The 65,123-nt window shown below is 34.5% G+C and overlaps 3 protein-coding genes across 3 annotated transcripts; 2 read left to right on the forward strand and 1 right to left on the reverse strand.

Moving 5' to 3' along the window:
• Window positions 1-19,204: 19,204 nt before the first annotated feature.
• On the reverse strand, window positions 19,205-28,449 carry LOC133176122 (uncharacterized). Its single transcript, XM_061311285.1, has 7 exons — window positions 28,407-28,449; window positions 27,651-27,863; window positions 27,386-27,438; window positions 27,031-27,200; window positions 21,033-21,723; window positions 20,235-20,786; window positions 19,205-19,933 (listed from the first exon to the last, which is right to left on the reverse strand). The coding sequence occupies exons 1-7, from the start codon at window positions 28,447-28,449 to the stop codon at window positions 19,205-19,207; spliced, it is 2,451 nt and encodes an 816-aa protein (XP_061167269.1).
• A 14,928-nt stretch (window positions 28,450-43,377) lies between these two features.
• Window positions 43,378-46,576, forward strand: LOC133176123 (angiopoietin-related protein 2-like). Its single transcript, XM_061311287.1, has 6 exons — window positions 43,378-43,663; window positions 44,375-44,511; window positions 44,687-44,783; window positions 45,980-46,227; window positions 46,374-46,425; window positions 46,515-46,576. The coding sequence occupies exons 1-6, from the start codon at window positions 43,378-43,380 to the stop codon at window positions 46,574-46,576; spliced, it is 882 nt and encodes a 293-aa protein (XP_061167271.1).
• An 11,662-nt stretch (window positions 46,577-58,238) lies between these two features.
• Window positions 58,239-59,381, forward strand: LOC133176124 (uncharacterized). The gene has a single exon (XM_061311288.1). The coding sequence runs from the start codon at window positions 58,239-58,241 to the stop codon at window positions 59,379-59,381; it is 1,143 nt and encodes a 380-aa protein (XP_061167272.1).
• The last annotated feature ends 5,742 nt before the right edge of the window (window positions 59,382-65,123 follow it).

Raw genomic sequence — 65,123 nt, forward strand, 5'->3', positions numbered from 1 at the left:
ACATTTGTGTACTTTTTATAGCCGAAAAGGAAGATCAAGAATAAAATGTGGAATCAAAGAGAAAGCTGTCGTCCTATTATTGCAAAGAGAAGCAAGGGCTCCAAATACGTTTTATTAATTTTCTCTTCAAGAGGTCCAGTAAAACATGTAGATACAACAAAGGAAGGACTATCAATGGTAACTTTTATGTTAAAATTTCACCCAGGAAATTTAAGCACATTTCCTGCAAAGCAAGCCCAAATACCGGTCCCCGGAGTATTTTTTCTTCACCTGAAAAGGTTGCTGCAAATAAGCATAGAGAAATAAATATTGAAGAAAGGAAAGTTTACAGAGCTTGGGCATCTCCCATATTAGGTACATGTAGATCTCAGCAATTGTGAGATCTTTTCCTTCCGAAAACATATAAAAGCAATCAGAGGAAGATTTTATAATTTCAGGTATATCATGGAAAGTGCTATTCAGCAGTGTCTTTAAGGCATCCCTAAAGATGAGTATGCTGAGGTTTTCTGGTCATGGGTACAAATACTTTAGACATGTGTAAATGTTAACAGGGAATCCTTTGAGGGATTGAAAGTATTAAGAATCTGCTTTACATGCTTTTCCTATTTTTAGATGACGTTTGCATTATTTATTGAACGACCCTCGTATGACTTGATCTTTAAACTTGATTTTTATGTTTTAACGTCTTTATATAAGTTAACATTGCAAATAACAAGGGGGTAACATTTAAAAAAAATAACGAATTTAGGAATTGAATTCCATAGTGAAGAATCGTAAAACAGGAAATTAAAAGATATAATCATGAAATAAAGAAATAGAAAAATAACAAGAGACCCAAGGGCCTTAACGGTCACCAAAGTATAATACAACAACTTACAGGATCCATAGAATATAAAATAAACTGGTAGATGAAGCTTTGTTGCCCAAAAGCAAGAGAAATAGGATGATCACGATCAATGAAATTTTTAGTCTAATATTTAGTAACAGCTCATATTAAAATTAAGTTCTAATCTGTCCCCAGTTTATCACTATCACCATGCAGACTATTAACAAACTATTGGTGCTTCTGTATTATTTCTAATCCAAAATTGTAATCTCTCACATTGGCCCCTCTTCGTCTTTGAAGAACAGTTTAATAAGTTATTTTTGTCTCATTTTTATTATTGTATTATTTACAAGTCTATCTGATCATTAAAACTATGAAAGTAGTTTTTGTATCATACAATAATTTTTTTTGCATAATTCTCTTATTCTATTAACTTTTCAAATACATTATTTACAGTATTAATTATCAAATGTGAATTGCAAAGGGGTAGGCATGGGGTAATCGTAATCGAGTAATCATAATCGATTGTAATGATTGCTTATTTTCAAGTAATCGACAGTAATCTGTAATCGAAGATATTTTCGATTTCTTGTAAACGTAATTTAATAGATTACAGGTAAAATTTTCAGTGTAATTATAATTACTTTTTCGACTACTATCGATTACTTTATACATAAATGATCGTTGTTTTGGAGAACTGTTTCTAGTTATAGTCCCACGTAAATATCAAGTACAAACCACCAGTTAATAACTTTTATTATGTGGTAAATGAACAACTGGAAATACTTCATTCATTTCTGGTAATGTTCAAGCAACTTCAAAGTTATTTTTTACTAACTTCAAAATTTGCAAATCATTGACATGTTTTCATTCATAACTGTATTTTGTCACTGAGAAGTTATATCTGTATTTTAAGAGAGCGGTCTTAGTGTATGTTTATCTTGGCTAATTGGTTGGGATATCCCTGACTGCAGATAATGAGATGTGAACTAAATAATGTTCGACTCTTATAATTGATAGCTCCAATGAAGATAAACAATATTATTAAAACAATTAATAGCTCTCAAAACACTTGTTTCAACACAGAAAGTCATTGCTGCTGTTAGTTTTACTTAATTAAAGGCACATTTAATTCAAATGTATATTACTAAGAGTTCTAATTTATTTTTTCTAAAGAAAGTATAGGAATGTATTATGTGTACTGCCAATATGCAGCAGTCCAAATACTTTTAAAAGAACAACAAAATATTTAACAATTTCTCCAACAAAAGTCGAAAGGAATAATGAATCCCTTGGAGCATTTTACTGTAGGAATCATGTCTCCACTCTTCATGGTAGAGAATCCCTCATTAAAACATAGCTGTATTTTGTCAGCATTTTAGGTCAAAAGAATGAAATCAAACCAGTAAAAACCTTATGCACTGAAACTTAACACAATGAATATATTCAAACTTCAGTGGATATCATTCCATTTGAATATTTTTCTGGTTTTATACTTGAGGAAAAAATGCTTGGAAGTAATCGATTATTAATCGATTATATCTCCCTAAGTAATCGATTACAGGACAAAAATGACTGTAATTGATTAATAATCGATTACACAAAATTTCTCTAAGTAATCGATTATTAATCGATTACATTTTCAAGTAATCGTGCCCATCCCTGCAAAGGGGAAAAACTTCTCTCAGTAGAATACAAATTAATAGAGCCCTGGCCAAGACCAGAACACTTGACCAAATAGTCCCATGTTTAAAAAAATCTGGTAACAATATCCTTGCTTATTAAAACTTTTGCTTCGTTTGCCTTTGATATGCCAAGGAGCAGAGAAGATTTGAAAAAAAATAATACATTTTCACTACATGTACCATGACTACAGATTCAACACAGCCCTACCCTAATCACAAATCCCATGACCCAGGCTCATGAATTTCACAAATTTGGAAGAGGTACCCTCATCATCATAACTCTGAACTTAATTGAAGATATTCAAAGAATGAACACATTTTCACTATATTATCAACAGACCCCCCCCCCCTTCCAATGAGAAACACAAAAGCCCCTCACCCTGGGACCACAAAGATTTAAAAATTTTGTAAGAAGCACCCTTATTCATCATAACTATGCACTTTGTTTATCTGCTAAACGCTAATGATTAGACAGTATTATTTAACAAAACAAATACATTTTCACTACATAATTAATAGAGCCCCGCCCTAACACGAGAACCCCGACCCAGGGGCCGAAAATCCAAAATTTTGGAAGAGACACTCTTGCTCATCATAACAATATACTTAGTTTATTTAATACCCAGGAGCAGAGGAGAGGATTTTCAAAGAATTAATGCATTTTCACTATATAATCAATAGAACCCCACCCTAACACCAGAAGCCCTGAACCAGGGGCCATGAACTTCACAATTTCGGAAGAGGCACTCTTGCTCATCATTACTATGTACATCGTTTGTTTAATACCCAGTAGCAGAGAAGATTTTCAAAGAATTAATGGATATTCACTATATAATCAATAGAGCCCCCCCCCCCCCTACACAAGAACCCCTGACCCAGGGGTCATGAAATTCACAATTTTGGAAGAGGCACTCTTGCTCATCATTACTATGTACATCATTACTATGTACTTAGTTTGTTTAATACCCAGTAGCAGAGAAGAAGATTTTCAAAGAATTAATGGATATTCACTATATAATCAATAATCAATCTTGCTCATCACAATTTTGTACTTAGTTTGTTAAATATCCAGGAGCAGAGAAGATGATTTTCAAAGTATTAATGGATTTTCTCTACATAATTAATACAGCCCCCCCCCCCTTTACTCTAGTACCAATGACCCAGGAGCCATGAAATTCAAAACTCTGAAAGAGGCACTATTGCTCATTATAACTATGTACTTGGTTAAGTTTATTCAATACCCAGGAGCAGAGGAGAGGATTTTCAAAGAATTAATGCATTTTCACTATATAATCAATAGAACCCCACCCTAACACCAGAAGCCCTGAACCAGGGGCCATGAACTTCACAATTTCGGAAGAGGCACTCTTGCTCATCATTACTATGTACATCGTTTGTTTAATACCCAGTAGCAGAGAAGATTTTCAAAGAATTAATGGATATTCACTATATAATCAATAGAGCCCCCCCCCCCCCTACACAAGAACCCCTGACCCAGGGGTCATGAAATTCACAATTTTGGAAGAGGCACTCTTGCTCATCATTACTATGTACATCATTACTATGTACTTAGTTTGTTTAATACCCAGTAGCAGAGAAGAAGATTTTCAAAGAATTAATGGATATTCACTATATAATCAATAGAGCCCCCCCCCCCCCTACACAAGAACCCCTGTCCCAGGGGTCATGAAATTCACAATTTTGGAAGAGGCACTCTTGCTCATCATAATTTTGTACTTAGTTTGTTTAATAACCAGGAGCAGAGAAGATGTTCAAAAAATTAATGCATTTTCACTATATAATCAATAGAGCCCCACACTAACACCAGAACCCCTGACCCAGGGGCCATGAATTTCACAATTTTTTTTAAAAGGCACTCTTGCTCATCATAACCATGTACTTAGTTTGTTTAATACCCAGGAGCTGAGAAGAAGATTTTCAAAGAATTAATGCATTTTCACTATATGATCTATATAGCCCCGCCCTAACACCAGGACCCCTTACCCTGGGGCCATGAATTTCACAATTTTGGTAGAGGGCTCAATGCTTATTACAATCATGCCAACAGTTTGACTGTTTGGTGTCCAGGAGTGAAGAAGATTTTTAAGGTTGCATTAATTTTGGTGGTTTTAGCCCCACCCCTCAGACCCCAAGGGGGCAGGGACCCTGAAATTTACAGTCTTTGTTCCCCTTCACCCATAGATGCTATATGCCAAAATTGGTTTTGCGGTTTCAGAGAAGAAGCTGAAAATGTTCAAATGTTAAAGCACGACGCACGTCGCACGATGAACGCCGACAGACAAAAACGGATAGCAATAGGTCACCTGAGTGACTTGGGTGACCTGAAAATAGTATACGATTTGTCTTATCTTTCTGATCATGCATCATAAAAGTCACAAATATATGAAATAAAACGGAGGGCAGATTCTTTTACCATTAACAGTTTAACTTTATTAAATATGTAACCTAAATTATTAGCAAACTTCCACACACTTACTTTACCAAACTAAACACTTTCTCTTTTAACAATGGCATTCCTTTTTGATGCCAAATGACTCGAGCAAAAGGTACAAAATGACATCTTATTTATTACCCTGATATACATGTAAATATTCCTATTATTAAAAAATAAAAACAACTGAGTCTTAAAAATTTTAACAATCTATATTCAACAAAATTGTTTTTTAATTATAACTGTCTTCTCTGATAGATCATATTATCGAACAAAATTTGCACTATGATTTACTTACTTCCTCGTTTCAATTGTATTCGTCCTAATATTAGATATATCAAAGGTAAAAGAGAACTTTTAATTTACTCTACAATTGACGTAGGAAAAAAATGGATGCTGTTAATAATCATCATCTAGTGTACTACAAAAAGTACAATTGAACTTCTGTATCTCGAACACGGATATTTCCAATACCCTGGATATGTCAAAGTGATTAGGAAATCCTAACCACATATTTAAGTATTTTACCCTCGATATCTCGAAGTTTTTTCTTGGTCCCATCGAGTTCGAGATATTGAGGTTTGACTGTAGTGTATTTTGATACATGGAAAAGTATCATGGACCACAACGCTCAGTCAATTTAGCCCAGGCTGTTTTGAAGATCTTATTTTCCCCATCTTTATCCCCATGTACAATTTGGACCCTATATTGCAACCACATCTCAACCCTAAGAATATAATCAACCTGAACTCGAATCCACAATTCATCGGGATGCTTCTGACAGTATCAATATGACAATAATGAATCTGATGTTCTGAAGAAAGAAAATCATAAGATTTCTCTCTCTCTCTATTCTCGCATTATGTCAAATTTGTAAATCCAATTGCAGACCCACCATTACACAAGGATTTATAATTATGTAAAATTTGTAAATCCGATTGCAGACCCACCATTACACAAGGATTTATAATTATGTAAAATTTGTAAATCCGATTGCAGACCCACCATTACACAAGGATTTATAATGAAAATAAAAAAAGAAAGGAAAGCTGTCAGTGTGACAGCAAACCGGGTTTTCTTTTGTGTGAACATGACTTGTATTTCTCACAGAATTGTAAAAACGATATATTATGAAAACTATAGAGGGTGACATCCCAACAAAATCAATGTACACTTGTAGCATATTTTGCATAGAAATGACTTAAGTCCAACAAATGGTATTTTCCTCAAATGTTATTAACAACCAAACTCCAAGTACTATGCATATTTCTAATAACAAGAGATGTTTGTGAAACACTCATGCCCCCCCCCCCCATAATTGGAATTTTTCCTCAAATGTTATTAACAATCAAAATCCAAGTACTATGCACATTTCTAATAACAAGAGATGTTTGTGAAACACTCATGCCCCCCCCCCTCCCATAATTGGAATTTTTCTAAGTCCAAGGGTCAAAAATTGCACGATCGTACCCAAAACAAAACTTGACCTAGATATTCTTACGATAAATCTGTATACCAAATTTCATTTCAGTATGTGCAACATCTGCGCAGAAAATGAACGGAAACTGTCGGTGGACCGACAGACAGACCGACCGACAGACAACAGCAAAGCAATATGCCCTCCCTTCTTCGAAGGGGGGCATAAAAATGACTTCAGTTCAAAGCTAGTATTTTCTCAAAATAAAAAAAATCTAAATTCATGTAATATGCACATCTCTGATATATGTACATGTATAAATGATCTACAGAAAAAAATGTTCATATCTTGAAAATTGTAGGAGTAATCCGAATATTTGACAGTCGCCCCATTTTCATCATTTCAAATCCGGATTTTTCCTACTAAAAACCCGGTTTAAAACAGAATCCACACAACTTTCTAATATTGCAAATCAATACATTTAAGTGTTGCTCTGCTACTCTTTAGCGAATTTCAAAAAAAAAAAATAATCTTGTGCATTCAAATGCGAATTCTAATTCCCTAATGAGACCTTACCTGATCCCCAGGGACTATGATTTGAATAGATTTGAATTAGAACTACCTTAGGATTTCTGCATATTGATATGAATAATCTAGGTCTTTCGGTTCTGTAGAGGACGAATTTTAAAGATTTTCCCCATATATCTGAATCTAAAAAGTTGATCCCCTAACCCCCGGAGACCGTAATATGAATTAAAAATGAAAGTGCACTATTTGAGGAAGCTTATATATGAATACCATTTATCACGCCCCTGCTTATCTTGAAAATATTCGTACATTTCCTCCTCTGTATTTCCTTGCAAACATTTGATCCCCGCTTACGAACTCAACCCATCGCCGATGCAATGATTTTAATGAATGTGAATCTGAACTACCTGTACCATGATCATTTCAACAAACTTTAACATGCATTAGCTGAGTTTGCTTGCATATTAACATCACTTATTATAACCTTAATCTTGTTGAGAAGAAATTTTTCAAACAGATTTCAATACATTATAACGTTAAAAATAATGCTCCACTACTGTAGCCCACACCAGACCCAAATGGAACCCTACTATCAACAAACTTGAATTTATATGAAGTCAATAAACTTAAACACAAGTTTAATCTTTTCTATCCAATAAATTCTTGAGAAATTTTTTGATAACATCCACCCCCTTTTGCCTTTTCCTAACTTCTTCTACAGAGGGTGCGTTAATTCATTTGAACAGACTTGAAACCCCCTAGCCCTATTGTGCTTTGTGCCAAGTATGGTTGGCATTAGTTCGATGGTTTTGAAGAAGACGACATTATGAATAAATTACAACGACAATAGAAAACAGACAAATTTAAATCTGAAAAGCTCGCTAGATGCTTTGGCATATGTGACCTAAAAGAATTGTTGTTCCAGCCAAAAACTGTGCATGTTAAAAAATAAAAATACGCATGGTATATTTAACATTCACAGTCAAAATTTAATTGCACATTGTATTTTTAAATGCATGGTGAACGAAGCCACGTCTAAAAAATATCAAAAATACTAATCATTATATTGTTTTTCATTAGACTGTAAAACTTAATTTCAACCATCTGTCATCTGTATGAGACGTGACTTTCTGCAATTTGTTTGTTGAGATGTATCAAAAATAAAATAAAAATATCATTTTATATTATAAATTAGTTTTGATAAGTTTGTACCAAATTAATACTTTTAGTTGCAATTAAGAAAGCTAGAGACCAGATCTTTAATTCTTTTGCCCAATTCCAAAGAAATATAGATGACATATGCTTGATCAAAGATGCTCTAACAGAAATGATTAAGACAGCTATCCTACATTGACCCCATCAATAAATCTTTAACTTGATGCTTGTCCAGTCTTTACTACCAACGGACAAATAAATATCCTGTGTGATGCACTGTTAAGTCTGCATTTCGTAATACAATATAACTGCATATTTATGTCTTTCCTGTTAAAAACAAATATTACTTTTAAACACCTTGTTAGAAAGCTGTATATAATAAAAAAAAAGTTTAATCCTGATGCGTTATTTTTTAATACGGTTCCTGCATAATTCTTTCATTTGTATTGACTATTTACCTGTAAACGTCTTTTAAATACTTGGTGATTTTTTTTTCTTTTAATGACATTTCAGGAATTATATTAAAAACTATACGATCATGGCGATTTATTAAACTTCTGAAAAACATACAAACTCATCTTGTTTATTGGCTTAAATTTTTTAAGCAAGAATGTATAGAAAGAAAGCCATACTTGCTTGATGTTATACTGGTGTTAAGGTAAATCATTACCATAAATATAAATACTTCACAGTCACATGAAACAAGTATAATTTCCTAAATAAGGAAAAATATACCCTGACACTGATTGTTCTGACAACAGTCATATTTAGTTTTAGTTCTCTGTGCAGTTGAAATATTTATTAGGAGTCCATTGAACAATTCCTAGAATGAAGGCATAATTTAAAATTTTTAACCTTTTTTTCTCGTATTGGATTTCCATTGGGTAGGCTGTTTGTTCAATGCTGCTGCCTACATACATATCAGTGCGAATAATAAATAGACGTTCTTTATGAAAAATAATGTTGAAATTTGGTATTTCCTCATACGTATTTGGTGAAAGGCTTCTGATGATAATAGAGTATTGATTTATTTAATCAATACATATAATTTTTGAATACAGAATTGTGAGAAAAATGGTAATGCAACTCGAACCTTAATCAATACGAACATACAGGAAATGGTCCCAAATTGTACTGTCCCAAACTAACTGAAGACGAAGTATTCTTTAAAAATTTAAATTAAGAAGAAAAAGGAACATATAACACTTATTGAAAAATAATAAAACTCAAAATTTGACAATATTATTTTATGGATAGGAGAAAAGGTTCCCCTACATTTCTCTTCTTAGTTTTCATTACAAATAATTGTCATATTCTGTCACAAATTTACATCTAAAAAATTCCCTAATTGGTCTTCATGCACAAAATAAGTCATTTTTAGGTAATTAGATTTGTAAGTTTTGCACCACTCAATCAATGTATATAGAAAATACTATCACTTATTCCCTGTTTCAAACCAATTAGCTTGTGCTCTTGTGCACAAGGGAATTTGGGTGAAAAAAACTAAGTCCAATTTGGTTGAACATTTTCAGGTTTCTTTAGAATTTCAGAAGGATTTCATGAAATCTTTGATGCACCTTTACCTGGCATTGGCAAAGTGATGAAAATGACACTAAACATTCAATAATCACTGTACATCATCAAAATATATCATCCAACATCATATGTCACATTGTGATAACAAGTAAGTAGCTGCCATTTCCCTTGTTAAAGCCTGTACACCAAGTGAATTTCAAATCAATCCCAAAATGCATGAAACTCTTATGGCTATGAAATGAATATGATGATTTTAAAGTTTAAAAGTCCCTGATTTTAGTCCCTGATTTTTCTCTAATAATAAGAGTGGATCATCAGTTTCTCATATTCTGTCACAAATTTACATCTAAAAAATTCCCTAATTGGTCTTCATGCACAAAATAAGTCATTTTTAGGCAATTGAATTTGTAAGTTTTGCATCACTCAATCAATGTATATAGAAAATACAATCACTTATTCCCTGTTTCAAACCAATTAGCTTGTGCTCATGTGCACATGGAAATTTGGGTGAAAAAAACTAAGTCCAAATTGATTGAACATTTTCAGGTTTCTTTAGAATTTCAGAAGGATTTCATGAAATCTTTGATGCACCCTTACTTGGCATTGGCAAAGTGATGAAGATGACACTAAACATTCAATAATCACTGTACATCATCAAAATATATCATCCAACATCATATGTCACATTGCGATAACAAGTAAATAGCTGCCATTTCCCTTGTTAAAGCCTGTACACCTAATGGATTTTAAATCATTCCCAAAATGCATGAAAATCTTATGGCTAAGAAATGAATATGATGATTTTAAAGTTTTAAGGTCCCTGATTCTTCGCTAATAATAAGAGTGGATCATCAATTTCTCATATTCTGTTACATATTTACATCTAAAAAATTCCATAATTGGTCTTCATGCACAAAATAAGTCATTTTCAGGCAATTTGATGTGTAAGTTTTGCATCACTCAATCAATGTATATAGAAAATACAATCACTTATTCCCTGTTTCAAACCAATTAGCTTGTGCTCATGTGCACAAAGGAATTTGGGTGAAAAAAACTAAGTCCAAATTGATTGAACATTTTCAGGTTTCTTTAGAATTTCAGAAGGATTTCATGAAATCTTACTTCCCACCTAGAAAATATAGATAAGGATTTATCTCCCTTTACCACAGTCAACTCGCATTTAAATAAAGCGCTTTATCGACTCAGATTAGTCCTAAACACGCTTACTTCCTCTTCCTCTAATCAGTTTATTTTTCTGCGCCAAACAGTCAACATCTTTGATAATCTATCTCTATCGTATGGAAATTATGGCAGAAAATGAAGAGATATCTTCCATTATTACATCTAAAACACGGTCAGGAAAAAAGAAGAGGACCACGACCAGAAAAGAATTTGAAGATTTCGAAGCAAGACTTGCCAGTCAAGAACAAAAGGGGCAGATAGATAACAAAATTGACCAAATTTTTCAGGTTTTTATGAACCGTTCGGTAAGTGACAATGTTCAAAATGGTTCTGAGCCCTATATTGTAATTTCTGTGGACGCCAATGAGGCGGACCATCAGAGAAACAGAGAAAATTCGGCCGTTTCGGCGGGCCTACTTTTTCGTGATACACATGAGGGCATTTCGGATGCGCCTCGAGTATCAGACCCAGACGCTATGTCTATTCATGTTAGCAGAGAAGAAAGAAGAACACTGCTTGATTCTCCAGAAGATGAAGAAAGTCCAATATCAAGGAATGAGACTTATCAAAGTCACAGATCTGAAGCCCAAGACGAAGTATTGTGTGAGGAAAAAGAATGTTTTTTCAAGTACACTTCTAATGCAAAATCAACAGAAAATAAAGAAAACAACGTAAGTAAACTCACTGAAATTTTCGGTTCTGATGCCTCATCGTCAGATAATATAGATGTGGGATTGTGTCTGGATGTAAGTCAGAAGGAAATAATCAGCAAATCCTGGAGGACAGATAATCCTTCTAAATTGACATCATACAAGGAAAGTTACAAGACTTTATTTCCAGTAAGTAAAGATAGTAAGGACATTTTAAATGTGCCTTCTTTGGATGACTCAGTAGAATCATTACTTACCAAAAAATATGGACAGAAGGGAGCTTTTGGTACTTCACCAGGACTCTATACCAAATCTCTTAGAGCAGTGGAGAAGTTGGGTTACCAAGGACAAGTTGCTTCAAGGATGGCTATAATTTCGAACTGTTATACACAACAAGCATTGGGTTTCTTGTTAGATTCGCTACAAGATAAAGAACCTAATATAGATAGAGCTTTTCAAACAGTGAGAGACATTTTTGCTATGTCGACAAAAACACTTGATCAAATCTGTAGGACAGGAGCATGTCATCATATAATAAGACGCAAAGCCACCATGTTTGATTCAGAGCTTAGTGAATATAAAGAATATGCTTCCACCATTCTTTCACTTCCTCTGACAGGAGATGGTGTTCTGGGGACTCAGTTTGATGATAAACTGAAAGCGAAAACAGAAAGAAATAAACAACTTGCTGAAGTATTGCCAGATTTCAAGTCTAAATCTACAAGCAGTAGAGGTACTACTTCTCAGCAGACCAATTATGAAAGAAAAAGCTTCACATATTATTCAGAGGCTCAACCCAAAAGACAGAGGACTACCTCTACAGACTACAGTTATGGAGCAGGAAACAGATTTGCCCAGTCAAACAGAGCATCACGTGGAAAGAATTACAAAGTGAGTTCTTTTCGCAACTTTAAATCTAATCAATGACTCAGAAATAATATCAATGTGTCCCCACATACCTGTAGGAGGTCGTCTTAAAAAATTTTGCCATCATTGGGAAAAAATAACAGACGACAAATGGGTTTTACAAACTCTGAAAAAGGGTCTAAAATTTGAACTTCTCTATTCCCAAATTCAGACAGGTATACGCAAAACAAATGCCAATGCTCTTATATTAGAAGAGGTTCAAAATATTGGGAAAAGGTGCAATAGAGCCTGTTCCTTGCATGGAAATGCAAAACGGTTTTTACAGTACATTTTTTCTAGTAACCAAATAATCAGGGGAATTGAGACCAATTATAAATCTAAGACCTCTAAACAGGTATATGGTGAAAAAGCATTTCAAAATGGACACATTGATAAAAGTAATCAATTTGGTGAACAAGAACGATTGGGCAATTTCTCTCGATCTCAAAGATGCGTATCTACATGTACCAATGCATCCAAGTCATCGCAAGTATCTTCGGTTTTTTGTTCAAGAAAAAGCTTATCAATTCAAAGTTCTATGTTTTGGTCCAACCCAAGCTCCAAGGGTATTTACCAAAATAGTAGCAACAGTAGCTGCTTATCTTCGGGTACAGAATATCAGACTGGTATCTTACCTAGGCGATTGGTTAATAGTCAATTCCTCTCGAAAAAATTTATTGTTGGATCGAGAGAAAGTGCTCAAGTTGTTGTTACACCTAGGTTTCATAATCAACAGAAAGAAATCTCAATTGATTCCCAGTCAGAAAATAGTCTACTTGGGGAGTTTATTCAGACTAGATCAGGGTTTAGTTTTTCCAACCCTAGAGAGAGTTCAGAATTTAGAGTCAGCAGTTCAAACCTTAATACTAACAGGGAATCAAATGTCATCAGCACAGTATTGGGTTTAATGGCCTCTTGTCTAGAACTGATTCCTTATGCCAGACTGTTCATGAGACCAATTCAGTTACATCTGTTACATTTCTGGAAACCATCGTCCAGAGATCTAGATTTTCAGATTCCCATTACTCAACACCTTGTAGAACATTTGAATTGGTGGTTATCAAGAGTAAACACTTTAAAGGGCAGATCCCTTCAACCATGGGAGGCAACTATTACCCTCACAACAGATGCTTCGAACATGGGGTTTGGGGGGTTCATGGAGAAGAAATTTTATCAGGGAATATGGACAGAGAACGAGAAGTCTCTGCACATCAATCATCTGGAATTAGAAGCAGTGTACAAGTCAGTTGTATATTTTCTTCCATATCTGAAAGATCAGAAAGTTCTCATTCGATGCGACAATACCACTGTAGTGCAATTCATAAACAAAATGGGGGGAACAAAATCACCTGCCCTTTGTTTAAGAGTTTGGAAGTTGTGGAAATTGGCAATTCAAAACATCTTACTGAAAGCTGCTCATCTAGCAGGTCATTTGAATTCAATTGCAGATCACCTGTCCAGGGTAAGGATTCAGCATACAGAATGGTCTCTGAACAATCAGGTACTGAATCAGATATTCAGTGTTTGGGAGAAACCAATGATAGCTTTATTTGCTTCGAAATGGAATCACAAGACTCCAATTTACTGTTCTTGGATTCCAGATCAGAAAGCTCTAGCAATAGATGCATTGTCAATATCATGGGACAAGATGATTGCATACGCGTACCCTCCAATATGTCTCATTCCGAAAACTCTGTCACACAAGAAACATTTCCAGTGTCAAGTAATTCTCATTGCGCCACAGTGGCCAAGGAGACATTGGTACACAGATCTATTACAGATGCTAATAGACATACCATGAAGACTTCCAGCAAGAGAAGATCTCTTAGTTCAACCAAGGTCAAACATTTATCATCCAGATCTAAAGATTTTCAGTCTGACGGCATGGCTTCTATCAACAGAAATTTCAAAAGTAAAGGCTTTTCAAAAGAAACTAGAAAACTTTTATCAGCGTCATGGAGAAAAGGAACTCAAATTGACTACAATTGTAAATTCAGAAAGTTCAGTAGTTGGTGTGATAAACGGAATAAAGATCCCTATTCAGTATCTTTAGTAGATTGTGCAGAATTTTTGACAGAATTGTATAAGGAGGGTCTACAATATAGAACTATTGCTGGTTGCAGGTCTATGCTTTCTTCTGTTTTGACTCCTATTGACAATGTACCTGTTGGACAGCATCCGTACATCATTCACCTTCTTAAAGGCGTTTTCAATTCAAGACCTCCAAGAGTTAGTGTAGTACCTGACTGGGACTTGCATAAAGTACTAGCTATGCTTCAAAAAGAACCTTTTGAACCACTGAAATTGGCTTCTTTAAAACATGTGACTTACAAGACTGTTTTTCTTGTAGCCATTACAACATTTCGGAGGTGCTCAGACATCCAAGCCCTGAAGTTAGGCGAAGGAGCTGTGACAGTAACAACCAGAGGAGTGACGTTTGTGAGACAAGGACTTTCAAAGCAAGATCGCATGAATCATTTCGGTGCCAAGATTTTTGTACCAACTTTTTCAGAAAAAAAAGTTAGATCCTAAAAGAGCATTAGCTTTTTATTTGAAAAGAACAGAAAACTTTAGACATGTTTTGAAGGATAAAGATGAAAAAAAAATTGTTTCTATCATTAAATGGCCCTCATAAACCTGTTTCAACACAAACAATATCAAGATGAATTGTCAATACCATCAAAATGGCTTATGATGACAATATTGAAGTAAAAGGTCATTCAACACGTTCTGTTGGTCCTTCTTGGGCACTTTTTAATGGTGCAAGTATGTCCTCTATTTACTTTGCAGATTGGAAGTCAGAGTCTACATTCACAAAATATTATTTGAAAGATGTGGATGTAGCAGTATTAAAACATTAAAGTTTTTTTTTCTGCGAGTTGTGATATATGTAAATTTTGACATTTTTGGTGTTTTAGAAAAATATATATGTACATAGTAGTTAAGGGAAAGAAGTTTCATGTATATAGTCTATGAAGAGAAGAGAAAATTTATAAAGATTCCCACCAGCCTACTTTTAGGTAAGGCTTTGAAATCATCCTTATGTATATTTTCTAGGTGGTAAGTAAAACCGAATGAAATGAAATTGAAAATTTGATTTTCAAGTTGTAATTTTATGAATAAAGGTTTTACTTACCACCTAGTACTACCCTCCCTTCCTCCCCACAGTTCTTGTGACATGTTTGTCGCAGACAAAACTGATTAGAGGAAGAGGAAGTAAGCGTGTTTAGGACTAATCTGAGTCGGTAAAGCGCTTCATTTAAATGCGAGTTGACTGTGGTAAAGGGAGATAAATCCTTATGTATATTTTCTAGGTGGTAACACCTTCATTCATAAAATTACAACTTGAAAATCAAATTTTCAATTTTTCCCTAATAATAAGAGTGGATCATCAATTTCTCATATTCTGTCACAAATTTACATCTAAAAATTCCTTAATTGCTCTTCATGCACAAAATAAGTCATTTTTAGGCAATTGGATTTGTAAGTTTTGCATTACTCAATCAATGTATACAGAAAATACAATCACTTATTCCCTGTTTCAAACCAATTAGCTTGTGCTCATGTGCACAAGGGAATTTGGGTGAAAAAAACTAAGTCCAATTTGATTGAACATTTTCAGGTTTCTTTAGAATTTCAGAAGGATTTCATGAAATCTTTGATGCACCCTTACTTGGCATTGGCAAAGTGATGAAGATGACACTAAACATTCAATAATCACTGTACATCATCAAAATATATATCATCCAACACCATATGACACATTGCGATAACAAGTAAATAGCTGCCATTTCCCTTGTTAAAGCCTGTAAACCTAGTGAATTTCAAATCATTCCCCAAATGCATGAAAATCTTATGGCTATGAAATGAATATGATGATTTTAAAGTTTTAAGGTCCCTGATTCTTCGCTAATAATAAGAGTGGATCATCAATTTCTCATATTCTGTCACAAATTTACATCTAAAAAATTCCCTAATTGGTCTTCATGCACAAAAAAAGTCATTTTTAGGCAATTAGATTTGTAAGTTTTGCATCACTCAATCAATGAATATAGAAAATACGATCACTTATTCCCTGTTTCAAACCAATTAACTTGTGCTCATGTGCACAAGGGAATTTGGGTGAAAAAAACTAAGTCCAAATTGATTGGACATTTTCAGGTTTCTTTAGAATTTCAGAAGGATTTCATGAAATCTTTGATGCACCCTTACTTGGCATTGGCAAAGTGATGAAGATGACACTAAACATTCAATAATCACTGTACATCATCAAAATATATCATCCAACATCATATGTCACATTGCGATAACAAGTAAATAGCTGCCATTTCCCTTGTTAAAGCCTGTAAACCTAGTGAATTTCAAATCATTCCCCAAATGCATGAAAATCTTATTGCTATGAAATGAATATGATGATTTTAAAGTTTTAAGGTCCCTGATTCTTCGCTAATAATAAGAGTGGATCATCAATTTCTCATATTCTGTCACAAAGAACAAGGTACAGTTTTGGCCAAAATTTGCCCTGTTCAGGAAATCATCCAAAATACTATATAAAATATTTGAATATGTTAATTTTATGAAAAAAGTAATTTTTATCTGATATCTTTTGAAGCGCCTGAAATATACTCCTTTAAAAATGCACACCTGCTGTCTTGACGTTCGCCCATTTTATAAAGACAATAACTTACGTTATGAAACATTACAATACGAGGGTTGCTGGGATATAATTGAGAATTTACTTTTTCTCCATAAAAGAAAGAGATCATTTCATGAAAATTCTTTATCAAGAAGAAATAAAATAAATGTGCAAAATTTCTAGTTCATATGATTATTAGATAAGCTCCGATGATATTATAAACTTGAATATGTCCACTGAACTGGGGCAGCATGGCTACGTCATTTTAACGTCACGTCAGCCTTAGATTATTTTCTCGTGTTGAAACGATTGGAAAGCGTTAATTCTTTTTCTGTTATTACCTATAAATGTATAACTTTGTAGAAAACAAACTCTCTCTTTTCTTAGTCAATTCTTTGAAAAATAAAATGTGTGTTGCCACAATTGAAAATTACATGAAATGTCATGTACACTTTGCCTATCGTGCAGTACCGACTTTTGCACCGCTGGTCAACGTTTTTTAGTCCCTAATAATTGATGGTCATCTAGCGCCTTTGGTTTCACTCTAATTGAATAATTTGTGAGGAAAAAATATACAAATGAAAAAATGAAATGTTTCTTCGCATCATTATTGTTTTAGCAGGTAGTTTAGTCTAGACAATAGTTCTCCACATGGCTACATAAATTTTTGTATACTCGCTCCTCCGCATTGACGTCATAATCCATTTTGCTGTCGTTTTCAGATTTCTATTTACACGTAGTAAATATTAATTATGATTGTTGTATTTCTAGTCTAAATTCCATCAAAATTGCATAAAATAGAGTCAAAATAAAATTAAAAATTACATACATAATTTTAAAAAAATTCCCATTCTGGTCCACGAAACTACGTACGTAGTAGTTATCGATTTTCATTATCTGATTTCATGACTGCGCCGGGTACCCCCACCATTGACTCATTCATATACCACAGAAAAGAAAAAAAATAAAATATTTCTGAAATATTTCTTGCTTTTATTTTTTTATGTATGTTTAGAGAAAATGCCAATTTTCACCAAAATACTTTCATTATAGAGAGGATAATATACACAATCTCCCAATAATTCCAGAAGATCCCTAGTATACTACAAATTCCGTAGGTCAAGACCTCGTTATTTGTATTCTAAATTACTATACCTCCCCCCCCTCCCATACTATCACACACAAAATTAAAATCAAAGTAAGGGTTTTTACCATCCCATCTAAACCAACAAGAAATATTCCCATTTCTTAAATTTCTATGACTGATAAAAAAAGGGGGAGGGCTTCCTGCTTTAAGTGAAAGAGGGAAATTGTTTGACATTTCTCCGATACCTGCGAAATGGTGTTCGATGTTATTTCTGTCACTCCTTGGGCCCGTTTTACAAAAGAACTTACGACTAAGACCGAAAACTTAAATTGGTTGTAAAATTTTGCAATATAAATGATTTTGTTTAAAATTGCTGGCGTAAAAATATCTTACTACATTCCTTTCAAAAAGATTAAAACCATTTTTAATATAATGTAAGTTAAAAAGTTAGAAGCAGAATTAAATTTTGGTCTTAGTTGTAAGTTCTTTCGTAAGGCCCCTTGTCTTTGATTTCACCCCCTTCCTGAAATCAAGTACCCTTTTTGTATGTTTGGTGATTGATTTAACAACCACCCTTTCTTTGTTTTCTTCTGTTTTAAGGAACAAATACTGCAAAATCACAGGATCCTGTGTGACTTAATTGTATTTTGAGAGATAACAGTAATTACAATAAAAATAGTAGAAAGTCAGCAACAAAACATAAACGAGAGACCTACTGTAGCTGATTCTAAGTAAGGAAATTTCACTTTCCTAAAATTCTATTTCGAGATGAAGAATTTAAAAGTTATGCATCTGGCCAACATCGAATTATTTTAGGATTTAAGACACATCTCTCGTTATGGAAAAAATATGTATTTTAAGAGAAATAAAGGAAGTTTCTGCACTTTTTTGGAAATCATCAAATATTTGCACCTGTGTTAATTATTTCGCTAATCATTATGAATATAATTGTTATATTTGTAAACATAATAGTAAAAATTACTATGAAATAAATAAGAAATTGTTCAGCATAACTTGTAAACATACATTTACATGTTCAGACACATCTCTCGTACTAATACCGAATGACATTATATTAAATGACATTGGAGAGAATGACATTGGAGAGAAGAAAATAAAACGTTTTAAAAGCAATTGAGTTCTTTCACTCTTCAACATCACTGTCCTCATCACTGTCTGATTCATCGATAATTTCGGGTAGATCTGATGCATCATTAACAGAGGTGCTCCAATTCCTGACACCTTTCACAGAATCGACTTCATGTCTCGCGTGCGCAAGAAACCACACGACACTGGTGATGTGGCCACACATTCCGACTACTCTGCTCCCCGCCTTACACTTACAAAACCAACCATCAATCACACCATCATTATAACTTATCCAGCACTGATAATTTCTAGCCGATATATGTCTACTCTGGATTTTAGCGGATAGTATTCCCTGTATATCATCGCTTACTAAAATCTCGTATTTACCTTCGATGTCCGTGTGTTCGTGTGTATATGATCGAGCCATACGAAGTTGGTATACCCCCAAAGTTAGCTCTCTTATACCATTTTCGTCATATTTTGGGAAATCTGGCGCACACTGTTCGGCGTCAACCTTTACCCAACGAACTGGCCTCTTGTCCAAACCCTCTTCCTCCACACGTTTCTGTAGTGCATTTTCTTTTCGGGAGAGATGAAGCATTTTTGCAGCAATTGACTGATCATCGGATGTGGTAGTGCACAGTGGTGGCCGATACCTATTACAAATGGCTGATACAATTCTGATATAATCCCCGATGAATGGTATCTGGGTGTTAGGTAGGGTCTTCTCCAGGTATTTCCATTGTTTCAGTCGAGCATTAGCAGCTTCCACAACCCATCTTACCTATGAATGAAAGCATATACATATAATCACAAAATAAAATATGGTTTCAGGTACATGAAGCAGTGCTAGAGGAATACACGTTTTTTGTTAAAAATAGGAGGGGGGGGGGGGATGGGATCGTCGACAACATCTAACATCAGTTTAAACCGATGTACATATAATAAAATTTCAGTTCTGTTATAAAATTTTTTGATCTTTTTTTTTTTTTATTTCATTTTATTTATTTATTTATTTATTTTTTGGTAGTTGTGGGGGGGGGGGGTATGTTATTGCTGTAATAATTAATATTTGATTCATCTACCTTTGTAACCACTCTAGAAATATTTGAATTATGGGTTCTCAGTTGTTTATCTCCCCTCTGTATGAATGACGGCATTTCCATTTGGATACCAAGATCTTCCAACACATCTCCAGTGTCCCTGAATCCCCTATCCACAACAAACACGTCATCTTCTTTTAACCAGGATTTCATTTCTTCAGTGTTGTGTAGAATCATGTGTTTTAGAATGCTAGCATCGTTATTTTTTGAATCCGCTAGATAGGGTCCAAGAACGGAAATTATGTAACCCGTAGTAGTTACAACCATCATGGGTTTAACGAGGGGCCTATGTTTGCGCATGCTGTAAGATCTTCTGGCAAAGGCGAAGTTAGAACTTTTCTGGATATACACGTAAGTTCCATCTAGAACTAATATTGCCGGATCTGCCGTAGCACTGTTCGTGAAAAGATCTCTAGCAAGTTGGCGGGTGTGGTTCTCAATCACTGCCTCCCGCGTGATGTGCTGAAAACCCCGATTTTGTGGTACAAAATCTGTCATCAGTGCTTTTCTTCCTGATTTAATAGCTCGTCTTATCTGTATAAAAGAATAAATGTGAAGTGATCCTTTTCACAAAATATCTAACGACTATGTATATACATATTATTTAACATATTTAGTTTATAAATAGGATAATGACTGCTTTTGCATAAAACAATAGATACAAAATTATGTAAAAACCTGATGCTTCGTCATGTTGAATAATACTCCCAGCAATTTGTTTGACATTGCTGTACGCAGTTTCACCAGGAGAATGGCAATGCATGTCCTCTTACTTCTTACTTTTGTTGAGTTGATACTGGTCACCGTTGACACAACATCTTCGAATTCACGACGAGTAAGTCCAGTTAGAATCTTGTAGTCGTCATCATCCATGTTGCCCTCATCATCAAAATCGAGCCTGGAATTGCGAAAAGCTATTTCCCGTAAGTCTTGAATGATGTTATATACTGCGGTTCTATTCAACATTACACCCTCACTGGTTTTAATATTTTCTATAGCTTTCTCCGAAAGGTTTCCATTTATTAAGTGACCTGTACAACACCTTGCTCCTGACGGAATTATGATTTCTCCTATGATAAGTACATGCAGGCGAGCTTGATTTGAAAGCGAAATAAGTTTAGGTCCTGGCTTTTTGCACACAAAACAATATCCATGACTTTTTGTTGAAGATGAGAAAGGTAATGCAACAGATGGCGGACTTGATATTTCTGTCAATTTAGTGCGTTTGGGAGATGTAAAAGATGGATCATTAGCCTCATCCTTATCACGTACAGGAATTGTACAAACCTCCCTTTTTCGAGAAATGTTTCGGCATTTATGACGGCACTTGTTGCACAGTACGTCTGATTCTGTTGCACCAACTGCAAATTTTTTTGACAGAATGTTTATATATCCCGACTGTACTGGACGACGTTCTTGTGGAGGTGGTCTTCCTCGACACAAAACACACGAATAATGTCTCCTGTCCATTCTGAAAAAAATGATCATGTATAATTATTTTCAGATATGTTATATATAGTGTAAAAAAAGTGTATTTTCTTCATCAAATACATAGTACATGTAACATGACATAGTAAGGAAAAAAAAAAAAACAAAACACGCATGCCGGATTCGAATCCACACCCTTATTACCGTACCATATCGTGTCGTACAATATTCGATACGGACTATTCACTACCTATATGCGAGCACGTTATTTAAGACCTACAAATGTATACAAACTCAAAATAAAGTAACAAGCTGAGTTTGAAACAGACAATATTCAATAAATATGCCGTCTAAATACTAGTTTTCTTTTTTATTATGCATGTATGTATTGTAAAGATTAAAAATAACACTAGGCTATCTAGCCATGGCGTCAAAGGTCCCGAAAGCTTATACAGCTGTTGTCACCGGTACTTGCAGACGATGTAAATATTAGAATGGCTAGCCTAATAATTTTTGCTAAAACATACAATATTTTTAATGTAAAAAATTAAATCATTATCTAAGTTTCAAGATTCAGTTCGTAACATTTCTCCCTCTTAGCTTTCGTCTGTTCACAAGGCTTTATCCGCCGTGTACGCGTGTGACGTACAATCGTCGGTTAAATAGTTGATCATATTCATGAAAACTGCACATATAAAAATTTTCACACATAGAAGTGATATGTATATATAATTTTTCCTCACCCGTAAGATCTTGATGTCGGTAAACCAGAATCCTGGTACATCTACTTCTGTTTACATTAACCCATGGTAACGAAAATGACGTCATTCAAACGACGAGATGAAAATTCCGGATAGTTTATATATGTTATTCAAAAAAAAAAAAAAAAAAAGAATACAGTTTGCCAAGACACTATTATAAGCTTTACTGAGCACTTAAATGATATACTGCTTTCAACTATCTTGAAATCACCGTACTGAGGATATAATTCGAGAGTTTATAACATCTTCTACCGACATGGCAACCGATATGATTAGATTTTACCATGTCCACAGTCCTCGCCCACGATGAAATTAAGACTGAATATGGATTTACACTTCATATTCATTCTGTCAAAATTTAATCGTGGGCGATCACTGTGGAGGTATTGAATTTTGACTTTTACTGGCTATTTTTTGTACAAATAATGGCAAATGAGTCAAGGATATTATCTTTTTGACAGTGCATATTGCGCATGCGTACTAGTGTTTTTTTTTAAATATATGTTTTGGTGTCTATGAGGGTTACTTTATTAAATAACAAAAAAGAAAGAGTTAAATAAACATATTCAATTTTTGGGAAAATCACCAGGCAAACTTTGGCTAAAACTGTACCTTGTTCTTTACATCTAAAAAATTCCCTAATTGGTCTTCATGCACAAAAAAAGTCATTTTTAGGCAATTAGATTTGTAAGTTTTGCATCACTCAATCAATGAATATAGAAAATACAATCACTTATTCCCTGTTTCAAACCAATTAACTTGTGCTCATGTGCACAAGGGAATTTGGGTAAAAAACTAAGTCCAAATTGATTGGACATTTTCAGGTTTCTTTAGAATTTCAGAAGGATTTCATGAAATCTTTGATGCACCCTTACTTGGCATTGGCAAAGTGATGAAGATGACACTAAACATTCAATAATCACTGTACATCATCAAAATATATCATCCAACATCATATGTCACATTGCGATAACAAGTAAATAGCTGCCATTTCCCTTGTTAAAGCCTGTACACCAAGTGAATTTCAAATCATTCCCAAAATGCATGAAACTCTTATGGCTATGAAATGAATATGATGATTTTAAAGTTTTAAAGTCCCTGATTTTTCTCTAATAATAAGAGTGGATCATCAATTTCTCATTTTCTGTCACAAATTTACATCTAAAAATTCACTAATTGCTCTTAATGCACAAAGTAAATCATTTTCAGGCAAGTGGATTAGTAAGTTTTGCATCACTCAATCAATGTATATAGAAAATACAATCACTTATTCCCTGTTTCAAACCAATTAACTTGTGCTCATGTGCACAAGGGAATTTGAAGGAAAAAACTGCGTCCAATTTAATTGAACATTTTCAGGTTTCTTTAGAATTTCAGATGGATTTCTTGAAATCTTTGATGCACCCTTACTTGGCATTGGCAATGTGATGAAGATGACACTTGACATTCAATAATCAATGTACATCATCAAAATTATTCTGGGATTTACTTTTATAAATTTCAACACTAGCATAATCCAAATGCTCACAAACATACAATAATACATTTGTGACTGATATATCTTCAATTTTAGCCAATCCCATGAATTTTTTTTTTGTAAACAAAACACTAGCAACTTGTTCCGACAAAGAGAGGTAATCAGCTAATAGCGTTTTTAGGTCAAAGTTGAAAAACTGGAAAATTCTCTATCTCGATGGAATGCATCAATTTCTATGATCTTTATTTAAATTTCAATTTGATACACTTGTCAAATCATGCCAATGTGCCTCTTTAATTATTTGTTATAATTGACAATATAAAATTATTGAACAGAGATTGATTCTTCTGCAAGATGGTCAGCTAGTGTTTTGTTTACATTGCATTCCAGAGCACGAACCTAATGACCTCTTCCAAGTTACTTCCTCTTTGACTGCGTACAAATCATGCACATGGAAGAAATACTGGCTATGCTTTTTTTTCAATCGTTCGGTTAATAAATCGAGAACATTGGGATTTCTAATAGCCTGCTTATATATAGTTTATTATTTCGTACGCAGCCTTAAGAATATTATAATACCTACTTATAAATGCAAGAACAGGTGCTCCCCTACATGTGATTATTATAATGATACAGTGTATTATCTTTCATAATAATTGATGGACTTTACTTGGCACTGTCCATTAAGTTAGACCAAAGGAAACTAGTTTTTGAATTAACAACTGTAGTTTTTCAATTGTAGGAGTCATCAAGTCACTGATTTATATCGATGAGTATGAACATTAACTTTTTTCAGTCTTATTTATAAGATGTATAAAATGTATATAAAAACTGATGGAAAAATATTTTAATTTCGTTGAATTCGGGTAATCTTCAATGTAAACAACAACAACAAATCACAACAAAAAAAATGTGGAATGAAGAACCAGTGAAGGATAAAAAATATTTTGTAAACAAAAGCATATATGTTAAGATCCTCTAACTCCAGATCAAATAATGTCAGAAACTTTTTCAAGCAGAAGTCCAATTTTAGGATGAGACATTATTGCAAAGTAGAGAAGAAATGTTAAACAGAAAAGGATATTTAGTTTTCAATATAGTGTGTAAAATTTGCAAAAAAAAAAAATCATGGGATTGGCTAAAATTGAAGATATATCAGTCACAAATGTATTATTGTATGTTTGTGAGCATTTGGATTATGCTAGTGTTGAAATTTATAAAAGTAAATCCCAGAATAATTTTGATGATGTACATTGATTATTGAATGTCAAGTGTCATCTTCATCACTTTGCCAATGCCAAGTAAGGCTGCATCAAAGATTTCATGAAATCCTTCTGAAATTCTAAAGAAACCTGAAAATGTTCAATTAATTTGGACTTAGTTTTTTTTCACCCAAATTCCCTTGTGCACATGAGCACAAGTTAATTGGTTTGAAACAGGGAATAAGTGATTGTATTTTCTATATACATTGATTGAGTGATGCAAAACTTACAAATCCAATTGCCTAAAAATGACTTATTTTGTGCATGAAGACCAATTAGGGAATTTTTTAGATGTAAATTTGTGACAGAATATGAGAAATTGATGATCCACTCTTATTATTAGAGAAAAATCAAGGACTTTAAATCATCATATTCATTTAATAGCCATAAGATTTTCATGCATTTTGGGAATGATTTGAAATTCACTAGGTGTACAGGCTTTAACAAGGGAAATGGCAGCTATTTACTTGTTATCGCAATGTGACATATGATGTTGGATGATATATTTTGATGATGTACAGTGATTATTGAATGTTTAGTGTCATCTTCATCACTTTGCCAATGCCAAGTAAAGGTGCATCAAGGATTTCATGAAATCCTTCTGAAATTCTAAAGAAACCTGAAAATGTTCAATTAATTTGGACTTAGTTTTTTTTCACCCAAATTCCCTTGTGCACATGAGCACAAGTTAATTGGTTTGAAACAGGGAATAAGTGATTGTATTTTCTATATACATTGATTGAGTGATGCAAAACTTACTAATCCACTTGCCTGAAAATGATTTACTTTGTGCATTAAGAGCAATTAGGGAATTTTTAGATGTAAATTTGTGACAGAAAATGAGAAATTGATGATCCACTCTTATTATTAGAGAAAAATCAGGGACTTTAAAACTTCATATCATCATATTCATTTCATAGCCATAAGATTTTCACGCATTTTGGGAATGATTTGAAATTCACTAGGTGTACAGGCTTCAACAAGGGAAATGGCAGCTATCTTCTTGTTATCGCTAGGTGACATATGATGTTGGATGATATATTTTGATGATGTACAGTGATTATTGAATGTTTAGTGTCATCTTCATCACTTTGCCAATGCCAAGTAAGAGTGCATCAAAGATTTCATGAAATCCTTCTGAAATTCTAAAGAAACCTGAAAATGTTCAATCAAATTGGACTTAGTTTTTTTTCACCCAAATTCCCTTGTGCACATCCTGTACGAAATTGTACGCCTGGTAATAACACGTAAACCAGGCGTCATACTCTGCAAAAACCAGGGGGATTTTGACTCAATACCATATAAATAAACCAGGCGTCAAATGAGAAGGAAACCAGGCGTAAAAAGAGGCGTAATATGCCAATTTTACGCCTCTTCAATAAACCAGGCGTAAAGGTTCTTAGTGTCCAGGCGTAAAAATGTCCAAGCGTAAAAAAGTCCAGGCGTACAATACACAATGATATATACAAAATACATTACATGTTTTGAAAACTAAGTATTTATTTTATCAAAACATCCATATCTTAGTATCAATTTAAATAACATTCAAAGACAGTTTTTCTTAACATTTTGATGGACAATAAAATGTAATACAAGTAAACTTTACATTAATAAATCTTCCCATTTAAGGAAAATTCAAAATTTGTATTATACAAAAATTTATAAATTATCTGGAAAATACCAATCTCTGATAACTTTGTATTACAGCAAAGATGCTTATAATGAATTCATGGTTATAGTGATTTTCATTTCCTTAAATTTTAGAATATTGCTGTGAACTTAATGAATATAATGAACTACGTCTAATCAAAATTGTTCATTCCTTGTACCTCGCAATAAATGTGTTTTACATTAGCTTATCTTGTATCGTGCACTGAGCTCTCCTTAGCATTCTCATATTTTTCTTTCCTCTGTTCCTTTTTAAATTTTTGTCCTGCAATGAGACTTGCTCTGTGATGGCATTGTTCAGTTCTTGGTTCACTTTTTTTTTCATTTTCTCCACACCACTTAAGGGTATAACCTGAAGGAAAATTGTAGCCATGCTTTAAAGTCGGTCTGAAATCACATGCATTATGTCCAACGAGATCAGTATTTACAATAAGAGAAAAAAAATGTTGTATTACATAATGGGTTGACAGGAAAACAAACAGACAGACCAAACACTATATATCCCCAATCCTTCAATTGGGGGCATGAAAATCTTACCCCTTCAGATATTCCAGGGGGTGAAATATCCTGGTCATTCTCCCTTGGTTTTTCTGAAGAGGGAGGATTTGGTCACAGGAGGCCTGCTTCTTGATTATCTGGATGATAGGAATATAAATATATTACAGCCGTGCATATAGTTAAATATATCAAATATTGAATGTGTATTTTACTATCACACAAATACTTTATTTAGGTTTTTATTTTTTATTATTATCTAACCTCAACACAATCCCCCATGGGATGAAATGCTAATATCTACTACCACTACCAATGAAAGGATGTTGGTAGTAGAGTGTTTTCTCAAGGGAGGAGTTTTGTGACTTGGTATTTTCTTTTCCCTTGGGACTTAGCTCCTGTTTCTTCTCTCTTGTATCCTCAGTGATTTTCTTCTTATTTGGGATAAACTCTTCATCATGTTCCTTAATTTCTTTTATTTTGTCTGTTGGAGCCCTTGTTCTCTTCCCATTTGCTTTCTCTGTGTTTAGATTGAGAAATTAAACAGTCTCTCTGGAACATCTTTAGCTTTCTCCTGCACGTTTCCTAATAATTTGCTGCATGCCGAATAGCAAACTTTGTTAGCTCCTCTTCATCATCTACAAATACACAATCAGATAACAAAATTATCACCAAGAAATGTGGGCTTTGTGCATATCTGAGCTTGACCCCCCCCCCTTTAAGAAACACAAAACAGACCCCTTGTAAGTCAGTAGGAAGGAACGAATATACAAGAAAGTTAATGAGTGAATATATATATATATATATATATATATATATATATATATATATATATATATATATATATATATATATATATATATAATTGGTTATGAAAAGTTTCCGATCCACCTATGCATTGTAGCAACCCATTAAACATCACCTTAACCATGTTAACATGGTCAGCTTATCAGGAAGTGCACTCTATTTGTTATCAGGAGAGCTTTTGATTAAAATTACTGTAAATATTTTGTTTAGTAAAATTTTTAAGACAGCCACCGTGTGGCAAATTTATAATTCATACCATCATACCATGTTTTGATCCATGCGACTTTATATTCCCTCATCTTGAACCCGACTTTTTTCAAAAAAAAGAAAAGGTGGGAAATGCCTCGTATATTTTTTGTTTTGTATATTTTTTTTTTCGAAATGTTAAATACTAAAAATGATAATTATGCGATAGAAAGATAATTTTTTTTAAAAAAAGCATGGAGTATACAACAGCAGTAGTTTACAAATACGACAGGTCTCCATACGTAAACAAACACGCATGTTACATGTAATCTAATCATTAACAAATTAACCATGTTAACAGAATGATTTTAAAAGCACATTTCTTAAATTTTTATAAATAATACTATATGGTATATTTCAAAGTGTTAACCTCGCTGGAGTATGAAAATCTTAAAAATTCTTACCATGAACATTGATGATGGGGCCATGAATTATGGTATCTCACTTCGAATTCCGTCCTTATTGTCAACGTTTTGTGTTTTTCTCCCACAAAAGTCAAACTGCAATCCTCATCGAAGTATTTTCACTTTCAAGTAAAATCAAGTTGTCAGAAACAAGTTGAAATCGGCAGGGCAATGTTTCTTTCAATGCAACAGAATTTGAAATGACCATGCGGGCGGGATTTTGATAGCGTGGGGTATCAAGTTTCTGCAGCCCCGGTTCGAAGATGCTCTACTGTTGAGGTTTACGACGGGATCGATACAAAAGCTATTACAAGCTTTTCCCCAAAAACATCCCTCAAAATAATAAAATGCGTTCTTTTAGTATTAATTTGTCGCATTTTTTTAAAGATGCAAAATCAATGTATAGATCAATAAATTTCACTGAGATCATTTTGTAAGGCGATTCCCCTTGGCCTCTGAGAAAACACCTTAGTTTACAGTTGTTCTCGGCACATTGGAAAATCATGGAATAACCAAACAAAATAAAAGAAGCTTCCTTACGGAAAGCGTTTGTAAAATTTAGCAAATTTCAGCTCAAGTTAATTTATGGAACGATGGAGATTTAAAATATGAGATGTATTACAAGTTACAGAATTTGTGATCGAAATGTGTAGAATTGGTCGAGACATAAATAACCAGAACAGGAATCCTTGATTGCGAGAAAACCGTAGACGATTCTAGTAAACTGTTATCGGTAAGTATTTTACAGTTTTTTTAAACATTAAAAAAACGATCGACTTACATATATCGGGATCGACAATCAAATTAATAGAATGTTACTTCCGTTTTACAGATTGCAACCCGGATTCGTTTGTTCATTCAAAACTGCGTTTGACCTCTAAAAAGGTCTAAATCTATTTCTCCGGATAACTATTTAACACTGAAACATTTAATCCAATTTATCCGGATAAAAAGTTTTAGACTTTTTTATAGGTCAACCGGGTTCAAACGCAGTTTTGAATGAATAAACGAATCCGGTGACACAGATATCGCAAGTAAGTGTTCTACCGTGATGAATGTTTTTGAAGTCAGCAGAATTGGTATTTTTAATTGCATTTCCATTGCAAAACAACATCTGTGCATCCAAAATATGTCTATGATAATGCATCAATCCTAAAACACCGATCGAAGTGGGACCCGGTTTTGGTTCTTCATTTAGTCAATTTCTGAACTGCTTTTATTAGGCCTTTCGTAGAGAAGTTGAGGGGGAGTATTAAAACGAGCCATCAACTTCTCAATAGAGAATAGACGATTTGTTGAGTAACATGGCAACATTTAAGAAACAAAGAACCCTAACTGCCAACAAAAAGATAGTTACATAAAATTTAGTGATGAGGATTTTTCTGATAATGAAGAGGAAGTATTATCTTTTCTGATTTATCTGATGAAGAGGAATACATTTTGGATGATATCACTGAAGAAATTGCAATGTTACGGAGCATGATGATCAAGACTTCCAACTTCATTCTTTGCTCTGTAACATCCGTGTTTCAATAAGAGTATATTCATGTTAGTGCTTGCTGTGATTTGCACCAATAATAGATGATGAACCCAACAACTTTTGAACATAATTTCAGATGTGATGCTAGCAGAAAACATTTTATATACCATTTGACATATATGCATCTAACAGTTGTCCAAAAAACAAAAACAAAAACAAAAAAAAAAAAAAAAAAAAAAAACTAAGGAATCTTTGTGACGGTGTTTACCACTTTTATTGTCATCGTTGTTTGAGGGCCATATAAAATGTTGATTGTGTCATCTGTCTAAAGGAATTTTGTCAAACACCATTCAAGAAACCAAAAACTTCTTTCTGGAAATACCTGTTATAAATCTACTCCACAATCGATTATTTTTCAAGATGGATTTTTTAAAGCAAAATGCAAGTTGGAGTGGTTTAACAGAAATATAGCTGGTGGAACTTATAAGGACATCTGTGATGGGACTGTAATTTCAGCTAGAAATTATCTTAGCTCAACAATGATGTTGGGAAGGACAAACACAAATGCTGAAATATTTTTCTTAAAGTTTTCTAATCTATAAAGTATTTCACTGTAAATATTGCCAATGGATTTATTGTTAACAAAAGAAAAGTGAAATATAATGTTTTGCCTACATCGTACCTCTTCTTATTTTTTCTAAGACCAACATTACGCCTCACCAATTTTTCTAAGTCCAACATTACGCCTCACCAATTTTTCTAAGTCCAATATTACGCATTACCAATTTTACTAAGTTCAGCATTACGCCTGGTTTTAAGAAGTTACGCTTGATACAAGAATTACGCCTGGCCCAAGAGGCGGAAAATGACACGTATTCCGTGTGTGCAAAGAGCAGGAATACGTGTCCTGCTCATGTACGCCTGGTAAAGACATGTAATTCTGAATTCCGTCTAGAAACCAGCTGGTTTCCATGTCTCATCCAGCTGGTTTACGCCTCACTTGTTCGTACGGGATGAGCACAAGCTAATTGGTTTGAAACAGGGAATAAGTGATTGTATTTTCTATATACATTGATTGAGTGATGCAACACTTAGTATTCCAATTGCCTAAAAATGACTTATTTTGTGCATGAAGACCAATTAGGGATTTTTTTAGATGTAAATTTGTAACAGAAAATGAGCAATTCATGATCCACTCTTATTATTAGGGAAAAATAGGTGACTTTATAACTTTAAAATCATCATATTCATTTCATAGCCATAAGATTTTCATGCATTTTGGGAATAATTTGAAATTCACTAGGTGTACAGGCTTTAACAAGGGAAATGGCAGCTATTTACTTGTTATCGCAATGTGACATATGGTGTTGGATGATATATTTTGATGATGTACAATGATTATTGAATGTTTAGTGTCATCTTCATCACTTTGCCAATGCCAAGTAAAGGTGCATCAAATATTTCATGAAATCCTTCTGGAATTCTAAAGAAACCTGAAAATGTTCAATCAAATTGGACTTAGTTTTTTTCACCCAAATTCCCTTGTGCACATGAGCACAAGCTAATTGGTTTGAAACAGGGAATAAGTGATTGTATTTTCTATATACATTGATTGAGTGATGCAAAACTTACAAATCTAATTGCCTAAAAATGACTTATTTTGTGCATGAAGACCAATTAGGGAATTTTTTCATGTAAATTTGTGACAGAATATGAGAAATTGATGATCCACTCTTATTATTAGAGAAAAATCAGGGACTTAAAAACTATAAAATCATCATATTCATTTCATAGCCATAAGATTTTCATGCATTTTGGGAATAATTTGAAATTCACTAGGTGTACAGGCTTCAACAAGGGAAATGGCAGCTATCTTCTTGTTATCGCAATGTGACATATGATGTTGGATGATATATTTTGATGATGTACAGTGATTATTGAATGTTTAGTGTCATCTTCATCACTTTGCCAATGCCAAGTAAAGGTGCATCAAGGATTTCATGAAATCCTTCTCAAATTCTAAAGAAACCTGAAAATGTTCAATTAATTTGGACTTAGTTTTTTTTCACCCAAATTCCCTTGTGCACATGAGCACAAGCTAATTGGTTTGAAACAGGGAATAAGTGATTGTATTTTCTATATACATTGATTGGGTGATGCAAAACTTACAACTCCAATTGCCTAAAAATGACTTACAAATCTAATTGCCTAAAAATGACTTTTTTGTGCATGAAGACCAATTAGGGAATTTTTTAGATGTAAATTTGTGACAGAATATGAGAAATTGATGATCCATTCTTATTATTAGCGAAGAATCAGGGACCTTAAAACTTTAAAATCATCATATTCATTTCATAGCCATAAGATTTTCATGCATTTTGGGAATGATTTGAAATTCACTAGGTGTACAGGCTTTAACAAGGGAAATGGCAGCTATTTACTTGTTATCGCAATGTGACATATGATGTTGGATGATATATTTTGATGATGTACAGTGATTATTGAATGTTTAGTGTCATCTTCATCACTTTGTCAATGCCAAGTAAGGGTGCATCAAAGATTTCTTGAAATCCTTCTCAAATTCTAAAGAAACCTGAAAATGTTCAATCAAATTGGACTTAGTTTTTTTCACCCAAATTCCCTTGTGCACATGAGCACAAGCTAATTGGTTTGAAACAGGGAATAAGTGATTGTATTTTCTGTATACATTGATTGAGTGATGCAAAACTTACAAATCTAATTACCTAAAAATGACTTATTTTGTGCATGAAGAGCAATTAGGGAATTTTTTCATGTAAATTTGTGACAGAATATGACAATTATTTGTAATGAAAAACTAAGAAGAGAAATGTAGGGCAACCTTTTCTCCTATCCATAAAATAATATTGTCAAATTTTGAGTTTTATTATTTTTCAATAAGTGTTTTATGTTCCTTTTTCTTCTTAATTTAAATTTTTAAAGAATACATCGTCTTCAGTTAGTTTGGGACAGTACAATTTGGGACCATTTCCTGTATGTTCGTATTGATTAAGGTTCGAGTTGCATTACCATTTTTCTCACAATTTTGTATTCAAAAATTATATGTATTGATTAAATAAATCAATACTCTATTATCATCAGAAGCCTTTCACCAAATACGTATGAGGAAATACCAAATTTCAACATTATTTTTCATAAAGAACGTCTATTTATTATTCGCACTGATATGTATGTAGGCAGCAGCATTGAACAAACAGCCTACCCAATGGAAATCCAATACGAGAAAAAAAGGTTAAAAATTTTAAATTATGCCTTCATTCTAGGAATTGTTCAATGGACTCCTAATAAATATTTCAACTGCACAGAGATCTAAAACTAAATATGACTGTTGTCAGAACAATCAGTGTCAGGGTATATTTTTCCTTATTTAGGAAATTATACTTGTTTCATGTGACTGTGAAGTATTTATATTTATGGTAATGATTTACCTTAACACCAGTATAACATCAAGCAAGTATGGCTTTCTTTCTATACATTCTTGCTTAAAAAATTTAAGCCAATAAACAAGATGAGTTTGTATGCTTTTCAGAAGTTTAATAAATCGCCATGATCGTATAGTTTTTAATATAATTCCTGAAATGTCATTAAAAGAAAAAAAATCACCAAGTATTTAAAAGACGTTTACAGGTAAATAGTCCATACAAATGAAAGAATTATGCAGTAACCGTATTAAAAAATAACGCATCAGGATTAAACTTTGTATTACGAAATGTAGACTTAACAGTGCATCACACAGGATATTTATTTGTCCGTTGGTAGTAAAGAATGGACAAGCATCAAGTTAAAGATTAATTGATGGGGTCAATGTAGGAAAGCTGTCTTAATCATTTCTGTTAGAGCATCTTTGATCAAGCATATGTCATCTATATTTCTTTGGAATTGGGCAAAAGAATTAAAGATCTGGTCTCTAGCTTTCTTAATTGCAACTTAAAGTATTAATTTGGTACAAACTTATCAAAACTAATTTATAATATAAAATGATATTTTTATTTTATTTTTGATACATCTCAACAAACAAATTGCAGAAAGTCGCGTCTCATACAGATGACAGATGGTTGAAATTAAGTTTTACAGTCTAATGAAAAACAATATAATGATTAGTATTTTTGATATTTTTTAGACGTGGCTTCGTTCACCATGCATTTAGAAATACATTGTGCAATTAAATTTTGACCGTGAATGTTAAATATACCATGCGTATTTTTATTTTTTAACATGCACAGTTTTTGGCTGGAACAACAATTCTTTTAGGTCACATATGCCAAAGCATCTAGCGAGCTTTTCAGATTTAAATTTGTTTTCTATTGTCGTTGTAATTTATTCATAATGTCGTCTTCTTCAAAACCATCGAACTAATGCCAACCATACTTGGCACAAAGCACAATAGGGCTAGGGGGTTTCAAGTCTGTTCAAATGAATTAACGCACCCTCTGTAGAAGAAGTTAAGAAAAGGCAAAAGGGGGTGGATGTTATCAAAAAAATTCTCAAGAATTTATTGGATAGAAAAGATTAAACTTGTGTTTAAGATTATTGACTTCATATAAATTCAAGTTTGTTGATAGTAGGGTTCCATTTGGGTCTGGTGTGGGCTACAGTAGTGGAGCATTATTTTTAACGTTATAATGTATTGAAATCTGTTTGAAAAATTTCTTCTCAACAAGATTAAGGTTATAATAAGTGATGTTAATATGCAAGCAAACTCAGCTAATGCATGTTAAAGTTTGTTGAAATGATCATGGTACAGGTAGTTCAGGTTCACATTCATTAAAATCATTGCATCGGCGATGGGTTGAGTTCGTAAGCGGGGATCAAATGTTTGCAAGGAAATACAGAGGAGGAAATGTACGAATATTTTCAAGATAAGCAGGGGCGTGATAAATGGTATTCATATATAAGCTTCCTCAAATAGTGCACTTTCATTTTTAATTCATATTATGGTCTCCGGGGGTTAGGGGATCAACTTTTTAGATTCAGATATATGGGGAAAATCTTTAAAATTCGTCCTCTACAGAACCGAAAGACCTAGATTATTCATATCAATATGCAGAAATCCTAAGGTAGTTCTAATTCAAATCTATTCAAATCATAGTCCCTGGGGATAAGGTAAAGTCTCATTAAGGAAATAAGAATTCGCATTTGAATGCACAGGATTTTTTTTTGAAATTCGTTAAAGAGTAGCAGAGCAACACTTAAATGTATTGATTTGCAATATTAGAAAGTTGTGTGGATTCTGTTTTAAACCGGGTTTTTAGTAGGAAAAATCCGGATTTGAAATGATGAAAATGGGGCGACTGTCAAATATTCGGATTACTCCTACAATTTTCAAGATATGAACATTTTTTTCTGTATAGATCATTTATACATGTACATATATCAGAGATGTGCATATTACATGAATTTAGATTTTTTTATTTTGAGAAAATACTAGCTTTGAACTCAAGTCATTTTTATGCCCCCCTTCGAAGAAGGGAGGGCATATTGCTTTGCTGTTGTCTGTCGGTCGGTCTGTCTGTCGGTCCACCGACCGTTTCCGTTCATTTTCTTCGCAGATGTTGCACACACTGAAATGAAATTTGGTATACAGATTTATCGTAAGAATATCTAGGTCAAGTTTTGTTTTGGGTACGATCGTGCAATTTTTGACCCTTGGACTTAGAAAAATTCCAATTATGGGAGGGGGGGCATGAGTGTTTCACAAACATCTCTTGTTATTAGAAATGTGCATAGTACTTGGATTTTGATTGTTAGTAACATTTGAGGAAAAATTCCAATTATGGGGGGGGGGGGGGGCATGAGTGTTTCACAAACATCTCTTGTTATTAGAAATATGCATAGTTCTAGGATTTTGATTGTTAATAACATTTGAGGAAAATACCATTTGTTGGACTTAAGTCATTTCTATGCAAAATATGCTACAAGTGTACATTGATTTTGTTGGGATGTCACCCTCTAAAGTTTTCATAATATATCGTTTTTACAATTCTGTGAGAAATACAAGTCATGTTCACACAAAAGAAAACCCGGTTTGCTGTCACACTGACAGCTTTCCTTTCTTTTTTTATTTTCATTATAAATCCTTGTGTAATGGTGGGTCTGCAATTGGATTTACAAATTTTACATAATGCGAGAATAGAGAGAGAGAGAAATCTTATGATTTTCTTTCTTCAGAACATCAGATTCATTATTGTCATATTGATACTGTCAGAAGCATCCCGATGAATTGTGGATTCGAGTTCAGGTTGATTATATTCTTAGGGTTGAGATGTGGTTGCAATATAGGGTCCAAATTGTACATGGGGATAAAGAGGGGGAAAATAAGATCTTCAAAACAGCCTGGGCTAAATTGACTGAGCGTTGTGGTCCATGATACTTTTCCATGTATCAAAATACACTACAGTCAAACCTCAATATCTCGAACTCGATGGGACCAAGAAAAAACTTCGAGATATCGAGGGTAAAATACTTAAATATGTGGTTAGGATTTCCTAATCACTTTGACATATCCAGGGTATTGGAAATATCCGTGTTCGAGATACAGAAGTTCAATTGTACTTTTTGTAGTACACTAGATGATGATAATTAACAGCATCCATTTTTTTCCTACGTCAATTGTAGAGTTAATTAAAAGTGTTTAGTTTGGTAAAGTAAATGTGTGGAAGTTTGCTAATAATTTAGGTTACATATTTAATAAAGTTAAACTGTTAATGGTAAAAGAATCTGCCCTCCGTTTTATTTCATATATTTGTGACTTTTATGATGCATGATCAGAAAGATAAGACAAATCGTATACTATTTTCAGGTCACCCAAGTCACTCAGGTGACCTATTGCTATCCGTTTTTGTCCGTCGGCGTTCATCGTGCGACGTGCGTCGTGCTTTAACATTTGAACATTTTCAGCTTCTTCTCTGAAACCGCAAAACCAATTTTGGCATATAGCATCTATGGGTGAAGGGGAACAAAGACTGTAAATTTCAGGGTCCCTGCCCCCCTGGGGTCTGAGGGGTGGGGCTAAAACCACCAAAATTAATGCAACCTTAAAAAATCTTCTTCACTCCTGGACACCAAGCAGTCAAACTGTTGGCATGATTGTAATAAGCATTGAGCCCTCTACCAAAATTGTGAAATTCATGGCCCCAGGGTCAGGGGTCCTGGTGTTAGGGCGGGGCTATATAGATCATATAGTGAAAATGCATTAATTCTTTGAAAATCTTCTTCTCAGCTCCTGGGTATTAAACAAACTAAGTACATGGTTATGATGAGCAAGAGTGCCTTTTATAAAAAAAATTGTGAAATTCATGGCCCCTGGGTCAGGGGTTCTGGTGTTAGTGTGGGGCTCTATTGATTATATAGTGAAAATGCATTAATTTTTTGAACATCTTCTCCTCTGCTCCTGGTTATTAAACAAACTAACTAAGTACAAAATTATGATGAGCAGGAGTGCCTCTTCCAAAATTGTGAATTTCATGACCCCTGGGTCAGGGGTTCTTGTGTGTGGGGCGGGGGGGGGGGGCTCTATTGATTATATAGTGAATATCCATTAATTCTTTGAAAATCTTCTTCTCTGCTACTGGGTATTAAACAAACTAAGTACATAGTAATGATGTACATAGTAATGATGAGCAAGAGTGCCTCTTCCAAAATTGTGAATTTCATGACCCCTGGGTCAGGGGTTCTTGTGTAGGGGGGGGGGCTCTATTGATTATATAGTGAATATCCATTAATTCTTTGAAAATCTTCTCTGCTACTGGGTATTAAACACACTAAGTACATAGTAATGATGTACATAGTAATGATGAGCAAGAGTGCCTCTTCCGAAATTGTGAAGTTCATGGCCCCTGGTTCTGGTGTTAGGGTGGGGCTCTATTGATTATATAATGAAAATGCATTAATTCTTTGAAAATCCTCTCCTCTGCTCCTGGGTATTGAATAAACTTAACCAAGTATATAGTTATAATGAGCAATAGTGCCTCTTTCAGAGTTTTGAATTTCATAGCCCCTGGGTCATTGGTACTAGTGTAAAGGGGGGCTGTATTAATTATGTAGAGAAAATCCATTAATACTTTGAAAATCATCTTCTCTGCTCCTGGATATTTAACAAACTAAGTACAAAATTGTGATGAGCAAGAGTGCTTCTTTCAAAATTGTGAATTTCATGACCCCTGGGTCAGGGGTTCTTGTGTAAAAGGGGGGGGGGGTCTATTGATTATATAGTGAAAATGCATTAATTCTTTGAAAATCTTCTCCTCTGCTCCTGGGTATTAAATAAACTAAGTATGTTGTTATGATGAGCAAGAGTGTCTCTTCCAAAATTTTGAATTTCTTGGCCCCTGGGTCGGGATTCTGGTGTTAGGGTGGGGCTCTATTAATTATGTAGTGAAAATGCATTTATTTTGTTAAATAATACTGTCTAATCATTAGCGTTTAGCAGATAAACAAAGTGCATAGTTATGATAAATAAGGGTGCTTCTTACAAAATTTTTAAATCTTTGTGGTCCCAGGGTGAGGGGCTTTTGTGTTTCTCATTGGAGGGGGGGGGGTGGGGTCTGTTGATAATATAGTGAAAATGTGTTAATTCTTTGAATATCTTCAATTAAGTTCAGAGTTATGATGATGAGGGTACCTCTTCCAAATTTGTGAAATTCATGAGCCTGGGTCATGGGATTTGTGATTAGGGTAGGGCTGTGTTGAATCTGTAGTCATGGTACATGTAGTGAAAATGTATTATTTTTTTTCAAATCTTCTCTGCTCCTTGGCATATCAAAGGCAAACGAAGCAAAAGTTTTAATAAGCAAGGATATTGTTACCAGATTTTTTTAAACATGGGACTATTTGGTCAAGTGTTCTGGTCTTGGCCAGGGCTCTATTAATTTGTATTCTACTGAGAGAAGTTTTTCCCCTTTGCAGGGATGGGCACGATTACTTGAAAATGTAATCGATTAATAATCGATTACTTAGAGAAATTTTGTGTAATCGATTATTAAACAATTACAGTCATTTTTGTCCTGTAATCGATTACTTAGGGAGATATAATCGATTAATAATCGATTACTTCCAAGCATTTTTTCCTCAAGTATAAAACCAGAAAAATATTCAAATGGAATGATATCCACTGAAGTTTGAATATATTCATTGTGTTAAGTTTCAGTGCATAAGGTTTTTACTGGTTTGATTTCATTCTTTTGACCTAAAATGCTGACAAAATACAGTTATGTTTTAATGAGGGATTCTCTACCATGAAGAGTGGAGACATGATTCCTACAATAAAATGCTCCAAGGGATTCATTATTCCTTTCGACTTTTGTTGGAGAAATTGTTTAATATTTTGTTGTTCTTTAAAAGTATTTGGACTGCTGCATATTGGCAGTACACATAATACATTCCTATACTTTCTTTAGAAAAAATAAATTAGAACTCTTAGTAATATGCATTTGAATTAAATGTGCCTTTAATTAAGTAAAACTAACAGCAGCAATGACTTTCTGTGTTGAAAGAAGTGTTTTGAGAGCTATTAATTGTTTTAATAATATTGTTTATCTTCATTGGAGCTATCAATTATAAGAGTCGAACATTATTTAGTTCACATCTCATTATCTGCAGTCAGGGATATCCCAACCAATTAGCCAAGATAAACATACACTAAGACCGCTCTCTTAAAATACAGATATAACTTCTCAGTGACAAAATACAGTTATGAATGAAAACATGTCAATGATTTGCAAATTTTGAAGTTAGTAAAAATAACTTTGAAGTTGCTTGAACATTACCAGAAATGAATGAAGTATTTCCAGTTGTTCATTTACTACATAATAAAAGTTATTAACTGGTGGTTTGTACTTGATATTTACGTGGGACTATAACTGGAAACAGTTCTCCAAAACAACAATCATTTATGTATAAAGTAATCGATAGTAGTCGAAAAAGTAATTATAATTACACTGAAAATTTTACCTGTAATCTATTAAATTACGTTTACAAGAAATCGAAAATATCTTCGATTACAGATTAATGTCGATTACTTGAAAATAAGCAATCATTACAATCGATTATGATTACTCGATTACGATTATCCCATGCCTACCCCTTTGCAATTCACTTTTGATAATTAATACTGTAAATAATGTATTTGAAAAGTTAATAGAATAAGAGAATTATGCAAAAAAAATTATTGTATGATACAAAAACTACTTTCATAGTTTTAATGATCAGAAAGACTTGTAAATAATACAATAATAAAAATGAGACAAAAAGACGAAGAGAGGCCAATGTGAGAGATTACAATTTTGGATTAAAAATAATACAGAAGCACCAATAGTTTGTTAATAGTCTGCATGGTGATAGTGATAAATTGGGGACAGATTAGAACTTAATTTTAATATGAGCTGTTACTAAATATTAGACTAATAATTTCATTGATCGTGATCATCCTATTTCTCTTGCTTTTGGGCAACAAAGCTTCATCTACCAGTTTATTTTATATTCTATGGATCCTTTAAGTTGTTGTATTATACTCAGGTGACCGTTAAGGCCCTTGGGTCTCTTGTTATTTTTCTATTTCTTTATTTCATGATTATATCTTTTAATTTCCTGTTTTACGATTCTTCACTATGGAATTCAATTCCTAAATTCGTTAATTTTTTTTTATTTTACCCCCTTGTTATTTGCAATGTTAACTTATATAAGGACGTTAAAACATAAAAATCAAGTTTAAAGATCAAGTCATACGAGGGTCGTTCAATAAATAATGCAAAACGTCATCTAAAAATAGGAAAAGCATGTAAAGCAGATTCTTAATACTTTCAATCCCTCAAAGGATTCCCTGTTAACATTTACACGTGTCTAAAGTATTTGTACCCATGACCAGAAAACCTCAGCATACTCATCTTTAGGGATGCCCTAAAGACACTGCTGAATAGCACTTTCCATGATATACCTGAAATTATAAAATCTTCCTCTGATTGCTTTTATATGTTTTCGGAAGGAAAAGATCTCACAATTGCTGAGATCTACCTCATATGGGAGATGCCCAAGCTCTGTAAACTTTCCTTTCTTCAATATTTATTTCTCTATGCTTATTTGCAGCAACCTTTTCAGGTGTAGAAAAAATACTCCGGGGACCGGTATTTGGGCTTGCTTTGCAGGAAATCTGCTTAAATTTCCTGGGTGAAATTTTAACATAAAAGTTACCATTGATAGTCCTTCCTTTGCTGTATCTACATGTTTTACTGGACCTCTTGAAGAGAAAATTAATAAAACGTATTTGGAGCCCTTGCTTCTCTTTGCAATAATAGGACGACAGCTTTCTCTTTGATTCCACATTTTATTCTTGATCTTCCTTTTCGGCTATAAAAAGTACACAAATGTTTCGTCATCCATCACTCAAGTTTATCAAATCTTCTTTTTTGTAAAAATGTTAATTTTTAAATAGACAATTGGCACATTTAACGTGTGTTTTCTCTTAGGCATTTGTAAAGAAATAAGGCACCTATCTGATAGAATTATTGTTAGATTTATTTCATTTGTTACAACTCTATAAACTGTTATGACAATGAAATGTTCTGTGTTTTAGCAAAGTCTATCAACGGAAATTTGGCATTTTCAGATATCATGTTGCTCACAGCATCCATATTTTTGGTGCCCCTACAGATTTCGATCGATCACTTTGACTACGATCCTTTAACTGTACTTTTTTTTTCTTTTAAATTTCCGAATCCATCTGAAAACTATACAGCGTGAAAGACTAGTCTTTCCACATATCAAAATCATATCTTTAATATGGGTCATTCAGTTATTTATGTAAGGAAGCAAAGTTTTCACATACGCCCTCATTTTCATCTTCTTCGCAGAGATCATTTTTAAACAGTTTTCAGCTCAGTGTAGTGACCATGCTTACATTAAATGTGAATTCCTTTACGACAACAAATGGAAAAAGCATGGGGTTTTCTGTGATTAGGAGTTCTTTCATAGAACTTTTCAACTGTTAAAAAATAAATTTAAATACTTATACATTTATTATGATAACCTGTATGTTGCATTACTTATTGAGTGACCCTCGTATATTATGAGTCTATATTTTTATTGTTAGTTGATCACGATTATATTCATGTGAAGAATTGATATATATACATATTACAATTCATTTTTAATGATATTTGAGTTGTCAATTTGATCCCAATTGTAGTATTTTTCACTTAACATCCAGCATACTTGTTTAACTATAAGGACCCCATTGGAAATAAGTCCTTGGCTTTCATGGGTTATTAATAGGGGACCAGCCTTGCAATGAATATTTATAGTCTAAATTAAAAGTAAAAATTTACGCCCAGGAAAAAAGTTTAATGGGAGCCCCCCCCCCCCCTCACAACCACCCCACCCCAGATTATATATTCCCTAATATTATGTTCACCTGAGTGAAAGTCGGTAGCAAGTGAAATAGCTTTCCAAAACAATTTGTATCAATTTGGAATTTCTAGATCTATTTTTTTAACCAATGTAGAGAAATATAAATACCTTTATTCACCTGAAAGGTCGCGTGAAGGTGAATATAACGTAGTATTTTTTCTACAGTGTTGGATCTCAGATATCCGAGAGATGGGAATTTTTCAATCAAGTTATAATGAAAATTAAATAGATAAGCTCAATATCTACACCTTAATACAATAATTTTTTCTCAATGTCCAAAAAAAAAAAAAAAACATTTTGTACTGGTGTAGAGAGAGTCCTTAAAAACAAAAGTAATTTTTGTATGAAATAACACATTTTTTAAGCATGACAGTTCAAAAGCGTATAACTTGGAGAATAACGTAATTTAATACAAAGCGAAACAATAAGGCAAAAGGCGGAAAGGTAGGCAGGTCTAAAATTACAATCAATTCAGGAGAATTCATATTAAATGAAACAAAATCTACATTTAAGCAATTGTGAAATACAGAATACGTAATAGTTAGCCAATCACTTTACAGTTATTATTTAAGATTTTAATATTTATATTTGACGGCCGAAAGACCACTTTGCAAATTCTTACAGGAACGCAGCAGTTAGTTTTAAACACAAAGTACGACATGGCCAATCTCGGGGTTTCCTGTTTATTTGTTATCTTCTCGGTGGCTCAAGCTACCCTTATTTCGCGGGGATATATTGCAAAACTGGAACTTGATGATAAAAAATCAAATAACAAACTTTTAGGTGAGTACAACTCACAGTCATTGATCGAGTGTGCCGCGATGTGTGTAAAAGAGTGTGGATTCTTTGGCTACCATGGCGAATTGAAGAAGTGCCGTGTCCACAAGAAGATCTTCACGTTTGGACTGTCTGATGAGGCCGGGTGGAGATACTATTTGCATGATTGTATGCTTTCTTGTTATTTCTATTTCATATTGACACATGTGAATATAAATATATATAAGAAAACTTTAAGTTTTACAATATACATGTATTTTAAAGCCACGCCGAATGAATCATTTCGCTGTAAGCCTCAATTCGTTATAAGCATGTTCGCTGTAGGTGTTTTCCTGTATATACATGTACGCTTCTTAGGTTTTTTTACTACACTCGAGTTTTATGAATATATAAAATGCATAATCTTTTTTCCTTAGTTATTTCAAGAACACTATTTTTATATTCGGTGTCGGCAACTGTGTTGTTTCTGTTATTGATTTTAAAGAATATTTCTGTCTCTATTGATTTTTCCCTTCATTTTGATTTTGCATGGTACTAAAAATGTTCTTTGATGCATCATATAATGCATTTCCAAATATTTTTTTTGTTTTGGCTTTGATCAAAATGCTAAAAATTATACTGTATATGATTTAAACTAATAAAACAGATACAAATTTAATTCATATACAGTTTACACGGTGACAATACAGTAATGGTATTTATTTTCAGCTAAATGACATTGTACCAATTTGTACCATAAGAATATTATAGTTTGTATATGACTTGAAATTCATAATTGCAGTTCGAATATGCGATCTTACAAATAACTGTTCGTTGCCCACATTCGTTTAATGAATCTATTAACGAAGCATTAGCTGTAATTTTTTTTTTCTGTTTTAGATTTCCCCTTTGATTGTAAGGACCTCTATGAAGATAGTCACACTAATTCAGGGGTGTATGAAATCTATCCCGATGGTACCAGCTCCCGTTCTCTCTCAGTTTATTGCGATATGGAAACAATGGACGGAGGGTGGACGGTATCTATTTTCATTAACAAGTTTAGAAATCATCCTATGTCCTTTAAATGTAATGTTGGTGATCAAGGGTTTTGTATAAGACAGAGGCATACATATTCTGAGTCTATATTAATTACACACTAATGATACACGTTTGACAGATTAATTATTGAATAAATGAATATATATTCTTAAGGCAATCCAGAAACGTGTAAATGGATCTCTGAGCTTTGACAGGGATTGGACTGGATATAAGAATGGTTTTGGTTCACCGGTACAGGATGGCTGGATCGGTACGTTTATATCTCGTTACAATCGGACCTTTGATTTATTCTCTGTATTTGACAAACGATACATCAATTTTGACAAAGATTTCAAAAAGACCAAAAAAAAAAAAAAAAAAAATGATACGTGTCCAGCGATATTCATTGAATTCATCAATCATTATGAATAGATTTAAGCAATAAACAAGTGGGAGAAAGATATATAAATCATTTATTGTATTCACCATACTTGTAAGTTTAATGGAATTACAAAAAATAACAGAAATGTTAATATATTACAAGTTTTAAAGCATGATTCAGAGATAAATAGTTTCAGTATATAAATTGATCCTTTATAAGGGTATATTGAACAAATTAAAAGAAAATCATTGAAACTCATTGTATTTCAATTTAACAACCAATTTTGAATGTTCCCTAATAAGGAAATGAAGTAATTCATCACCTAACAAAGGGGAAGAACTCGGCCCTCTATGTTTCTGTCACGCTGGTGAATGGTAGCAGATTGTACGGGTTGTACGAACAATTCTCCGTTTCCGATGAAGCAGCAAATTATCAACTCTTTCTTGCGGGGGACGTCACGGGGACCTTGGGTACGTGACAGGTAGTAAGCGTGTCTTACAAAAGAAAAAGAGTGAAAGAGAAAGAGATCTGTTGACAAACAGGTGACAATATGTAAAATATTTACAATTCACATAAGTCTTTTGATAAGTGTCGTGGTCCCCCACTTACAGGATCTTCTAAGTTGATGTGGAATGGACCAATTGGTATGTCTTGTCTGTTCCATCTTGTCAGACCATCATGATATGTGATCAGGTGCATATGTTACAGCCTCATTGTGATGTCACTTTCGAGCGAATTTTTCCGTGCATATTTTTAGTCGCTGTGCATTTACAGTCACTTCAAAACTTAATACTCTGCATTTTTGTGCAGAGTATATGTTTGAGTTTATAATAATTTTAATAAATTTGGTTTTGTATATTCTCTTCTACATTTTCATCATATTCTTAAACTGGAAAGCGCTTAAATAAGGGCATTATACATGTATGTGTTTTTTATTGTTTTGCTATACTGTATTTTTTTCTGTACATATGTTGGTACTTTTAATAAGTGAAAGTGATCAGTATGAGATATACTTCATTATTATTGACAATAAGAACTAAATGATCCGAATTCATCTGAATTAGGTGTCTCATATAATTCTACAGGTGACAGTATGTTGAACAGTGGAAGTTCTTACCGCGATCTGTCTGGTATGTACTTCACCACCCCAGACAGAGACAACGATAGAAATATCCAGTGGCAAGGAGGTAACTGCGCCGCTGCACCAGGGTTCAGGGGAGGGTGGTGGTTTAAAGACTGTGCTTACGCCTTCCTCAATGGTGTATGGCCTCTGGTGCACTGGTTTCCTACATTTCCGCCCGAGGGGACTTCTGTGAGAGAGACGATGATGATGGTCAGACGTCACTAGGTACGTCATACGCTATATACATCTAATGTCGGTAGCATTTTTAACACGAGGGGGTTGGGGGATGTGAAAAAAGTTAAGATAATAAATACATTTAAGTTTTCTTTAATATGTATATTGTTTTTATTCTATAGATGAGGATAAATGAGGGCAGGAAAAGAGAAGCTACAGATCAGAAACGAAAAAGTGGGGGGGGGGGACTTTTCTCAGAAATAGATATATTTCGAATTTTTTTTTTTAATTTTTGTATTGTGTGTGTGTGTGTTTTGTTTTAGAATTAACACCTTTTACTTATGATGGGATGTCACGTTCTGAATTAAATATTGGAAATCTTTGAAGTGTTATATTTTTCAGGGTTTTGGAGTTAATGTTTTTTTCCCTTAAAAGTACACTTTCGTAAGTCAATTTAGTCAAGGGTCATATCATATACAAGATTTGAATGCCATTATTCATCAGCAGTTGTGTAGCGTAGTGGTTAGCGCGTTAGTCTCAAAGAAAAATGATACTCAGAATTTTATTGCTATGGTTCGAACACCAAGAATATCACATTACTTTTCTAATAACATAAAATTTTTGCCGAGAAAATTTTCTCTAGAAGCTTTTTTTAAATCATAATTTTCCTAAATTTCAAAATTGAGAAGTTTACTCCTTCAACTGGCGTAGGAATTTCATTAATATTATGGATTCTGTAGAGGACTACGCCAGGCGATGGGCCAGACATGAAAAAGAAGACCTTGACACTTTGTCAGAATGGATTAAATGTATCAGATATGTTAAAATCGCGCATAAAAAGATTGAGGGGCAATATGAGAACCATCTGTCCTTCTGTATTCAATAATCCAGAAGTGAAGAAAGAATTAGATTACATGATCAGTACGTACTGGTCCCTGCTGACAAAGCAGGTAACATTGTCTTTGTTTGTAAGGCTCATTATATTAAATGTATTTTAGAGGAACTTAGATTTAATTCTACAAGTGGTAATCCAACTTATACTCATAGTTCCCTTTCTAAGGAAGAAATTCTTCAAAATCATATGTCAGTTTTGAATATTTTTAATATTCCAAACAACCAAAATGAATTTGAATTACCATATTTATATTGGATTCCGAAACTTCATAAAAATCCTTACAAACAAAGATACATAGCGGGTTCCAGCAAATGTTCAACCAAGCCTCTTTCTTTACTCTTCACTAAGATATTAACAGTAGTGAAGGAGAAACTTCAAGAGTACTGTGCAACAATATATTCCAGAAGTGGTGTAAATCAGATGTGGATACTTATAAATTCCAAGGAACTTTCGGAAAATTTGAAATCACAAGATTTTACCAAAATCAACAGCTGAAAAACTTACGACTTTTCAACTTTATACACAACCATTCCCCACGATAAATTAAAGTCCAGGCTTTTTGATATCATTGACAGCTGCTTTTTCAATAAAACTGGAACTCGTAAATTTACTTACCTTGTCATTGGTCATTTGCAAAATTATTTTGTTGAAAAACATTCTGATTGTACACACAAGTACTCTGAAGTTGACATTAAAAAGATGCTCGAGATTCTGATTGACAATATCTATGTGGTTTTTGGAGACCAGGTCTTCCAACAATCTATTGGAATTCCCATGGGTACCAATTGCGCCCCGTTATTAGTAGACCTTTTTTGTATTCATATGAAGCAGAATTTGTCCAAAATCTTGTACGTGAAAAGAAGAAAACACTTGCTGTGGCCTTCAACTCGACATTTAGATATATCGACGACGTATTGTCAATTAACAATGGCTATTTCCATTCTTATGTCGATACGATATATCCTGGTGAGCTTGAGATAAAAGATACCACAGAGTCTGACACATCTGTTTCATATTTGGATATTTTACTTGAAAAAGACGTTAATGTTAATCTAACAGCCAAGCTTTATGATAAACGTGATGACTTTAACTTTTCAATCGTCAACTTCCCTTACTTATGCAGCAAAATACCTTCATCACCTGCATACGGGATATATATCTCTCAGTTGATTAGATACGCAAGAGCATGCTCTACGTATGTACAATTTCTAAAAAGAGGTAAATTACTGACAAGTTGATGAAACAAGAATATCAGCTGTCTCGTTTGAAGTCATCATTTCGTAAGTTCTATGGTCGATACAATGACCTTGTTAGCAAATACAATTTATCATTGAGTCAAATGCTGACTGACGTTTTCCATACAAATTGTTAGGCCATTATTTACACACTGAATTGTCGACGGATTTTTCCGTTATTTCCCGATCATGACAAGGAGCACACGGTGTGACCGGTCGGCAGGGATGCTCACTCCTCCATGGCACCTGATCCCACCTCTGATGTTTGGAGGTCCGTGTTTGCTTTGCTCCTATTTTGTATTGTTTGATGGACTTTTGAGCCTGAATACTGTTCGTTATCTTCATATATTTCATTACTCTAAATACTAAATTCACAAATTGAATATGATTTTTTATATATATATGAAGCTATAGGCATTCTGCTCGCCTTGATCGCCAATTTCTTTCTTAACTACGGTTTTCTCAGTAACGGATCAGGCAATCATTTTGAAACTTGAAAGGAGTTTCATTTGCATTGCTTGAAAGTGGTTTCTATTTTTTTTTTTTTATAAAAAGTTGGAATCGGTTGCAAACAGTTGCCATAGAAAAGAAACAGAAAAAAGGTAAATATACGGATATGTGACAAAGTGCTCCGAGGTAGCTTGGATAATCGCGATGAAACATCACAGAAATTTTTATTAGAAACTCTTGTTGTGCAGTCAACATTCAAAATTTTCTTAATGCCTAACGTTGCCATGGAAACAAAAGAAAAGTAAAGATTCTCTCATTTTCTCAGTAACTACCCAAGCAATTTTTTTGAAAACTATAAAAGTTTAATCCTTTCACTGTATCAAAGCGGTTTCTGCAAAAATGGAATCGATAGTCACCGGAAGTAAGTCGAGGCCTTTTGCTGTTTTGTTTCACTCTAGTTTTGTCCGGTAGTGTTCTCCTAGATGGCTTATAAAATCTTTATGAAAAAACTTTACAGAAATAAAAGTCACCACTCTTAGTTATGCAGGTATATTTTAAATTTTCAAAGTTTGTCGCTTTAGACATGGATAGAACAAATAATTTAAGAAATGTTGCTGTCACGTGACCATTGTATTCTATCACAAGTTTCTTTTTAGGAATCACATCTCAATTCCCTCTTCAACATATTTTTGTTATTGAATATTTTTGTGATTTATTGGCGGCGATGTCCATTTACAAACTACACAAGAGGCCCAAGGGCCTTGATGGTCACCTGAGTATAATACAACAATTTAGAGGATCCATAGAGTATAAAATAAACTGATAAATGAAGTTTTGTTGCCCAAAAGCAAGAGAAATAGGATGATCAGGATAATTTCTCTATTGTGTTGTGACATAATCTTGGAGTTATCCGGAATTTTCATAACTTCTTGTATTTGGTTCTACTTTTATATCGAGCCTACATTTTCCCTTTATCATTGTTAACGTGGCTCGTAGCACCTTACCAACTTTGATTGTTTCGTTCTCTGCAACTTTGAAGCACAATGGAGTAATAAAATATGAAGATAACGAACAGTATTCAGGCTCAAAATTCCATCAAACAATACAAAATAGGAGCAGAGCAAACATGGACCTCCAAACATCAGAGGTGGGATCAGGTGCCATGGAGGAGTGAGCATCCCCTGCCGACCGGTCACACCCGCCGTGTGCTCCTTGTCATGATCGGGAAATAACGGAAAAATCCGTCGACAATTCAGTGTGTAAATAATGGCCTAACAATTTGTAAGAAAAACGTCAGTCAGCATTTGACTCAATGATAAATTGTATTTGCTGACAAGGTCATTGTATCGACCATAGAACTTACGAAATGATGACTTCAAACGAGACAGCTGATATTCTTGTTTCATCAACTTGTTTGTCAATAATTTACCTCGTTTTAGAAATTGTACATACGTAGAGCATGCTCTTGCGTATCGAATCAACTGAGAGACATATACCCCGTATGCAGGTGATGAAGGTATTTTGCTGCATAAGTAGGGGAAGTTGACGATTGAAAAGTTAAAGTCAGATGTGTCAGACTCTGTGGTATCTTTTATTTCAAGCTCACAGGGATATATCGCATCGACATAAGAATGGAAATAGCCATTGTTAATTGACAATACGTCGTCGATATATCTAAATGTCGAGTTGAAGGCCACAGCAAGTGTTTTCTTCTTTTCACGTACAAGATTTTGGACAAATTCTGCTTCATATGAATACAAAAAAAGGTCTACTAATAACGGGGCGCAATTGGTACCCATGGGAATTCCAATAGATTGTTGGAAGACCTGGTCTCCAAAAACCACATAAATATTGTCAATCAGAAACTCGAGCATCTTTTTAATGTCAACTTCAGATTACTTGTGTGTACAATCAGAATGTTTTTTAACAAAATAATTTTGCAAATGACCAATGACAACGTTAGTAAATTTACGAGTTCCATTTTTATTGAAAAAGCAGCTGTCAATGATATCAAAAAGCCTGGACTTTAATTTATCGTGGGGAATGGTTGTGTATAAAGTTGAAAAGTCGTAAGTTTTTCAGCTGTTGATTTTGGTAAAATCTTGTGATTTCAAATTTTCCGAAAGTTCCTTGGAATTTTTAAGTATCCACATCTGATTTACACCACTTCTGGAATATATTGTTGCACAGTACTCTTGAAGTTTCTCCTTCACTACTGTTAATATCTTAGTGAGGAGTAAAGAAAGAGGCTTGGTTGAACATTTGCTGGAACCCGCTATGTATCTTTGTTTGTAAGGATTTTTATGAAGTTTCGGAATCCAATATAAATATGGTAATTCAAATTCATTTTGGTTGTTTGGAATATTAAAAATGTTCAAAACTGATATATGATTTTGAAGAAGTTCTCCTAAGAAAGGGAGCTATGAGTATAAGTTGGATTACCACTTGTAGAATTAAATCTAAGTTCCTCTAAAATACATTTAATATAATGTGCCTTACAAACAAAGGCAATGTTGTTACCTGCTTTGTCAGCAGGTACCAGTACGTACTGATCATGTAATCTATCTAATTCTTTTTTCACTTCTGGATTATTGAATACAGAAGGATAGATGGTTCTCATATTGCCCCTCAATCTTTTTATGCGCGATTTTAACATACATCTGATACATTTAATCCATTCTGACAAAGTGTCAAGGTCTTCTTTTTCATGTCTGGCCCATCGCCTGGCGTAGTCCTCTACAGAATCCATAATATTTATGAAATTCCGACGCCAGTTGAAGGATCGGGGTTCCCTATATTTAGGACCTTTTAAAATTAGTGATCTAATTTCCTCATTTTTAACTATATTTACGTCACCAGTAATAACGTGTCCAGCAGGACTATAGTTATAGGGTGAAGAAGAACATGAACACGACGGAGGATTATGTTTCAGATATTCGATATCCAGGCCCTGTAAAGTTTTCTTGTAATTAAAAAGTTTGGAAGCAATAGTCGATGTATATTTGTAGGAAATACAAGGTGTAGTCTTTAACTTGAAATATGGTGGAATACAAGACTGGACCCTTTTGTGATTAAGAATATTACTTATATTAACCGCGTCAATTCCTTTGATGGCATATTGAAGTTTAAGGAAATAACGGATTGTTTTAGCTGCATTTACCTCAGTAAAACGTGGGGGTTTAAAAAGCCTATGATTTGCAATAACCATAATTACAGATCCGAGCCTATATTCTGGTGTCGAGGAATGAAAATATGGACTTTCCTTGACCTTCTCAAGAAGACTATTTAAAAGTTTCAAAGGGACAGAGTAAAGTTTGGTGCGAATATGATGTAGACCTAACTGTTGATTTACGTAAGGTAGTAATGAATCAAAAGAGACATAGTGTATCAAAGGTTTATTATAAGACCGATGCCCATGACTACGCTTACGTCTCTGTGTATGGTTAAAAAGTCCCATCACATTTACATTGTTACACTGTGGACTGGAAAGATTTCCAACACTATCGACATTGTCATTACACCCATAAGGAAAGGCTGTCCCTAGCTTTCTAATCCAAAAGTCTTCTCGTTGTCTACTCAGTGATGGGCTGTTTGTGTCGTGGTAAATCTTGTCTAGAATTCTAACTTTCATTGATAAAATAGAATGATCAGGTAAATTAAAATGCTTGTATAAAAGTTGCTGACCCCCATTATTTATCTGAAATCTATCACCTGAAATTCTTTTATTGAGTGATCCCTTGGTTTCACCAACATAAACAAGTCCACAAAGACTACATTCTATTCCGTAGACAACATTTGAGGATTTGCAGTTCAGATTTTCCCAAGTTTTGGTACAGAAGCTCTGTCCAGTAAGATTACTGGTGAAAGAAATGTTAGTTATCAAAATGTCACATGTTTTACAATTTTTCGCAGAACATTTTGAAATAGAAGACATGGGATCGGAAAAGGAATCCTCGAATATATCTCTAATAGAAACCTTACATTCTTTCAATTTTTTGTATGAATTATTGGTTTTATACCAAAACTGGGAATCTGAAGACTGTAGATATGACATATGTTTAATATCCCTGAGGATTATCCGAGGGGCACCGAATCAACTCCTTGAGTCTGTGTCCCTTATAGACTCAAAAGAGTGACGCCTTTTTATACTGGGCGACGCGACTGCCAGTATCATTTCGTTAATCTGTATACTCATGAATGAATAGGTACCCAACGACAAGTATCCTCGGGGACAGACTGTCCACCAGTAGCGATACATGTTCGGTGGTTAAAATGAAATATATGGAGATAACGAACAGAATTCAGGCTCAAAGGACCATCAAACAATACAAAATAGGAGCAGAGCAAACACGGACCTCCAAACATCAGAGGTGGGATCAGGTGCCATGGAGGAGTGAGCATCCCCTGCCGACCGGTCACACCCGCCGTGTGCTCCTTGTCATGATCGGGAAATAACGGAAAAATCCGTCGACAATTCAGTGTGTAAATAATGGCCTAACAATTTGTATGAAAAACGTCAGTCAGCATTTGACTCAATGATAAATTGTATTTGCTGACAAGGTCATTGTATCGACCATAGAACTTACGAAATGATGACTTCAAACGAGACAGCTGATATTCTTGTTTCATCAACTTGTTTGTCAATAATTTACCTCTTTTTAGAAATTGTACATACGTAGAGCATGCTCTTGCGTATCGAATCAACTGAGAGATATATACCCCGTATGCAGGTGATGAAGGTATATTGCTGCATAAGTAGGGGAAGTTGACGATTGAAAAGTTAAAGTCATCACGTTTATCATAAAGCTTGGTTGTTAGATTACCATTAACGTCTTTTTCAAGTAAAATATCCAAATATGAACGAGATGTGTCAGACTCTGTGGTATCTTTTATCTCAAGTAAGTAATATTGTTTGTCATGCTCAATTTCTACTGTTGCATCTGTACGGTATATGATTTTGACATAATCTTGGAGTTATCCGGAATTTTCATAACTTGTTGTATTTGGTTCTACTTTTATATCGAGCCCACATTTTCCCTTTATCATTGTTTACGTGGTTCGTAGCACCTTATTAACTCTGATTGTTTCGTTGTCTGCACCTTTGAAGCACAATGGAGTAAGTAATATTGTTTGTAATGCTCAATTTCCATTGTTGCATCTGTACGGTATATGATTTTGTATGCAATTTGGTCATTATAGTGTGTGAAGTCTATTTTTGGATAACGTGCGAGTTGCACTTTTCATGATTTTTAAGACTTAAAGAAGTTTTGTGTCACAAGATAGTGCATTTTGGATTGAAAAGCACACATATATACCAAATATTTCTGTAATGTTTTTTCTAGTCAAGCATTTTTATTTGCATGTTAAATGCAAACAATTTATGCCATTGTAAAGAGTGCAGGAAAACTTGAAGGCATGCTATAAAACATTGATTGTATTAAGTACATGTACCTAAGTTTGTTGGCATGTTGTAAAACATAGTTTGATCAAGATACATGTTCATACCTAAACAGAGAGTTACCTGTTGTATGATAGTTCTAGTCATTTCACTCATTTGTCATGTTACGTTCATTCACTTCCTAGATAGCTTTGGATGTAATTTCATTTATTATTTTCTCCGTTCTTATTTGATTCATTGTAATATTTTCAGATCTAACCATATCCTCATGGAGAAATAAATGGTTGAACTTACTGCGACTTGCATTTTTATTGGACCAAGGCAATAAGGCAGTACAGTTAGATTCCATTTTAGCAGAATACAGTGAGGCCAGAGATGGGTACAGAAGACGAGGAACGGACAAGAAAATTAACAGAAAAAGGATCAGAACTATATAGTGAAAGGAGTTGTGCTCACAGAGACAAGACAGAGGAGGCATGGAATGAGGTTCAGAAGATTTTGGAAAACCTATGCGAAGCGGACGGCAGCAGAGTGGACACCATGGAATCGGAACTCCGCAAGCGATATGACTGCTATGTATCTTTGCGCTCTGATTACATCGACTTTCTGAAAGGGACAAAAACTGAGGAGAGCAACAATGAGTTACGTGTTCTGGAACGATCAAGTGAAAACAGTGATCGAATATTTAAATCAGCTTTGACGCAAATCAAGATTATAAAAAAAAAATGCGGATGCGAGATCTACTGCAAATACCTTTGCTGGCTATTCTGCATCACGGGGAACAAAGGTTCAAATTAAGTTAGAAGAAATAAAGACAAAGGTAAAATTGGCCGAAGAGGAAGCTGGTATCCAAAAACAGTTGGCAGAAATTAGACACAAAAAGGAAGAGGAGAAGTTAAATGCAGAATTAAATGTTATAAATTTGACAAAGGAAGCTGTTGAATTGGAAGCGGAGGCAAAGGCTTCATCTGTTGGAGAAGATCGGGACGACTCTCCTTCTCCTCCTGTACGATTACCGGTGGAGAGAAGTCGTGCTGAGCGATATGTTGCTGAACATTTTCATGATCCTATAGTTCATCCTTTACATTATGGATTCTCAAACTCGCCTTACATCTAATCTGACCACCGTGACCGAGATCCATTCCATCGTCATACACCAAGCAACGATAACCATGTGGCATCAGAGCTTACTTCTTTTCTTTTAAAGAAAGATCTTTTGATGATAAGACTTACTGTTTTTGATGAGAAGCCGGAACACTACTCTTCCTGGAAAGTGAATTTCAAAGACATCATAAATGATCTCAGAGTTAATCCTTCTGAGGAATTGGATTTGTTAATTCGCTGGCTAGGCCCAGATTCTGCAAGACACGCCAAAACTATAAGGACTTCAATAGGTTCTGATCCTAGATGGGGAGTAGCAAAAATTTTGGGAGCGTCTAGATGAAAGGTTTGGTGCCCCTGAGATGGTCGAGTCTTCAATCAAAAACAAGCTTAACTCTTTTCCAAGGCTTGGGAATAAAGACAATAAGAAGTTATACGAGTTAGTAGATATCATGATCGAAACAGAAGCATTGATGGGAAATCCACAGTATTCCATGCTGCTCTCGTATTTCAACTCATCATCTGGTGTATCTCCAATTATCAACAAACTGCTGTATAACCTTCAGGAAAAATGGATCATGAGAGCAGCCAACTATAAGAAGCAACATGATGTTCCATATCCGCCATTTTCCTTTGTATTAGACTTTGTCAAGGAAATGAGCAAGATCCACAACGATCCAGCATTTTTTCACACCTTTGAGACACACACCTCTAAACCAACTACTGGTTCATACGTGACTGGAAACCAGAAACCTGTTATTGCTAGGAAGACAGATGTCAAGGCTAATATAAGTAGCAGTCCAGACAAAATATGTCCAGTGCATATGAAAGAACACTCGCTGAATCAGTGCAGGGAATTCTTAAAATGGGATATTAGGAAACGTAGAGAGCTGTTGAAGCGAAGAGGCATTTGTTTTAAATATTGCGCATCTACGACTCATTTGATGAGAGATTGTAGACAATCTGAGGAATGTGCCATATGCAAAAGCCAACAACACCCAACAGCGTTACATATGGAAGGAAGAAATGCTACTGTATTTGTTGTCAATCAAACATCAAAAGACAGTCCGAAAGTAACAATTGCTCATGGCGGGGAGAAAGCTAAAGATGTCGTTGCGTCATGCACCTCACTATGTGGAGAGGAGTTCAATGGTCGATCATGTTCAAAGATTGTGCTCGTAAAGGTGTATCTGGAAAGGGAACCTGAAAGGACTATCACAGCGTACGCTCTTCTGGACGAGCATAGTAACAAGACTTTAGCATTGTCGGAACTTTTGGGTCAGCTTTCTGTAGAAGGTTCTCAGGCTGCTTACACACTGTCAACATGTGCAGGTACAGAACAGAAAACAGGCAGACGAGCTGTGGGGATTATGGTCAAATCAAGGGATTGGATAAACCAACATACCTTGCCAACAGTAATTAAATATAACGACATTCCAAATAATATCTCAGAGATCCCTACCCCAGAAGTAGCGAGGGCACAGTCTCATTTAAAACATATCGCTAGTCAGATTTATCCTCTGGATCTTAAGAAAAAGGTCCAGTTACTTATTGGCCGTGATTTGCTGGAAGTTCACCGTGTTCAACATCAAATAACAGGTCCACGTGGAGCACCATTTGCTCAAAGATTGAGCTTGGGCTGGGTGATCGTGGGAGAAGTTTGTATTGGCAAGTTCCATAGAGACAATGTCAATGTATTGAAAACCAACTTACTTGTGAATGGTAGGAGAACAATTTTCAACCCATGTGACTCAAAACTCGTCTTGCGTGAGCAGCCAGTTGAATCTCCCATTGGAGAAAATCTCATTGTTAGAACCCAACAGGATGAGAAAATAGGAATGTCTTACGAAGATCGAAAGTTCACAGAGTTAATGGACTCAACACTCAGGAAGGACTCCTCTGGAGTATGGATGGCTCCCCTACCATTCAAAAGTCAAAGGGCACGGCTTCCCAACAACAGGCTACAAGTATTGCAAAGAGCTTGACAACTAGAGTCGAATCTTAAAAAGAGTCCGGAGAAACTGAACCACTTTATTACCTTTATGGACAAAGTTTTCCGAAGTCAGGCTGCAGAAAAGGCTCCTGATCTACAGGATGATGAGAAGGAGAGATGGTATTTACAAATTTTTGGGGGTATATCATCCAAAGAAACCCAACCAGATCAGGGGAGTATTTGACTCCTCAGTAGTGTACAAGGGACTTTCTCTGAACAATGTGTTGCTAACAGGACCAAATTTGACCAACAGTTTGTTGGACGTGCTGTTGCGATTCAGAAAGGATGAATGTGCAAATACAGCGGATATAGAGCAAATGTTCTACAGATTCTTCGTCATACCTGAGCATCGAGACTTTCTGCGGTTCTTCTGGTTCGAAGACAATAACCCTAATTCCCCAATGGTTGAATATCGTATGACAGTCCATGTTTTTGGTAATCGCCCGTCGCCCGCCATAGCCACTTATGAACTGAGAAGAGCGGTACAAAAGGCTGACAATGATGTCAAAGAATTTGTTAGTTGTGATTTCTATGTTGACGATGCACTGACGTCCACGTCTTCGCCTGAAGCAGCAGTGAGTTTATTGGAATGTACCAGGAGGAGTCTTGCAGAATGAAGGCCACATCCGACTACATAAAATTGCATCAAACAACAAGAATGTGATGTCTCAGTTTCCTAAGGAAGATCTTGGAAAGGATCTCAAGAACTTAGATTTGGGTGATGATGCATTGCCCTTACAAAGAGTCTAGGTCTATCTTGGAACCTGAATACGGACAGCTTTGTTTTCACTGCTCCTAAACTGAGTAGTTCATTCACAAGAAGAGGATTGGTTTCAGCAGTTAGCAGCATTTTTGATCCTATAGGATTTTTGGCACCCTTTACAGTTTATGGAAGAATGTTATTGAGAGAGGCATGTCCACACAGACTGGGATGAACAACTTCCTGAAACACATCACAAACGTTGGTAGAACTGGATGGACGACTTGAATCTGTTGGATGGATTCTGTATTCCTAGAATGTATGTACCGAGTTCGTACAGTCAGATGAAAGTACGGGAAGTGTTAATCTTTTCTGATGCTTCGGAGAAGGCTGTAGCTGCAGCTGCTTATCTCAAGACAACAGATGACCTCGGTCAACAGCAGTTGGAGTTCATTATGGTTAAATCCAAATTAGCACCTTCAGCTGGTAATAGTATACCTCGCTTAGAGCTTTGCGGGGCAGTCCTGGCGACAGAAATTGGGCAGTTCCTTGCAGAACAGCTTGAAATACTTACAACCAAGATGAAATATTTTGTTGATAGCAAGGTTGTCCTCGATTATATAAAGAAGGACACACGGAGATTTTATACCTATGTTAGCAATAGGGTAGCCAGGATTCGTCATGCCACTTCACCAGAACAATGGAATTATGTGCCTACCCATTTAAACCCTGCAGATGTTGCTACAAGGGATGTGTCACAGGACATTTTGACAGCCATACAAATATGGTTGAAAGGACCTGAGTATATCTTAAAGGGCATGGAAACATCAAAAGAAGAACCAGAGATATTTCCCCTCATTGAACCAGACTCTGATAAAGAAATCCGTCCAGTACAGGTGCTACAATTCACTGTCTCAACACACTTACCACTAGATGAACGATTCACGAAATTCTCAACATGGAAGGGGTTAGTTCATGCAATTGCCATCTTGAAATATAATGCAGGCTGCCACAACAAAGAAAATGACTCATCTTGCGAAGGATGGCATTGGTGCCAGGAAGGAACAAGTCCAGCTGGACTTAGAGAGGCAGAAAAATTTGTGATAAAAACCCTGCAACAAAAGCACTACTACAAGGAGATCAACAATTTAAGACTAGGGTTGTCGCTCACCAAGGAAAGTCACATCATACCACTGTCTCCTTACTTGGATGAAGATGGTCTCCTGAGGGTTGGTGGCCGATTAAATCGTCTTCGAGATAGTCTAGGCCTCGCATCTACGAATCCTATCATCATTCCGAAGGGGGTTGTAGCAATGTTTCTTGTTAAACATTTTCATGAAAAAACCTTTCACCAGGGCCGGAAATTTACTGAAGGGAAAATACATCTCATCTCTCATTGGGAAATGTGTTTTGTGTAAAAAGCTAAGAGGAAAAACGCTAGTACAAAAGATGTCCGATTTACCAACAGATCGATTGGTTCCTGGACCACCCTTTACAGCAGTTGGCGTAGATACCTTTGGACTATGGAACGTCACCACACGCAGGGCACGAGGTGGAGCCGCTCAAAGTAAGCGCTGGGCAATTATTTTCACCTGTTTAACAACCCGTGCAGTGCATATCGAGCTTATCGAAGAAATGAGCAGCTCTAGTTTCATAAATGGCTTGAGGCGAGTCAATGGATCAGACCGAGGGACGAACTTCGAAGGTGCAACGGATCAGATTGGTCATGACGCAATCAATGTGGAAGATGTTCAACTAAAGGCTCATGTAAACAATTCAGGATCAATCTGGACTTTTAATGCTCCCCACTCCTCCCACATGGGAGGAGTGTGGGAAAGAATGATAGGCATTACTCGGAGAATTTTAGATGGAATACTAGTTCAACAGAAATCCAAAACCTTGACTCTTGAAATCCTGTCCACATTGATGGAAGAAGTCTCTGCTGTTATGAATTCCATACCAATCTCAACTATTCCATCTGACCCAGAGACACCCTTGATATTAAGCCCAAATATTCTCCTCACTCAAAAACAAGATAATAATCCACCTATGTTGTCAGAACAATTTTCACTCAAGGATGTCTATAAAGCAGAATGGAAACATGTTCAAGTACTCTCTGATCTCTTTTGGAGGAAGTTGAAGGATACCTACTTGAATGAATTGCAAGAACGCAGAAAGTGGCACGACAAGAAACCAAATATAAAACCCAGTGATGTTGTCCTCATCAGGGATGCGAGCCTTGCTCGAAACAAGTGGCCCGTTGGAGTAGTGGAGGAATCCATAAAGAGTGATGACCAGTTGGTTCGTAAGGCCGTTATCCGTGTACATTGTGATGGCAAAACTGTGTTGTATACTAGACCTATCAGTGAGCTTGTTTTGTTATTAGATGATTAGTTTAGAATACTTAGTAAGTGTAGGAGTTTTAGTTTATTGTTATATCTTGAGATATAAGACAGGGAGTGTGTTGTGACATAATCTTGGAGTTATCCGGAATTTTCATAACTTGTTGTATTTGGTTCTACTTTTATATCGAGCCCACATTTTCCCTTTATCATTGTTTACGTGGTTCGTAGCACCTTATCAACTCTGATTGTTTCGTTGTCTGCAGCTTTGAAGCACAATGGAGTAAGTAATATTGTTTGTATTGCTCAATTTCCACTGTTGCATCTGTACGGTATATGATTTTGTATGCAATTTGGTCATTATTTGTGAACATCTAGTTTACATAGTAGTGTGTGAAGTCTATTTTTGGATAACGTGCGAGTTGCACTTTTCATGATTTTTAAGACTTAAAGAAGTTTTGTGTCACAAGATATTGCATTTTGTAATGAAATGCACACATATAATATTATTCCAAATATTTCAGTAATGTTTTTTTCTAGTCAAGCATTTTTATTGCATGTTAAATGCAAATAAATTATGCCATTGTAAAGAGTGCGGGAAAACTCGATGGCATGCTATAAAACATTGATTGTATTAAGTACATGTACCTAAGTTTGATGGCATGTTGTAAAATATAGCTTGATCAAGATACATGTTCATACCTAAACAGAGAGTTACTTGTGTGATAGTTCTAGTCATTTCACTCATTTGTCATGTTACGTTCATTCACTTCCTAGATAGCTTTGGATGTAATTTCATTTATTATTTTCTCTGTTCTTATTTGATTCATTGTAATATTTTCAGATCTAACCATATCCTCATGGAGAAATAAATGGTTGAACTTACTGCAACTTGCATTTTTATTGGACCAAGGCAATAAGGCAGTACATCTATTATTCAGTAACAACTCATTAAATAAGTTTAATATGTCCCCCGTTTATCACTATCACAATGCAGACTATTAACAAATTATTAGTGCTTCTGTACCCAATATTATTAACCTCTTGCACTGGTATTTGTTGGTCTTTGAAGAACATTTAATAAGTTATTTTTGTCTCATTTTTATTTATCTATTATTTACAAGTCTATCTGATCATTAAAACTATTAAAGTACTTTTTATATTATACAACAAAAATTCTTGCATAGTTCTCTTATTCTATTAACCTTTCAAATACATTATTTACAGTGAATAATTATCAAAAGTGAATGGCAAAGGGGAATAACTTCTCTCAGTAGAATACAAATTAATAGAACCCTGGTCAGGACCAGAACACTTGACCAAATAGTCCAGATGTTCAAAACTCCGGTAAAATTACCCTTACTTATTAAAACGTTTTCTCTGTTTGCCTCGAATATGATCTTCACTACAAATTTTACACAGCCCTACCTTAACAACAGAACCCATGACCAAGGGTCAGGAAATTCACAAATTTGGAATAGCTACCCTAATCTTCATAACTATAGACTTGATTTATCTGCTAAATACCCAGGGACAGAAAAGTAGATTGCAAAGAAATAATGCACTTTCACTACATAATCAGTAGAGCCCCGCCCTACAATGTCATTCTGGGCTTATTAACACTTTTTTAAGACTTCCTATATTATACTTAAAGTGTTCTGGGAATTATTTGAGATTATTATCTAGTAGTTTTCGACCAAAAAAAAACCCAAAAAATAAGTTGTTATTTAAACCTAACCCTAGGTTTAAATATGTAACCCTAAGGTCTGAAAAGTGTAAAATGTAACATAATTCATTTGGGCTTATAAACGAACGGAGTTAGCGGGTTAAAAATTGGGTTTAGGATTGTAGCTAAACCCCTCAATGGTTTGTTGCAAAACCTATTCTAACCCCATGTAAGAAAAAATGGCATAAAAATCGAATAAAAAAATTCATGTCTGGGGGTATACCCAACTCCAAATTTTTCTCAAGGTTTTGAAAATTCTTAACGTCTTATAGCATCAAATGCTTAAAAACCGGCCGATTTCCATGGTATAGATCTGGGTTTTCTTGGCTGTAGCTAACTTAATTTACGCGAAAAAAATGTTTTCTGAAAAATATCCCTTACCTTAACTTTTTAACTAAAATTTTGATTATGTTACATTTTACACTTTTTTGATCCTACCCCCCTGGGGCAATTTTAGAAGAACTCTGTGGCTTTTAAAACTATTTAAAAATCTCAAATCTGCGGCATAATTTTTTTGTGGCTATAAGCATCCCTTAAAAAATAATAGGAGTTTGAAAAGTGTAAAATGTAACATAATTTTTATATCATATAAGGAGAGAATGGGCTTGGTCTGGGGTTAGCTCTAAATATAGGGGAAGTTCATAACCCTTCTTAGGGGACATTGTCATGATGACAAACACAAACTGTAGCGTTTTCTAAGTTATATTTACAGTATTTTCTTTCGTTTGTAATGGATTTATTGTACAGAGAGGCGTGACAGTCGAGTCACGCCTCTCTGTACAATAAATCCATTACAAACGAAAGAAAGTTTCTGTAAATGTCTTGTGTTATGGTCATTTGCATAGTCACTCCTTCAGCACTAATCTGCACGCAACATTACGTCACAGGCCTTGGTCCATCGTAAGTGTACATGGTGTTCAAACAAAGCAGAAAGTACAAAGGAGATGGTTGCATCATGCGATGTTAAACGAGTGTGCAATTGTATTTGATGGATTAATTTAAGCAGTATGAGTATTTCAAAAAACACGGTATACACAGGCACAATACTGAAAACTTTGATCCGCCCGCACTATGATCCGCTACATTACTGTTACTAGGAATACGATTGTATGTGCTGAGTAAATCTGAGTCAAGTACTGTAGCCACAAGTGTCAAAATTATGGAATGTAGTGTGAAAGAGTCCAAATACATGCATATACAAACATGTATCCGTTTGCATGTAACTCAAGGAACACATAAAACAGGTGCTATTAAGGGAATCATCGAACTGCGCGCGTTTTCAATATTGTCACATTTGAATTATCGTTTTAATTTGAATACATGAAATTCTGTATATTTTTAAAAAAAAAAATGTTTAAAGCAGTTAACCTAGTTTCCATGTATTCCTCTTCAAAATGGTTCTCACGTATGCATTTTCAGATTGAAGAGAGGGGGTTGAATTTTGTGAGGTTTCTCATGTTTCCTCTGTATAGGTTGTATAAACTTACAGAAATTGAAGAAAAAATATTCAAAAAGTATCGAGTTCTTTTGGAAGTTATTGTACAGTATATTGGAATTTATTGTACGGCTAAGCTCCGTCCCCTAGAATTTATAGTACGTTGGAATTCAGATTTCTATCGGATTTAAAGTATGGCTAACATCAAAAGAAAAAGTACCGCACCATGACACAAATGACCTTATGGCCTAATTTACTGAGTATGGACAGAAACCCAAAGTGTAAATGTAACACAATTTTTTGTGACTTTTACTTTTTGGGCCCTATTCTCTTATAAATCAATTTTAACTGGATATTTTAGAAAAAATGACTTTTATTTAAGAGAAATAATCAAAATATAATGCCAGAAGTTCATGGTGTTCAATTATCTTTTCGATTATCATCCATATGACCCCTGCTCAGATGTAAGTAGCCATTTAGGTGAATTTTTATAAGTCCCAACAAATATACATTTTTCTTGTATTTCTTGAAAATACAGGAAATTTAAGTGAAATTTGGCTTCCTTTTCCTTCGCCTAAGGTAACCGTACAAATATAAAGGAAAAAAATTTTGTTCTATACATAATCGACAGAAATAAGGACAAATCAGGTGTCGCGACATGTCAGAATCACTTAAGTCATTCTTAATTTGTTGCGACATGATTTTTCGACTAACCGAGTATTGAACAATTAAAAACATATTATATTTTGTTAATTCAATGCATTTCCTACCTTGTTTCTATTAAAGTAGGTTCACAAATTGATTTAAGCTACATTTTACACTTTCAAACCCAAGAGTGATATTTATATTTCCCTTTTTGGCTAATATTTGCTTATTATTAAATTTATATTTGATATTAGAGAAAAATCAACCTTCATTTAATATGAATAACCTGTGTAGCAACCTCTAATGATAAAACGCCGCTTAATGATACAAATATCATTAAGCGTTGCAATTGCAACGCTTAATGCCATAAATTATTGCATTAATAGTTGACATTCTCAACCGCTAATGCTAAATCGCCGCTTAATGATAGAATTATATCATTAAGCGTCACAAATGCAGAGCAACCCTTGATGAAACAAGCAAATATCGACATAATCGACGACTAATGATACACAGTAGTGTATCATTAAGCGTTGCAGTTGCAACCTTAAATGATATAAAATTTAGAAATGGTTTGCAATATCTAAGAGAAACACACATCCACCTTTCCTGAACTATGAGATATCACTTGCCAAAACATTTATATATGCCCTTGTGCTATATAAATGGTAATTATTGGAGTTTTACTATGTTTTCTAGCTAGTCAAGGGAACTTCTTTAAGCTCCGGATGTTTAAAAGACAGACAGTCAGAAAGCTGAGAGAAAAAGATACAGACAAATAGATCAATAAAATGATATTCAAATCCTTTTAAGAGGGCTATATTGATCTCTTTAGAAGAAGAGCTCCATATAAAGATACACAAAAATGATCAAATTTTAAAAATAAAATGTATGATTTTTTTCTTTGCCAAATGATAGTTGACAACTTAAGATATTATATAAAAAAAAATAAGTTATATCTGATGGTTAATTTCTTCACCCCCAGCCTCCTTAAAAGAACCACTTTTTTTTA

This window comes from Saccostrea echinata, unplaced genomic scaffold, assembly GCF_033153115.1.
Source record: "Saccostrea echinata isolate AGI-Se365-2 ecotype Australia unplaced genomic scaffold, CSIRO_AGI_Sech_v1 ptg000066l, whole genome shotgun sequence".
Lineage (NCBI taxonomy): Eukaryota > Metazoa > Mollusca > Bivalvia > Ostreida > Ostreidae > Saccostrea > Saccostrea echinata.

Coding starts and splice junctions, on each gene's coding strand:
- LOC133176122 (XM_061311285.1), bottom strand. CDS start 28,449: ATGAGGGAATATAAAGTCGCATGGATCAAAACATGGTATGATG. Junction 27,439..27,650: donor ACATCCTTTCATTGGTAGTG/GTAGTAGATATT, acceptor CTCCCTCTTCAG/AAAAACCAAGGGAGAATGAC. Junction 19,934..20,234: donor TTTCTAGAGTGGTTACAAAG/GTAGATGAATCA, acceptor TTTCATTCATAG/GTAAGATGGGTTGTGGAAGC.
- LOC133176123 (XM_061311287.1), top strand. CDS start 43,378: ATGGCCAATCTCGGGGTTTCCTGTTTATTTGTTATCTTCTCGGTGGCT. Junction 44,784..45,979: donor GGTACAGGATGGCTGGATCG/GTACGTTTATAT, acceptor ATAATTCTACAG/GTGACAGTATGTTGAACAGT. Junction 46,426..46,514: donor TACAGATCAGAAACGAAAAA/GTGGGGGGGGGG, acceptor GTTTTGTTTTAG/AATTAACACCTTTTACTTAT.
- LOC133176124 (XM_061311288.1), top strand. CDS start 58,239: ATGGACGACTTGAATCTGTTGGATGGATTCTGTATTCCTAGAATGTAT.